This window comes from Eubalaena glacialis, chromosome 4, assembly GCF_028564815.1.
Source record: "Eubalaena glacialis isolate mEubGla1 chromosome 4, mEubGla1.1.hap2.+ XY, whole genome shotgun sequence".
In the NCBI taxonomy this organism is placed as follows: Eukaryota; Metazoa; Chordata; class Mammalia; order Artiodactyla; family Balaenidae; genus Eubalaena; species Eubalaena glacialis.
This window is the reverse complement of record NC_083719.1, coordinates 10,668,157-10,740,245: the sequence shown is the minus strand read 5'-3', so window position 1 is coordinate 10,740,245 and position 72,089 is coordinate 10,668,157.

Sequence of the window (72,089 nt, the reverse complement as noted above, 5' to 3'; positions counted from 1 at the left end):
ACATGATTTTTACCTCCCAAACAATTTTCATTCTAATGGATGATACAGAGAATTTCAATTCAATTTAATAAATCTTAGTATGGTAGAATGTACATGGTCTTCAATTAGCATATTAAAGACAAATTAGTTAAGCTTGGTGACGTGACAGTTCATCAGTGACACCTAAACTGTGACAATTGAGCTTAAATGGGAAGACAAATTTTAAAAAATAGATTTTAATGCTCAAAATCATTCTACATTATTGTGGGAGGTATACATGACAGAAATTGAGTTATTTAATTAACATGAAAGTTTAGGAATAAGAATGCCATTTAAAGTACTTTTTCTACCAGGTTGAGCATTCAACATTAAAATTAAAATTGCATTTGGGAAGGTGAGAATAAAATGGGTACAGAAGAAAGGGAAAGAAAAAAGATTATTGCTATGAGGAATACATCATTTCTCATGAGGAAATGTGCCTTTCACACAAGTAATCTAGTTGCCACACTGCAATGATTCACCTGACAATAGTGAATCATTATCTTTTATTTTTCCTCTATCTCCAGAGATTATGCACATTATTGAGACTAGCATTGTATATACTCAAATGGAAACAAAAATCTAATTAGAATAATCCAATGCATAGACTGTGCTTTAATGAGAAATACAATATTTATTCAGACTTCATGTCCTCCTTCAAATATTTCAGATAAAATTTCTAAGACTTTAACCTCCCCTTATGATTCTCTTTGACTCTGTAGAAAGTGACAGTGTAAAAAAGTTCTCAAACAGCAAAACTGAATCTGTCTTATGTGTTTGATTTTTTTCACAAGTGCGCCATACTTTTTTTAAAACTGATCCCCAAATTCATTTTGATGAAACCACTCATATGTAAAGTTTTGTAAGTGATAAAACACTCATAAAATTTTGAAAGAATGAAATATTGGTCATAAATAAAATGGAAATCATTGCTCTGCTTGGTACATAATTCATTTTATTGTGGAACAAAATATGTGCAAATCAAATTATGCTAACATAATGTAAAAATGCAGAGTTCAGGATGATCTGGCTTTTTTGATGAATGCAGATGAAATCTGAAGCACATTCAATCAAATCCTATAGCTTCCTAAACACAAAAAGAATTTTAAATATTTACTGTTTGGTGGTTGTTAATAACTTTTTAAATTTTTTGTTCTTATTTGTTTGTTCATTTTTTGTTGCTATTATTATAAATCGTACTATTCCTCTTTCTCCACCTGAGGCTCTTGACTAAAAGAAACAATGCCCAAAAGAAACAGTATTCAGAGAGACCTTCAAGACGGCAGAGGAGTAAGATGTGGAGATCACCTTCCTCCCCACAAATACATCAAAAATACATCTACATGTGGAACAACTCCTACAGAACACCTACTGACCACTGGCAGAAGACCTCAGACTTCCCAAAAGGCAAGAAAATCTCCATGTACCTGGGTAGGGCAAAAGAAAAATGAAAAAACAGAGACAAAAGAATAGGGATGGGACCAGCACCTCTGGGAGGGATCTGTGAAGGAGGAAAAGTTTCCACACACTAGGAAGCCCCTTCACTGCTGGGGCCAGGGGTTGGGCAGGGGGGAAGCTTCAGAACCATGGAGGAGAGGGCAGCAAGAGGGGTGCAGAGGGCAAAGCAGAGAGATTCCTGCACAGAGGATTGGTAGCGACCAGCACTCACCAGCCCAAGAGGATTATCTGCTCACCCGCCAGGATGGGTGGGGCTTGGGAGCTGAGGCTTGGGCTTCGGAGGTCAGATCCCACGGAGAGGACTGGGGTTGGCTGCATGAACACAGCCTGAAGGGGGCTAGTGCGCCACAGCTAGCTGGGAGAGAGTCCAGAGAGGCAAGAGATCATTGTTTTGGGGTGCACAAGGAGAGGGGAATTCTTCCTCCATGTGCCCACAGAAGGCAGAGCACTGCCTAAGTGAGTTCCAGAGACATGTGCGAGCCACGGCTATCAGCTCAGACCACAGAGATGGGCATGAACCACTAACGCTGCCACTGCTGCCACCAAGAATCCTGTGTGCAAGCACAGGTCACTATCCACACCTCCCTTTCCGGGAGGCTGTGCAGCCTACCACTGCCAGGGTCCTATGATCCAGGGACAACTTCCCCGGGAGAACACATGACATGCCTCAGGCTGTTGCAATGTCACACTGGCCACTGCCACCACAGGTTCATGACGCATTCCAATTATGACTACCATACAATTCCCTCTCCCTGGCCTAAGTGAGCAAGAGGGCCGTAATCAGCAGCTGCTTTAACCCCCTCTTGTCTGGGTGAGAACAGACGCCTGAAGGCAGCCTACACACAGAGGAGGGGCCAAAACCATAGCTGAACCCCAGGAGCTGTGCGAACAAAGAAGAGAAAGGGAAATTTCTCCCAGCAGCCTCAGGAGCAGTGGATTAAATCTCCACAATCAACTTGATGTACCCTGCATCTGTGGAATACCTGAATAGACAATGAATCATCCCAAAAGGAAGGCGGTGGACTTTGGGAGCAACTGTAGACATGGGGTTTGCTTTATGCATCTGATTTTTTTTGTTTCATGTTTATCTTAGTTTACTTTTTAGTGTTTGTTATCATTGGTGGATTTGTTTATGGGCTTGGTTGCTTTCTTCCTTTTTATTTATTTGTTTTTAATTATTTAATTTTTTTCTAAATTTTTAAGTATTTTCAATATTTTTTACTTTAAAAATTTTTTACATTTCTTTTTCCTTTTTTCTCTTTTTGTGAGTATGTATGTGTATGTTTCTTTGTATGATTTTATCTGTTTAGGTTTACTTATACCATTTGTCCTAGGGTTCTGTCTGTTCGTTTGGTTGTTGTTGTTTGTTTGTTTTCTTTTTATGAGTGAGTGTGTGAAAGTTTCTTTTTGTTATATGGTGTGTTTAGTTTTGCTTTTACCATTTGGTTTGGGGTTCTATCTGTCCTTTTTTTTCTTCTTCTTCTTTTAAATCTGAGCCATGTGGCTGGCAGGGTCTTGGTGCTCTGGCCGCGTGTCAGGCCTGAGCCTCCAAGATGGGAGATCCAAATCCAGGACATTGGACCACCAGAGGCTTCCCAGCCCCACGTAATATAAATTGGTGAGAGGTCTCCCAGAGATCTCTGTCTCAAAGCTAAGACCCAGGTCCACCCAGCGACCAGCAAGCTCTAGTGCTGGATGCCCCATGTCAAACAACTAGCAAGACAGGAACACAACCTCACCCATTAGCAGAGAGGCTGCCTAAAATAATAATAAGTTCACAGACACCCCAAAACACACCAACAGACAAGGCCCTGCCCACCAGAAGGACAAGATCCAGCCACACCCACCAGAACACAGGCACAAGTCCTCTCCATCAGGAAGCCTACACAAGTCACTGAACCAACCTCACTCATGGGGGCAGACACCAAAAATAATGGGAATTACGAACGTGCAGTCTGCAAAAAAGGAGACCCCAAACACAGTAAATTAAACAAATGAGAAGACAGAGAAATATGCAGCAGATGAAGGAGCAAGGTAAAAACCCACCAGACCAAACAAATGAAGAGGAACTAGGCAGTCTACCTGAAAAAGAATTCAGAGTAATGATAGTAAAGATGATCCAAAATCTCGGAAATAGAATGGAGAAAATACAAGAAACGTTTAACAAGGACCTAGAAGAAATAAAGAGCAAACAAACAATGATGAAAAACACAATAAATGAAATTAAAAATACTCTACATGGAATTAATAGCAGAGTAACTGAGGCAGAAGAATGGATAAGTGACCTGGAAGATAAAATAGTGGAAATAACTGCCATAGAGCAGAATAAAGAAAAAAGAATGATAAGAATTGAGGACAATCTCAGAGGCTTCTGGGACAACATTAAATGCACCAACATTTGAATTATAGGGGTCACAGAAGAAGAAGAGAAAAAGAAAGGGTCTGAGAAAATATTTGAAGAGATTATAGTTGAAAACTTCCTTAATATGGGAAAGGAAAGAGTCAATCAAGTCCAGGAAGCACAGAGAGTCCCATTTAGGATAAATCCAAGGAGAAACATGCCAAGACACTTATTAATCAAACTATCAAAAATTAAATATAAAGAAAAAATGTTACAAGCAGCAAGGGAAAAGCAACAAATAACATACAAGGGAATCCCATAAGGTTAAGAGCTGATCTTTCAGCAGAAACACTGCAAGCCAGAAGGGAGTGGCAGGACATATTTGAAGTGATGAAAAGGAAAAACCTACAACCAAGGTTACTCTACCCAGCAAGGATCTCATTCAGATTTGACGGAGAAATTAAAACCTTAACAGTCAAGCAAAAACTAACAGAATTCAACACCACCAAACCAGCTCTACAACAATTGCTGAAGGAACTTCTCTAGGCAGGAAACACAAGAGAAGGAAAAGACCTACAATAACAAATCCAAAACAATTAAGAAAATGGTAATGGAAATATACATATCGATAATAACCCTGAATGTAAATGGATTAAATATCCCAACCAAAAGACACAGACTGGCTGAATGGATACAAAAACAAGACCCGTATATATGCTGTCTACAGGAGACCCACGTCAGACCTAGGGACACATACAGACTGAAAGTGAGGGGATGGAAAAAGCCTATCCATGCAAGTGGAAATCAAAAGAAAGTTGGAGTAGCAACACTCATATCAGACCAAATAGACTTTAAAATAAAGACTATTACAAGAGACAAAGAAGGACACTACATGATGATCAAGGGATCAATCCAAGAAAAAGATATAACAATTGTAAATAGTTATGCACCCAACATAGGACCACCTCAATACATAAGTCAAATGCTAACAGCCATAAAAGGGGAGGGTGGGGCTTCCCTGGTGGCGCAGTGGTTGAGAGTCTGCCTGCCAATGCAGGGGACACGGGTTCGAGCCCTGGTCTGGGAAGATCCCACGTGCCACGGAGCAACTAAGCCCGTGAGCCACAATTGCTGAGCCTGTGCGTCTGGAGCTTGTGTTCCGCAACAAGAGAGGCCGCGATAGTGAGAGGCCCACGCACCACGATGAAGAGTGGCCCCCACTTGCCGTAACTAGAGAAAGCCCTCACACAGAAACGAAGACACAACACAGCCATAAATAAATTAATTAATTAATTAATTTTTTTTAAAAAAGGGGGGAGGGCGACAGTAACACAGTAATAGTAGGGGACTTTAACACCCCACTGTCACCAATGGACAGATCATCCAAAGTGAAAATAAACGAGGAAACACAAGCTGTAAATGACACATTAGATCGGATGGACTTAATTGATATTTATAGAACATTCCATCCAAAACAACAGAATACACATTCTTCTCAGTACTCATGGAACATTCCCCAGGATAGATCATATCTCGGGTCACAAATCAAGCCTCAGTAAATTTAAGAAAATGGAAATCATGTCAACTATCTTTTCTGCCCACAATGCTATGAGATTAGATATCAATCACAGAAAAAAAAACTGTAAAAAATACAAACACATGGAGGCTAAAAAATATGGTATGAAATAACCAAGAGATCACTGAAGAAATCAAAAATAACCTAGAAACAAATGACAATGAAAACATAACGACCCAAAACCTATGGGATGCAGCCAAAGCAGTTCTAAGAGGGAAGTTTATAGCAATATAATCCCACTTCAAGAAACAAGAAAAATCTCAAATAAACAACCTAACCTTAAATCTAAAGCAATTAGAGAAAGAAGAATTAGAAAATAAAAAATAAAAACCCAAAGTTAGCAAAAGGAAAGAAATCATAAAGATCAGATCAGAAATAAATGAAAAAGAAATGAAGGTAAAGATAACAAAGATCAATAAAACTAAAAGCTGGTTCCTTGAGAAGATGATAGCAAAGATCTATAAAACTAAAAGCTGGTTCCTTGAGAAGATAAACAAAATTGATAAACCATTAGCCAGACTCATTTAAAAAAAAGAATAAACAAGAAGACTTAGAACAACAGAATTAGAAAGGGAAAAGGAGAAGTAGCAACTGACAGTAGAGAAATAAAAAGGATCATGAGAGACTACTACAAGCAACTATAAGCCAAAAAAAAATGGACAACCTGGAAGAAATGGAAAAATTCTTAGAAAAGTACAACCTTCCAAGAGTGAATGAGGAAGAAAAGAAAATATGCACAGACCAATCACAAGCACTGAAATTGAAACTGTGATTTAAAATCTTCCAACAGGAAGGGAGGGAGATGCAAGAGGGAAGAGATATGGGAATATATGTATAACTGATTCACTTTGTTATAAAGCAGAAACTAACACACCATTGTAAAGCAATTATACTCCAATAAAGATGTTAAAAAAAAAAAAACTATGAATCCTGCCACAAGTGGAAAAATAAATAAATAAATAAATAAAATATCATCTTTCAACATTAAAACAAACAAACAAACAAAAATCTTCCAACAAACAAAAGCCCAGGACCAGATGGCTTCACAGGCGAATTCTATCAAACATTTAGAGAAGAGTAAACACCTATCATTTTCAAACTCTTCCAAAATATAGCAGAGGGAGGAACACTCCCAAACTCATTCTACTAGGCCATCATCACCCTGACACCAAAATCAGACAAAGATGTCACAAAAAAAGAAAACTACAGGCCAATATCACTGATGAACATAGATGCAAAAATCCTCAACAAAATACTAGCAAACAGAATCCAACAACACATTAATAGGATCATACACCATGATCAAGTGGGGTTTATTCCAGGAATGATAGGATTCTTCAATATATGCAAACCAATCAATGTGATACACCATATTACCAAACTGAAGGATAAAAACCATATGATAATCTCAGTAGATGAAGAAAAATTTTGACAAAAATCAACACCAATTTATGGTTAAAAACTCTCCAGAAAGTGGGCATAGAGGGAACCAACCTCAACAAAATAAAGGCCATATGTGACAAACCCACAGTCAACATCGTTCTCAATGGTGAAAAACTGAAACCATTTCCTCTAATATCAGGAACAAGACAAGATTGCCCACTCTCACCACTATCATTCAACATAGTTATGGAAGTTTTAGCCACGGTAATCAGAGAAGAAAAAGAAATAAAAGGAATCCAAATTGGAAAAGAAGAAGTAAAACTGTCACTGTTTGCAGATGACACGATACTATACATAGAGAATCCTAAACATGCTACCAGAAAACTACTAGAGTTAATCAATGAATTTGGTAAAGTAGCAGGCTACAAAATTAATGCACAGAAATCACTTGCATTCCTATACACTAATGACGAAAAATCTGGAAGAGAAATTAAGGAAACACTCCCATTTCCCACTACAACAGAAAGAGAAAAATACCTAGGAATAAACCTACCTAAAGGGACAAAAGACCTGTATGTAGAAAACTATAAGATACTGATGAAAGAAATCAAAGACGATACAAACAGATGGAGAGACATACCATGTTCTTGGATTGGAAAAATCAACATTGTGGGGGCTTCCCTGGTGGCACAGTGTTTGAGAATCTGCCTGCCAATGCAGGGGACACGGGTTCGAGCCCTGATCTGGGAGGATCCCACGTGCCGCGGAGCGACTGGGCCCGTGAGCCACAATTGCTGAGCCTGCGCATCGGGAGCCTGTGCTCCGCGACAAGAGAGGCCGCGATGGTGAGAGGCCTGCGCACCGTGATGAAGAGTGGCCCCCACTTGCCACAACTAGAGAAAGCCCTCGCACAGAAATGGAGACCCAACACAGCCATAAATAAATAAATAAATAAAAGAGTAACTGTAGTGCCATGTACACACACACAAAAAAGCTTATTAAAAAAAAAAGTCAATGCCTAAGTTTAAAAAAAAAAAAAAAAACATTGTGAAAATGACTATACTACCCAAAGAAATCTACACATTCACTGCAATCCCTATCAAACTACTAAAGGCATTTTTCACAGCACTAGAACAAAAAATTTCACAATTTGTATGGAAACACAATAGACCCCGAATAGCTAAAGCAATATTGAGAAGGAAAAACGGAGCCGGACGAATCAGGTTCCCTGACTTCAGACTATACTACAAAGCTACAGTAATCAAGACAGTATGGTGTTGGCACAAAAACAGAAATATAGCTCAATGGAACAGGATAGAAAGCCCAGAGATAAACCCACGCACATATGGTCACCTTATCTTTGATCAAGGAGGAAAGAATATACAGTGGAGAAAAGACAGCCTCTTCAATAAGTGGTGCTGGGAAAACTGGACAACTACATGTAAAAGAATGAAATTAGAACACTTCCCAACACCATACACAAAAATAAACTCAAAGTGGATTAAAGACCTAAATATAAGGCCAGACATTATAAAACTCTTATAGGAAAATATAGGTAGAACACTCTATGACATAAACGACAGCAAGATCCTTTTTTGACCCACCTCCTAGAGAAATGGAAATAAAAACAAAAATATACAAATGGGACCTAATGAAACTTAAAAGCTTTTGCACAGCAAAGGAAACCATAAACAAGACCAAAAGACAACCCTCAGGATGGGAGAAAATATTTGCTAATGAAACAACAAAGGATTAATCTCCAAATTTTACAAGCAGCTCATGCAGCTCAATATCAAAAAAACAAACAACCCAATCCAAAAATGGGCAGAAGACCTAAATAGACATTTCTCCAAAGAAGATATACAGATTGCCAACAAACACATGAAAGGATGCTCAACATCACTAACCACTAGAGAAATGCAAATGAAAACTACAGTGAGGTATCACCTCACACCAGTCAGAATGGCCATCATCAAAAGATCTACAAACAATAAATACTGGAGAGGGTGTGGAGAAAAGGGAACCCTCTTGCACTGTTGGTGGGAATGTAAATTAATACAGCCACTATGGAGAACAGTATGGAGGTTCCTCAAGAAACTAAAAATAGAACTACCATATGACCCAGAAATCCCACTACTGGGCGTATACCCTGAGAAAACCATAATTCGAAAAGAGTCATGTACCACAATGTTCATTGCAGCACTATTTACAATAGCCAGGACATAGAAGCAACCTAAGCGTCCATCGACAGACGAGTGGATAAAGAAGATGTAGCACATATACACAATGGAATATTACTAAGCCATAAAAAGAAACGAAAGTGAGTTATTTGTCGTGAGATGGATGGGCCTAGAGTCTGTCATACAGAGTGAAGTAAGTCAGACAGAGAAAAACAAATACCATATGCTAACACATATATATGGAATGTAAAAAAAATTGTTTTGATGAACCTAGGTGCAGGACAGGAATAAAGATGCAGATGTAGAGAATGGACTTGAGGACATGGGGAGGGGGAAGGGTAAACTGGGATGAAGTGAGAGAGTAGTATTGACATATATGCACTACAAATGTAAAATAGATAGCTAGTGGGAAGCAGCTGCACTGCACTGGGAGATCAGTTTGGTGCTTTGTGACCACCTAGAGGTGTGGGATAGGGATGGTGGGAGGGAGGCACAAGAGGGAGGGGATATGGGGATATGGTACACATATAGCTGATCCACTTTGTTATACAGCACAGACTAACACAACATTGTAAAGGAATTATACTCCAATAAAGATGTTAAAAAAAGAAAAGAAAGAAACAGTATTCAAACGGAAATACTGACTTCATGTCTGGAAAATATATGAATCCCTCTCTTCCCCTCCCATGCACAGTTCTGATAAGTGCTGTAGTGGAAAAAGCCATGTAGGTCTGAGTGCATTTGGTATACTTTTTGACCTTTCTCTCCCCCCAGACAAAATGACCACTTTTGCTCTACAAATCTTTTTTTTTTTAATTTATTTATTTATTTATTTATTTTTGGCTGCATTGGGTCTTCATTGCTGCGCATGGGCTTTCCCTAGTTGTGGCAAGTGGAGGCTACTCTTCGTTGCAGTGCACAGGCTTTTCATTGGGGTGGCTTCTCTTATTGTGGCGCATGGGGCCTAGGTGTGTGAGCTTCAGTAGTTGCAGCATGCAGGTTCAGTAGTTGCAACACACGGGTCCTAGGGTCCGTGGGCTTCAGTAGTTGTGGCACGTGGGCTCAGTAATTGTGGCTCGAGGGCTCTAGAGTGAAGGCTCAGTAGTAGTGAAACAGGAGGGAAGGAGTCAGGACACAACCTTTGAAAGAATGACATAGCTTGAGGACATAATATCAACTGATTAGAACCAAATGGGTCCAAGATGGCAGGCAAGTTGACTTCCACTAGACCTTGAGCCTCAGTATACACTCACATCAGCAAGCTAAATGACAAACCCACAGCCGCCATGACAGTTCCAAGACAGACCATAAGGATCAAAAAATGGGCGGTGGCCCAATTCCTGGAAATCCCCGCCTCTTCCTAAAATAGTTGAAATACTCCTCCCTCTCAGCCTATGAAATTGACCACTCCTATAAAAACTGACAACCCCATACCCTGGTGCCTTTCTCACCTTCTGAGATGGTCCACACTCTGTCTGTGGAGTGTGTTTTTTCTAAATAAATCCACTTCTTACCTATCACTTTGTCTCACTGAATTCTTTCTGCGATGGGACATCAAGACCCTGAGCTTCATTAAGTCCTGAAACCAGGTATGTGATCTCAGTTGAAAGACTGTGGGTATTGGCTGGGTTCGAGTCCCAGCCATGTGGGTTCAAGTGCCAATCTGTGTTTTGGCCGGGTTCAAGTCCTGGCACATGGGTTCAAGTCCCAATCTGAGGTGCACGGTTTCAGCTGTGGTGTACAGGCTTAGTTGCTCCATGGCATGTGGGATCTTCCCGGACCAGGGATCATGTCCCCTGCATTGGTAGGTGGATTCTTAACCACTGCGCCACCAGGAAAGTCTGCTATGCAAATCTTGATCTGACTTACTTACCCAATAGCAGGCTCAGAGAAGACTGACCCAAAAAAAAAACACAAACCAAAAATACTGACCTTTGAAACTGGGCAATTTCATGCCCCTAATGTTATCATATAGTATTATAGAAGAACGCTTTGCTAAAGAAGTCATCATCATAAAAGGCATCTTTGAAAAACCCACACCATACTTAGTGGTGAAAGACTAGATGCTTTCCCTCTAAGATCTTCAAGAAAACAAGGATATTCATTCTTGCCACTTCTACTCAACACTGTATTAGAAGTTCGATCTAGAGTAATTAGGCAGAAAACAAATAAAAGACATGCATATGGGAAAGGAAGTAGTAAAACTATATCTATTCACAGATGACATGATCTTGACCATTAAAAACGCCTATAAGAACTCACTAAAAAACTATTAGCACTGATAAACAATTTCAGCAAGATTGCAAGATACAATATGATTATAAAATAATCCATTGTACGATTATCACTTGCAATGATCAATATAAGAATGAAATTACAATTTCATGTAAAATGTTAAGAGAATAAAACGTTTATGAAAAAATTAACAAAAGAAGTGTGAAACTTACAGTCTGAAAACTATAAAACATTGTTGAAAGAAAATCTAAAGAAACAGAAAAAAATCTCACACTCATGAATCAGAAGACTATATAGTGTTAAAATGGTACAATACCCCCCAAATTAATCTACAGATTCAACACAATCCCTAACAGAGTCTCAACTAGTTTCCTGTAGAAACGCAGCCAGTCCTAAAGTTTACATGGAACTATATAGGACACTATCAAGAAAATGAAAAGACAACCCACAGAACGGAAGAAAATATTTGCAAATCACAATCGTATAAGTATTTGTACCTAGAATATGTAAAGAATCCTTATAACTCAGTAATAAAAAATGTAAATAAATCAATTTTTAAAATGAGCAAAGGGTGTGATTAGATATATTGTACAATGGCAAAATGTTCCACATCATTCATTACTTATCAGAGTAATACAAATCAAAGGTACAATAAAATACCACTTTGCACCCACTTTGTGTGTATAGGATGGTTTTTCTATGGTAGCTATAATTATAAAATTATATCATTGTAATTATAAAAAAATGAGATAAATATTGGTTGTCTAGGTTGTGGAAAGTTTGGAACTCTCATACACTGCTGGTGGGAACGTAATATAGTACAGCCACCTTAGAAAGCAATCTGGCAGTTCTTAAGGTGGTTAAACATAGATTTACTATATGATATAGTAATTTCACTCCTAGATATATTTTTAAGGAAAATGAAAACTAAATCCTTGCAAAACATTGTAGAGTATTTACATGTTTTTCTGGCGTTTACATGCCAGAATTATTCTCAATAGTCAAAATGTGAAAACAACCCAATGTCTGTCAATTGATGAATGGATAAACAAAATGTGACATACACATATAACACTATCATTTGGCCATAAAAAGGAAAGGATTACTGATGTATGCTACAGCATAGATGAACTTTGAAAACCTTATGGTGCATGAAAGTAGCTAGTCACAAAAGACCACATAGTACATGCTCCATTTTTTTTATGAAAAGTCCAGAATAGGAAAATCCATGGCAATAGAATGTAAATTCATGGTTTCATAGGGCTGAGGGCATGGGGATCTCAGAAGGTGATAGCTAAAGGGTTTACAGTTTCTTTATGAGATGATAAAAATGTTCTAATATCTACTGCAGTGATGGTTGGACATACTTGTGAATATACTAAAAAACATTGAGTTATACACTTCAAACGGGTGAATTGTATGGTATGTGAGCAATATCTCAATAAAGCTGATTTTTAAAAAAGGGGTCATTATCAAGGTTTGACTGTACATAAGCTTAAAGCATCGTATTTAATAGCTCCATGATTCAGTGAGATACATTATTGAACAGAATTCCAATTAAAAAATACCCCACTACCAGGAACATACAATTTTACCCTCCATTACTGTTAATAGAAGAAAAACAACATCTATTTTTAAAGTCCTGCAAGTATACATATTCCTCTAAACATTATTTGCAAAAGCCACCAGTATTTTTTGATATCTTTCAAAAGGAAACCCACAGCTTTAAATATAATATGCCATTTCTTCATTCTTGCTCCAAGAACCAAAATAAAAAGAAGAATCACAAGAATAGGTCATGGCATAAAACAATAATATCCTCAAACAAGATAATTCAAGAGTGCTAATACAGCAACCTATTTGAAGAGGAGTAATCCCAGTAAAGACAAAGGCAAAGGCTGGTGAAGCACCCAGAGTCTAACAAGAGTGAGAGAAGCCTCCAACATCTTAGACTTCTAGTGGTGGGTGTAGAAAGTAAGGCTCTGTAATACTTTGCAATGAAAAAAAAAAAAGAAAAGAAAACGTTTTGAATCTGACTTGGAGGGAGTGGCTAAGATAAAATGGAAAAAATGTTCATGAGCAGAGGGTCAAAAAAACAAAATTCCACATATTGAATGACTTCAATATGTGGTCTCATGAAAACTCTGATGAGAAAATCCAGCTGCATTTTGGGTCCGACCCCATGATAAGAATTTGTGACAGATCAAGGACTGAAGTTTGCCAGAATAAAAATTTTCATTAGACCAGCTACAATAATGAGGACATGTGAAGTCCTGTGGTTTGTAAACACAAATCCACATGCACACACCAGTTTTGCCCAAGTCTCCGAGTGTACCAATAAATGCGATTAACCTAGGCCCTTGGATGGTAAATTTTTTAAAAACTATGAATTCACAAAATTAATTATCTAATGTCCATATGAAGTAGCATTTAACTTTCCATTTACTTTGCCCAATATCATTCAGTCCCCTATCTTCTTCTCAGAAGAGTATTAGCAAGAACTATTTCTGCTATGCAAAGTAATAGTAGAACACAATAACAACATTTGGATAACTTACAGTCAAGCAGGAGAAACATCTCTATAATTTAGATGTTTTAACTTAATATGCAACATTTGAGACCACTAAAAATTATTATAATGTTTTTCATCAAAGTATCCAATATTTGGAAACCAAAAGACATTGAATTTTTTAGATAATTCCTAATTGTCACAAGCACACACACACACAACATTCTTATAAGATTAGAACACTGTAAGTGTATAGAGATTTGTTGCTGGTGGTGTGGGATTTCTTTAAGAACTAATAATTACAGGGCTAGCCATAAAATTGTTTGAGAGATCCTTTCTGATGGTTAGACTTTATCAACTCAATATTACTCCTTGTTAAAAGTACGTTTATATGACTCATGAATGTTGATTTGTAGTAATTTAAGTAGGAAATTTATATTTATGATTCTAGCTTCAAAAGCAGCATTAGGAAATTTTAATATTCTACAGATAATTATTAAACCCTGGTCTGTAAGGAATACTTGTTTGAATTTAATAGACTGGATTGAAGTATAAATATGTAAGCAATAATAACTTCACTATTAAATAAAATAAAAATGAAGCAGATTAATTTATATTTATAATTTCAAATAATAAGAAAGAATGGTTTTCTCTTGCATGCAAACTACACCCCCAATAATCATCATCACCATCGCATCTGAGTTAACAGATTCATAAAGGTATGGATTTCAGAACTTGAGGATATGAAGTAATTATCCTTTATATAAGTGTAGTTTAAGTTACTGGACAATCAGGCATGGCATATGTGGCAATTTCTTAATAAGAGTAAAATTGAAAAATTTATGGTGTCCTATGTATGTCCTGATCTACTCACACACGCTGTACTTTAAAATAACAAGAGAAATTCAGAGGCAGGAGTTGCTATCTTTGACAAAATGTCAGATGAATCAAGAGAAGCTAAATAGAGAAGAAATAATATCAATAAAATCAAATTGAAAGAGAAAATACACATCTCTGACTATGAAACTAGAGGAAACATCATATTATACATTTTATGCAATGAAAATATTACTGTTACCAATACATATTAGCTCATATATTAATATAAAATACTGTAATAGATACTGGTCACCATTCAGAGAAGGGAAAATGCTTGAAGTAACTTACCCATATCCTGGTAGCTCAGTGACAGAGCCAGGAATTGAAATCAGAGAGAAGAACAACAGCAATAATAAAGCAATCTGGATATGGTCACCAGTAGGTACCAAGCTGTCCCCAAAGAAAGAACCGTCATCAATGCCCTTATGTAATGATAAACTATAACTTGTTAAATGAAAACATGCATAGTTTACTTAATCTTTCAAATTAGAAGGTTCTCTTTAAATCAGGGAAGACATAACTGCCCTCCTTAAATTTCTCATATGATCCAACAATCCACATCTTAATGGCTGAAATGTGTTGAAAGTCTTAGCAGTATTGAGAACCAGGACCCTTGATTGAGATAATTATCTATTGCGTTATCTAATACAGCATTGAAATATCCTATGGCCTTTGAGATTTTCAAATAACATCTTAATAATAAATATTCAATTGAAATAAAACTATTTCATATTGAAGTTTTACTTTATATGTTGACTAAGACACAGGTGTTCGTTGGACTTCTAAGAAATTTCAACAATCTACTTTGAATTCATAATTAAACTGACATTCAAATATAGACTAGAGCGCAGAAGTTTAAACAGAAATTGTGTACTTAAATATCATAAAAGTATCAGCTACCTGTTAAATATTTTTATATAAATCTTCAATTACAAGAAACATACTTCTAGCTGGCATTATTAAAAGTGTTAGTGTGCCCTTCACATTCATCTGGATATAATAGGTATATGAATAATTGAAATATTATCTACTACCTAAATGAATGTTAAAGTATTATGGTCTCTCAAGATCATATCAAAATAGTTCTGAGGAGAAACTATCATTAATATTTAAGTGATTTCTCTTCTATATTATGACAAAACAAAACCAAAGAAATGAAATTAGCATCTATGTGTATTTTTCATTTCCAATCTAAAAGGTGACACTGTAGATTTACTGATGTATGCTATTACATATTAACTTCTTACTCAATAATTTCTTAATACTAATAGCTGGAATGACTTGACAAAACTTACGGTTTATATGACCTTCAGTTTTAAATAATTTAACACTCATCTGGAAATGTCTTTGCTGGATATCCCTTTGCCATATATATGTTTACTCCACATACTGAATTTATTATGAGAGTGGAATTTGGTAGTCATTGAATCAGTAAAAGGACTAATTGGGTTTTCTCTAAAAGAATTTACAGGGGGAGGGGCAAGATGGCGGAAGAGTAAGACGCGGAGATCACCTTCCTTCCCACAGATACAGTAGAAATACATCTACACGTGGAACTGCTCCTACAGAACACCCACTGAACGTTGGCAGAAGACGTCAGACCTCCCAAAAGGCAAGAAAATCCCCACGTACTTGGGTAGGGCAAAAGAAAAAAGAAATAACAGAGACAAAAGAATAGGGATGGGACCTGCACCAGTGGGAGGGAGCTGTGAAGGAGGAAAGGTTTCCACACACTAGGAAGCCCCTTCGCGGGCAGAGACTGCGGGTGGCGGAGGGGGGAAGCTTCGGAGCCACGGAGGAGAGCGCAGCCACAGGGGTGCGGAGGGCAAAGCAGAGAGATTCCCGCACGGAGGATCGGCGCTGACCAGCACTCACCAGCGCGAGAGGCTTGTCTGCTCACCCGCCGGGGCGGGCGGGGCTGGGAGCTGAGGCTCGGGCTTTGGTTGGATCGCAGGGAGAGGACTGGGGTTGGCGGCGTGAACACAGCCTGAAGGGGTTAGCGCACCACAGCTAGCTGGGAGGGAGCCCGAGAAAAAGTCTGCAGCTGCCTAAGAGGCAAGAGACTTTTTCTTGCCTCTTTGTTTCGCGGCGTGCAGGGAGAGGGGATTCAGAGCGCCGCCTAAACGAACTCCAGAGACGGGCGCGAGCCGCAGCTATCAGCGCGGACCCCAGAGACGGGCATGAGACGCTAAGGCTGCTGCTGCCGCCACCAAGAAGCCTGTGTGCGAGCACAGGCCACTGTCCACACCGCCCCTCCCGGGAGCCTGTGCAGCCCGCCACGGCCAGGCTCCCGTAATCCGGGGACAACTTCCCCAGGAGAGCGCACGGCGCGCCTCAGGCTGCTGCAACGTCACGCCGGCTTCTGCTGCCGCAGGCTCGCCCCGCCTCCTCCGTACCGCTCCCTCCCCGCGGCCTGACTGAGCCAGAGCCCCTGAAGCAGCTGCTCCTTTAACCCCGTTCTGTCTGGGTGGGGAACAGACGCCCTCAGGCGACCTACATGCAGAGGCGGGTCCAAATCCAAAGCTGAACCCCGGGAGCTGTACGAACAAAGAACAGAAAGGGAAATCTCTCCCAGCAGCCTCAGAAGCAGCGGATTAAACCTCCACAAACAACTTGATGTGCCTGCATCTGTTGAATACCTGAATAGACAACGAATCATCCCAAATTTAGGAGGTGGACTTTGGGAGCAGGATATATTAATTTTTCCCCTTTTCCTTTTTTTGTGAGTGTATATGTGTATGCTTCTGGGTGAGATTTTGTCTGTATAGCTTTGCGCTCACCGTTAGTCCTAGGGTTAGGTCCGTCCGGTTTTTTTTTCTTTGTTTTGTTTTGTTTTTTTAACTTAAAAAAAATTTTTTCCCTAATAAATGTTTTCTTAATAATTTTTTCCTTATTTTCTATTTTTAAAAAATTAAAAAAAATTTTTAATAGGTTTTTTCACATTTTTTATTTTAAAAAATTAAAATTTTTTCTTAATAAATTTATTCTTAATAATTTTTTTCTTATTTTTTATTATAATAGCTTTATTTTATTTTATTTTATCCTCTTTCTTTCTTTCTATTTTTTCTCCCTTTTATTCTGAGCCGTGTGGATGAAAGGCTCTTGGTGCTCCAGCCAGGCATCAGGGCTGTGCCTCTGAGGTGGGAGAGCCAACTTCAGGACACTGGTCCACAAGAGACCTCCCAGCTCCACGTAATACCAAATGGCGAAAATCTCTCAGAGATCTCCATCTCAACATCAAGACCCAGCTTCACTCAACGACCAGCAAGCTACAGTGCTGGACACCCTATGCCAAACAACTAGCAAGACAGGAACACAGACCCATCCATTAGCAGAGAGGCTGCCTAAAATCATAATAAGGCCACAGACACCCCCAAACACACCACCAGACGTGGACCTGCCCACCAGAAAGACAAGATCCAACCTCATCCACCAGAACACAGGCACTAGTCCCCTCCATCAGGAAGCCTACACAACCCACTGAACCAACCTTAGCCACTGGGGACAGATACCAAAAACAACGGGAACTACGAACCTGCAGCCTGCAAAAAGGAGACCCCAAACACAGTAAGATAAGCAAAATGAGAAGACAAAAAAACGCACAGCAGGTGAAGGAGCAGGGTCAAAACACACCAGACCTAACAAATGAAGAGGAAATAGGCAGTCTACCTGAAAAAGAATTCAGAATAATGATAGTAAAGATGATCCAAAATCTTGGAAATAGAATAGACAAAATGAAAGAAACATTTAACAAGGACGTGGAAGAACTAAAGAGGAACCAAGCAACGATGAAAAACACAATAAATGAAATTAAAAATACTCTAGACGGGATCAATAGCAGAATAACTGAGGCAGAAGAACGGATAAGTGACCTGGAAGATAAAATAGTGGAAATAACTACTGCAGAGCAGAATAAAGAAAAAAGAATAAAAAGAACTGAGGACAGTCTCAGAGACCTCTGGGACAACATTAAACGCACCAACATTCGAATCATAGGGGTCCCAGAAGAAGAAGAGAAAAAGAAAGGGACTGAGAAAATATTTGAAGAGATTATAGTTGAAAACTTCCCTAATATGGGAAAGGAAATAGTTAATCAAGTCCTGGAAGCACAGAGAGTCCCATACAGGATAAATCCAAGGAGAAACACACCAAGACACATATTAATCAAACTATCAAAAATTAAATATAAAGAAAACATATTAAAAGCAGCAAGGGAAAAACAACAAATAACACACAAGGGAATCCCCATAAGGTTAACAGCTGATCTTTCAGCAGAAACTCTGCAAGCCAGAAGGGAGTGGCAGGATATACTTAAAGTGATGAAGGAGAAAAACCTACAACCAAGATTACTCTACCCAGCAAGGATCTCATTCAGAGTTGACGGAGAAATTAAAACCTTTACAGACAAGCAAAAGCTAAGAGAATTCAGCACCACCAAACCAGCTTTACAACAAATTCTAAAGGAACTTCTCTAGGCAGGAAACACAAGAGAAGGAAAAGACCTACAATAATAAACCCAAAACAATTAAGAAAATGGTAATAGAAACATACATATCGATAATTACCTTAAATGTAAATGGATTAAATGCTCCAACCAAAAGACATAGATTGGCTGAATGGATATAAAAACAAGACCCATATATATGCTGTCTACAAGAGACCCACTTCAGACCTAGAGACACATACAGACTGAAAGTGAGGGGATGGAAAAAGATATTCCATGCAAATGGAAATCAAAAGAAAGCTGGAGTAGCAATTCTCATATCAGACAAAATAGACTTTAAAATAAAGACTATTACAAGAGACAAAGAAGGACACTATATAATGATCAAGGGATCGATCCAAGAGGAAGGTATAACAATTGTAAATATTTATGCACCCAACATAGGAGCACCTCAATACATAAGGCAAATACTAACAGCCATAAAAGGGGAAATCAACAGCAACACAATCATAGTAGGGGACTTTAACACCCCACTTTCACCAATGGACAGATCATCCAAAATGAAAATAAATAAGGAAACACAAGCTTTAAATGATACATTAAACAAGATGGACTTAATTGATATTTATAGGACATTCCACCCAAAAACAACAGAATACACATTTTTCTCAAGTGCTCATGGAACATTCTGCAGGATAGATCATAACTTGGGTCACAAATCAAGCCTTGGTAAATTTAAAAAAATTGAAATCGTATCAAGTATCTTTTCCGACCACAACGCTATGAGACTAGATATCAATTACAGGAAAAGATCTGTAAAAAATACAAACACATGGAGGCTACACAATACACTACTTAATAACGAAGTGATCACTGAAGAAATCAAAGGGGAAATCAAAAAATACCTAGAAACAAATGACAATGGAGACACGACGACCCAAAACCTATGGGATGCAGCAAAAGCAGTTCTAAGAGGGAAGTTTATAGCAATACAAGCCTACATCAAGAAACAGGAAACATCTCGAATAAACAGCCTAACCTTGCACCTAAAGCAATTAGAGAAAGAAGAACAAAAAAACCCCAAAGCTAGCAGAAGGAAAGAAATCATAAAGATGAGATCAGAAATAAATGAAAAAGAAATGAGGGAAACAATAGCAAAAATCAATGAAACTAAAAGCTGGTTCTTTGAGAAGATAAACAAAATTGATAAACCATTAGCCAGACTCATCAAGAGAAAAAGGGAGAAGACTCAAATCAATAGAATTAGAAATGAAAAAGGAGAAGTAACCACTGACACTGCAGAAATACAAAGGATCATGAGAGATTACCACAAGCAACTCTATGCCAATAAAATGGACAACCTGGAAGAAATGGACAGATTCTTAGAAATGCACAACCTGCCGAGACTGAACCAGGAAGAAATAGAAAATATGAACAGACCAATCACAAGCACTGAAATTGAAACTGTGATTAAAAATCTTCCAACACACAAAAGCCCAGGACCAGATGGCTTCACAGGCGAATTCTATCAAACATTTAGAGAAGAGCTAACACCTATCCTTCTCAAACTCTTCCAAAATATTGCAGAGGGAGGAACACTCCCCAACTCATTCTACGAGGCCACCATCACCCTGATACCAAAACCAGGCAAAGATGTCACAAAGAAAGAAAACTACAGGCCAATATCACTGATGAACATAGATGCAAAAATCCTCAACATAATACTAGCAAACAGAATCCAACAGCACATTAAAAGGATTATACACCATGATCAAGTGGGGTTTATTCCAGGAATGCAAGGATTCTTCAATATACGCAAATCAATCAACGTGATACATCATATTAACAAATTGAAGGAGAAAAACCATATGATCATCTCAATAGATGCAGAGAAAGCTTTCGACAAAATTCAACACCCATTTATGATAAAAGCCCTGCAGAAAGTAGGCATAGAGGGAACTTTCCTCAACATAATAAAGGCCATATATGACAAACCCACAGCCAACATTGTCCTCAATGATGAAAAACTGAAACCATTTCCACTAAGATGAGGAACAAGACAAGGTTGCCCACTCTCACCACTATTATTCAACATAGTTTTGGAAGTGTTAGCCACAGCAATCAGAGAAGAAAAAGAAATAAAAGGAATCCAAATCGGATAAGAAGAAGTAAAGCTGTCACTGTTTGCAGATGACATGATACTATACATAGAGAATCCTAAAGATGCTACCAGAAAACTACAAGAGCTAATCAATGAATTTGGTAAAGTAGCAGGATACATAATTAATGCACAGAAATCTCTTGCATTCCTATATACTAATGATGAAAAATCTGAAAGTGAAATTAAGAAAACACTCCCGTTTACCACTGCAAGAAAAAGAATAAAATATCTAGGAATAAACCTACCTAAGGAGACAAAAGCAGAAAATTATAGGACACTGATGAAAGAAATTAAAGATGATACAAATAGATGGAGAGATATACCATGTTCTTGGATTGGAAGAATCAACATTGTGAAAATGACTCTGCCACCCAAAGCAATCTACAGATTCAATGCAATCCCTATCAAACTACCACTGGCATTTTTCACAGAACTAGAACAAAAAATTTCACAATTTGTATGGAAACACAAAAGACCCCGAATAGCCAAAGCAATCTTGAGAACGAAAAATGGAGCTGGAGGAATCAGGCTCCCTGACTTCAGACTATATTACAAAGCTACAGTAATCAAGACAGTTTGGTACTGGCACAAAAACAGAAATATAGATCAATGGAACAGGATAGAAAGCCCAGAGATAAGCCCACGCACATATGGTCACCATATCTTTGATAAAGGAGGCAAGCATATACAGTGGAGAAAAGACAGCCTCTTCAATAAGTGGTGCTGGGAAAATTGGACAGGTACATGTAAAAGTATGAAATTAGAACACTTCCTGACACCATACACAAAAATAAACTCAAAATGGATTAAAGACCTAAGTGTAAGGCCAGACACTATCAAACTCTTAGAGGAAAACATAGGCAGAACACTCTATGACATAAATCACAGCAAGATCCTTTTTGACCCAGGTCCTAGAGAAATGGAAATAAAAACACAAATAAACAAATGGGACCTAATGAAACTTAAAAGCTTTTGCACAGCAAAGGAAACCATAAACAAGACCAAAAGACAACCCTCAGAATGGGAGAAAATATTTGCAAATGAAGCAACTGACAAAGGATTAATCTCCAAGATTTACAAGCAGCTCATGCAGCTCAATAACAAAAAACAAACAACCCAATCCAAAAATGGGCAGAAGACCTAAATAGACATTTCTCCAAAGAAGATATACAGATTGCCAACAGACACATGAAAGAATGCTCAACATCATTAATCATTAGAGAAATGCAAATCAAAACTACAATGAGGTATCATCTCACACCAGTCAGAATGGCCATCATCAAAAAATCTAGAAACAATAAATGCTGGAGAGGGTGTGGAGAAAAGGGAACACTCTTGCACTGTTGGTGGGAATGTAAATTGATACAGCCACTATGGAGAACAGTATGGAGGTTCCTTAAAAAACTACAAATAGAACTACCATATGACCCAGCAATCCCACTACTGGGCATATACCCTGAGAAAACCATAATTCAGAAAGAGTCATGTACCAAAATATTCATTGCAGCTCTGTTTACAATAGCCAGGACATGGAAGCAACCTAGGTGTCCATCATCGGATGAATGGATAAAGAAGATGTGGCACATATATACAATGGAATATTACTCAGCCATAAAAAGAAATGAAATGGAGGTATTTGTAATGAGGTGGATGGAGTTAGAGTCTGTCATACAGAGTGAAGTAAGTCAGAAAGAGAAAAAGAAATACAGTATGCTAACACATATATATGGAATCTAAGGAAAAAAAAAAAAAAAAAGGTCATGAAGAACCTAGTGGCAAGACGGGAATAAAGACACAGACCTACTAGAGAATGGAGTTGAGGATATGGGGAGGGGGAGGGGTGAGATGTGACAGGGTGAGAGAGTGTCATGGACATATATACACTACCAAATGTAAAATAGATAGCTAGTGGGAAGCAGCCGCATAGCACAGGGAGATCAGCTCGGTGCTTTGTGACCACCTAGAGGGGTGGGATAGGGAGGGTGGGAGGGAGGGAGATGCAAGAGGGAAGAGATATGGGAACATATGTATATGTATAACTGATTCACTTTGTTATAAAGCAGAAACTAACACACCATTGTAAAGCAATTATACTTCAATAAAGATGTTTAAAAAAAAAAAAAGAATTTACATTATTAAAGTTCAATATTTGACACCAAATATTGGTTTGTTTAAACTAATTTTAATAATAGTATAGTCATATATTGCAAAATCTTAATTTCACTATTTGTCAAGTAAGCAAGCTAGATTATATTAACAGGTAGAGCCCTAAAACAGTATTATTTCAAAATTTTGTCTCATGTTCCGAGATCACAATCTACTTTTATAATACAGGGTCTAAAAACCTTAGTCTTTTCCCCTTGGTCTATGTTTCAACTTGAATCATCACAGATTGTCATTAGCTTATATCATAAGTACCTTCAGAGATATTATATTATCCAGTTTTTCTGATATGATGAAATTAAAAATACATTTCACACATCCTGTTTTATTGTTTTACTTTATAGTCACAATTTTCCTAATTGCTGCTTTTATCAGTTTCTTTATAAGGCCACTCATTTATATGTAATTCATTGATATGAACTTTTAAAAAATACCCTGGTGTAGTGTAAGCCCTGATAGTTGGTTTTCCTTTTTTGTAATGCAAATGGCCGATTTAAGCTTTGATTGTGGAGGCATCCACTTCAAGGAGGCAAGATGGCTATTTAGAATAAATACATTTGCAGCCAATAGAATAGATAAAAAAACCAGGCCACCTCAGCCACCAGAACCCCTGCCCCACACTACCCACATAACCACCCTGCCGGCTTCCTTTGTTGTAGAGATTTTGGCTGATTTGGGTAACTGACAATTTGGGCCTCTTGGTTTTTTGTACTTCTGTTTTTGTTTTTGTTTTTGTTTTTCTCTTCCCACACTTTAAATTCCCATACATTTTTTTGTTTTTAATTTTTTAATTTTATTTCATTTTTTTTTATACAGCAGGTTCTTATTAGTCATCAATTTTATACACATCAGTGTATACATGGCCATACTTATGTTTTAAATTCACTAACAAAGAGTGGGTTGTGAAACCCTAGGGCCCTACCCTCAACCCCAATAAAAGCAGAAGGGAACCTCAAGCCCATTCTCTAAATCTCCCTTAAACACTTGTAAAGCAAAAAATGTTGCCCACTGGTCCAGTTCTACAAGGAGCAAGCCATTAGCCACTGCCCTCATCCAGGAACAGGGTGCCTGAAGGGAATTCAGGATGGAGAAAAACAGCAAGTTTTCTATGCTTTGGATATACTGGCCCCTAGATAGTTAAGATGCTCATATAAGGACAAATTTCAATGAACCCAGATTCTTTCATCTTCCTATTCAACGAAAAGCACTAACATCATTAACTTGAAATGCCTTTTCTTTGTGATGAGCAGTAATCTTTTTATGCTAGCTACATGTTTTTCCCAGCAAAAACAAAAACAAAAGTTCATGTATATCCTGCTCCTCTTCAACCCTTAGAAGCAGTTTCTCACAGCAATCTGAGAGGCTGGCTCCTGGGCTATAGTATTCAGTAAGGTCCCGGAATAAAATTAACTCACGACTTTTACGATGTATGTTTTTCTTTCAGTTGACCCTCTCTGCCCGTGACTTCACATTATGGCCCCAGGTGTGCCACGTCATTTTCAGGACCTGTAAGTAACAAGCTTTGTCTCTTTCAAAGTTTCCTAGTGGTTATTTCTGAGGGCATCCTGCAATCGTAACAAGAACTACAAGAGCCGATCCAGTCACAACGTTGATTATCGATAGCCTAAGGCAGGCAAAAAGACCCAGTAAAGTATTTATCAACTATTTGAATTTGTTAGGGGTCATTTGATTGCCAAGAACAGAAATTCAACATTAACTCAGTAAAAAGGAAATTTTTACAAGTAGTAATAAGTTAGTTTAAAGAATGAAAGAAGATTCATCTAGAAATTTTGAGAAGGCATATCATAGACACCTAAGTGCTGGATTGAGATGCTGGAGCACCTTTGGGAATCTTTCTTTAGTTTGTGCTCTTTTTTATATATTAGCTGCCCAGTGTATACATTTCTCTCCCTGTGTACACAATGCAGGAAAAAACTGCTGAGCATGATGCAAACGTCCTACACGACTTTTGTGTGTTGTTGTTTTTGTTTACATGCTACAGATAACCCAACTAAACTAAATCATAGACAAATAACAACAACAAAACAATGACTTATGTATAATATCCATGGTAAAGACCAGAAACAGAGGCTCAAATCATGATGATGATATCAGTACTATATTGTCTGTTTAGTACTGAAAACAATTGTGTTTCATTTTGTTCAAATTTGACTTAATATCTTTGAAATGAGCATAGAATATATTCAAAACAAAAGTTCATAATAAATAATTATTACCTTTTCTGGTGGATTGCAGTGTTAGCATTGCATTGGAGGTCAAGCCTTTAATTCTCAGAATTAACAGTTTTCCATGTGGATCAAGCTTCATGACTATATGGTGAGTTTAGTTCCAAATAAGCACTGTCATTAACTCAGGACAAATCTCTATTAAAAGAAAGTTTCATATCACTTTTTTTCTGTCAATATTGGAAGTGTTTAATATGAAAATTTAAATTTAAATGGCTCATTAAATAATCTGGAAATTCAATGCTAGTCTCTAAGGAATACATAAAATCTAACATTATACCTCTGAGTCACATAATGAAATTTTATAGCCAAAATAGTAAAGCAGTAAAAGAAAATATATTTTCTTGAAAAAAACAGATAGTTAAATAATTCCTTAGTTCACTTCCTCAATGGTCATAATATCACCTAATTACACTCACATATTTAAACAAAATTGTTTCATTTTCCTAAGTCAACATACAATGTAATACAAGCATAAAATTATAAGGTAGTAGCTTTTATATTTCTCTCTATTGTTACCTTTATATATTTACAATAGCTTTTCTTTTTCTTATACAAAATAAATACAGTTGTAGACCATAAAGAATATCTATGAATATACAATTTGTATGGTGAGAGCTTTGCTTGCCCCTAACAAATTGCTTATGAAATTGTCTTTATAGAGACTTGAACTTCCAAAAGCTGTAATGAAGGATGAAATTGTGAAAAAAAAAAAAAAGGAACAAAGCACACCATCCCTGAAACTGAGTCCCCCTAGAAGGAATTTTCCTTACCGAGTTTATGAGTTTATGATTAATCTCTCTATCCAAAACTTTATTCCCTTTTTTGTCCCCTCTGCCCTCAATCCTGTGCTAACTGAACACTACTCAATCAGACGACTAAAATTGCTGTTGTTGATAACATCGGTAATGTACTAAAATTGTTATTATAGATATCATTGCTAACATATAAACTCAGGTTGTCCCTCCAAGGTAACATGAGCTAGTAGATTCCTAAGCTATGGACCACCTGGCCAGAGAATCATAAACCAGAGACATCCTGACTCCCAAAACTATGATTAACAAATGTCACATGACAACTAATCCTAGCTTCTTTGTTCTTCCCCTAAAAAAAAAAAAAAAAAAAAGCTTGACTCAAAGACCAAGTTGGAGTGGATTGGAGGCTTATCTCCCACTCCCTCGCTTGATTTCCTGTACTTTCCTTCACTACAACCCAATTATGGTAGATTGGCTTTGCTGTGCATCAGGCAAGCAGATCCACCTTTGCTTCGGTAACATCCTCTTATAAAGGGTTAAATCGCAACCCACTGCAGTCACCCACTGACAGTGCACCCTGAGGGGAATTCAGGATGGAGAAAAACAAAATGAGGCGTTCTGTGCTTTGGATAAATGGGCCCCTAGGTAGTCAAGTTGTGCACCTCAGGAAGAACTTCAATGACCCCAGATTCTTGCATCTTCCCATATATAGAAAAGCATTAAAAGTATTAACTTGAAATATCTGGTCTTTGAGATAAACAGTAATCTTTTACCAAGACGTATGCTTGACTATGTGTTTTCCCTAGCCAAAAAAATTCATGCATATACTGGCTCCTCCCACACCTCTTTAGAGTAGTCTATCAGAGCTACCTGAGAGGTTGTTTTCCAGGGTATAGTCCTCAGCAAGACCCTGAATAAAACTCAACTCACAGCTCTTACATTGTGTGATTTTCGTATAGTCCGCAAAATCATATTTAAAATATGATCAGGATTATTTTGAGAGGTTACATACAAATAAGATAAAATATGAAATGCAATACAGGAAAGAGTGAAAATGGTGGATAAAAATGAGAAGCATTTATGTGTTTCTCTAATGCCATCACCTACAGCGTCCCCTTCCCTAATGCATTGGAGTTGCAAATGGTCTATGTGTGGGAATCCAAATATTCACATGTCAAATTTGAAAGAGTTAGAATAATCCATTATTAACTTTTGCAGCATCCACTCCCCTAAATATTAAATACCTACGGGTAGAGAGGAAGGACTAAAGAAAAGGGCAGACTGAGTATTAGGGACCTTTCCCTTAGTTGTCCTCTTCTACTAACTAGTATTCTAGGCAAATAACATCTGAACTTATTGTCTAAGGTCAAATTAGAATTTAGGCAATAATAATCTCATGGAATTTATTGTCTAGAATTAGGAACAAGGGAAAAACTACAAAATTGTGACATAGACTACAAAGGAAAAAAATAGGATGTTAACCTAGAAATTAGTGAAGGACAGATGGTTTACAAAGCACTTTTAAGTTAAGGTCAAATAATAAGTTTCACTACAAGAGAAAAAAAGGCCCTGAATTATAAGGACTTAACCATGTTAAGAGAACATAAAGGAGGCTACTGTACCTAAAACATGTAGCATGAGTTAAGTGGATAAAGAGGAGTGAGTTCAAATTCTGATTAGTATTAGTTTGTATAATTGAGTAAGGAAATAGAGAATTGGACAAATTTGAGGTTTATCTGGAGGTAATTATGAAACTGTAGAAAGAAAAGAGAATTAGCATAAGACCAAGTCCAAAAAATATCTATTTATAATTAGAGGTCAAACACAGAAGCACAGGTGATTAAAGAAGAGTGCCTTGTGAGACAGAAGGAAGTTTCTTGTGTGGTCTTTAGAAAGCCAAGAAGTACATGGGTTAAGAAGAGCACACGGTCACCCCTGGAAAATACTACTAATGAGGGACTAAGAAAAATGAGGAGGGAAACATGTACATCAGAAACCTTGATAGAGGCAATTTTAATTGACTGATAAGAACATAAGGTCAATTAGAATGAGATGAACAGAGAAAAGGGATGTGAGGAAATGCAGAGAAAATTATGCAATTATTTTTGAAGTTAGTCTGTGAAAGGGAATGGAATAATGGGTCATAGAAATAACTTTGAAAGCTGAGTGGAGTACAGATTGCTACTTCTATGTTTGTTGGTTTGTTTCATTTGTTTACTATCCTATGTGGTATTTACTATAGACCAGGTACTGTTCTAAGAGCTATAAAAATTTTATGCATTGAATCTTCATAACAACTCCAAAAGAGAGGTTAGTGTTCTGGATCCAATCTTTACCCTTCTTCATGCCTTAGAGTATATAAAAATGATTTCTGAACTGTGTGATGTATCTTGTGATCGCAGAGATACAAGAATTAAGGAATGCCCAAAAGAATTTCAGAAACAACGTTCCAGGCATTGTGTAACCACAGAACCATGGCAGCAACAGTTGATCTTCAGAACTCTTGGTTTGTAAGAAAAACACACCATTATTTAAACTACTCTAAGTCTAGACATTTTTGTGGGACCTAAAAAATTGTAACTATTAAGATAGGTTATATGATGGCATTTAAAAGGAAAAAAATGTGATGGGATATATATCCAACCAGCAGAAAGAGAGAGAATGATGATCTAGGACAGAAAGGGTTACAAGAGGATCAAATACCTGAACAATATGGGGTTGATAAACTTAAAGGGTGAAGTAGATGATCATTGGTTCCTTCATTGCAAAAGGAGGCAGGAAAGAGAAAAAGGCACAAATACAGAGTGATGTGCAGATTTGTTGATGAGAGGAATAGATATATATATGTTTCCTTGATTTTCTTTGTGAAATGCGACACAGCAAAGGCATTAATGGGTGATGCATATAGATAGATGATGGGCATTTTGAAAGAAGTCATTCATTCTGTAGTCTCAAGAGTCTTCTTGTGGAATGAGAAAGTCTGTTAGTGCAACAGGGTTGGTAGCGATATTGAGTGTTCCTCTCTCTGTTTCTACCAAATCATTTAACTTATGGTAGGTATTTCCCCCTCCCCTGTCTATGCTCTTGTTTAGTTTCTTTAAAGTGCTCTTTTTATCCCCTCCCCTTAAATATTTGTCTTCAATTTTCTGTATTCTCTTAACAATCTATGCACTATTTCTGGAATTTGCAACTTTATCCATAGCTTGTGATTACTAAATTATCCTCTTTTGTTGAGAACTTGTTTCTGAGCTCCAAAGACACATAGTTTACAGGTTCTTCAATAGCGCCTCCCGGGTAGGTTACAGAATGTCCAATTCAATCTATCTAGAGCTTGGCTCTCTTTCCTTCCTTTTCTCCCTTCCTTCCTTCCTTCTGTCCTTCCTTCCTTCCTTCTGTCCTTCCTTCCTTCCTTCCTTTCATCTCTCCTAATTCCTGTCTCTAGACACTTCAGAGAGCTGGAAATTGTCACAAAAAACACAAAATTAAGATGAGTCTTTGACAACATCCTCATCAAATCAAGCCAAAACACCCACAGTTTTATTATACAAACACCCATCTTCCACCCTTTCTATTAAATCAACATTTCCCAACAATTCTGTCTCCTAAACCTCTACCAAGTCTGTCCCATTCTTCCAAACACGTTTAAGTGAATTATTCATGCCTACTTCTCTGCAGGAGCCTCCTAAGGAATCTCCCTGCTTCCAGGGCCATCATACCTTCCATTCGCCTCTATATAGTTTCAGTGATTTTTTTTTCGGATATGCAACTATGGGATATGCAAGTATGATCATATAATTCACTTGCTTCAACTCTTCAGAGATTCTGCACAAGACACAATAGGTTGAGGTATATAAAGTGGCATGGCTTTTTAAATTTCTTTTTGACCATTATAATACTGCTATTCTTTTCCTTCTGAAGGCTACATAAGAATGGAAATTATTACTCTAATTTTGATTACAGAGCATAGATATATCATGTCTAAAATGATTGAGAACAGCTTAGTACAGCATTACTGAACCCAGAGGGAGAATCTGATTTTCTAATTCTATTTCTATTTTCTACTTCATTTGCCTGACATCCAAATCATTAAAAGATTGTCAGATAAAGTTGTTAGAGGTATTTAGAATTCAAGAGAAGGCCATTAAAATATTTTTAAATATTGAAAAATATATTAAGCTTTAATGTAATGTAGAATTCAAATAAGTTATAGAATTAGTTACCTGCAAGAGTGTGTGTGGATTTAAATCTAATCAGATGAACACATTATATATGGAAGTAATTAGAATGGGAAAATGAATGTTTGAAATCAATCTCGATGTACTGGTGGAAGCTTTAGCAATGGAGACGCCTTGTATCATGAAAATGACAAAAATCTCTCAGAGTGTTCATGTGTAGCAGGAAATGAGTCACCTGAAGAAATGCAGCCTCCAGGACCTCATTGAAAGTTTCATCCACTTGAGATCTTAACCATCACATGGTCCTAAATATTTGAACTGGTAATTCCAACTACTTGATATGGAAAAGCTGCTTTCCTAGGGGATACATGATTTTCTAGGTTTGTTTTAAAAGGGAGGTAAATATAAAGGTGAATAAGTAGATCAAATATATCACACTAACCACTTTTAAAGTTAGCAATAATCTGTCATTTGAAGGATTTGTTATGCTTGAAAGATTTTGACTTATTAGAGAACCCGGTAGATCAGACCTATGATCTCAATCTAAAAATATAAAATTGATTTCAGGTTTATGATTTTAGTTTGAAAGATATAAAATATTTTTAGTTAATGTACAGAGTGTTTGAATATTTTAGCAAACTACTTTTTACTATATTTATAGCTTTACTTTACTAGGTTTACATACGTTGTTTAAATAACTTTGTTCAACTTTGTTCAATCAGACAGCAATTGTTTAAAATAAAATCAAGCTTAATAAATTAATAAATGCAGTATAAAATACTTAAAGGAAATTAATGAATTAATTTTAATTGTGGAACTAATTTATTTATAAGACATGTACACATGTAAACATTAATCAAAGCCCCCATAAATTGATTGGCTTTATATGAAACTTACTTGTCTTTTAACTAGAAATTAAAAGTAAAGGGAAAAAAAACAAAAAATAAAAACAAAAACAAAAACAAACAAACAAAAAAAAGTAAAGGAAAACCAGGTTCTTAAATCTGTAATCTTCAGAAACTATGATTCTCTTAAACCCAAGAAATTCTTTTAGCCTACAATTGTTGCTCTTTGATATTAAATATCTCACATTGGTATCTAAATGGATAAAAAATTCTAAGTTGTTTCAGATCAGAGTAAATGAAACTGTCACCTATGTCTGACAAATTTATATTGTTGATTTTATGGATATTTAAAAATTTCATCATATTTCAGTATAGTAACCCAATATTTTTTGTCTGCTAATTCATGAGGACAATCTATTCTTTTTTCAATTCTCTCTCACACTTAAATCCCAAAGCTCTATCTATGTTTCGAGCATGGAGTAAAAATAAAAAGAGTTAGAAAATAATCTAATGTGTGCATTCCCACAATGTGATTAAAACAATAATTGAGACTTGGTTTTCTTTCCCCTGCGATTCTTTCTCTCTGTCTCCTTACTGCACAAACTCTAATGAATTGCTTGTCTTTGTGTGCAATGCCTTCAATCTGGTGATATTAAAATCTTGCTCCTCTGGATGTCATTAGATCTTAAAATAATTTTGAAAAAACATTTGTATTACCTCTAATTCCCAACATTCGGAGGCACTTTTTATTAAACTTTTATTTTTTTTTATTTCCAGTCTTTGGTGGTTGGGGGTTGGTCTCTTAAATTGCCTGCTTATGTCATATTATCTAAAAATTGTACAAAAATTTACCCCCAAAGAGCAGCTTTTATTTAGCATATAGAAAGTTTGATCATCTATGTCATGAAAACTATAGTTTAATTAGAAAAACAATTTGAAATATCTATGAAAATCCTTGATCCTATGAGTAAGATTGTCCTTACATAAAACTATATAAACACACAGGTCTGTCTTAGTGGTTTACTCAGTATACCCTACCCTTGTAAAACATTTTGTTCTCTTATAGTTGCTTCTTACTTTCCACCAGACCTTCCCTTTTCCTGCACCATAAATGTAATTCTTGCAAAAGTGGGTCTTTTCCTATGCAATAAAATCTCTTATATCCTTAGAACTTCCCTCCCCAGAGCAGAGCTTGAAGCCATGACATAGGTGGAGGTATGGGGAAATAACTGCAGGAAGGAGGAGGGAGATTGCAAGGAGACAGTCACACAGAGGATGGAGAAGCCATTGAGGGGAGTGCTTTGTCCAGACCACAGTTGTAGAAAATGGGATTGATTCTGTTGATACCTCCCAAGCAACGTACAAAAAATTTTCTTGAGAATTTTCCTCCTGAAATACAGGGAAGCTAGGGAATATATCCATATGCCTAAAGGATGATCCTGGGTATCTCAGCTCTCCTACATTCCTTGTATGTATTGGAAAAGACCTTAGAAAGGCTTTGGAGTAGAAGGTTGTATGACTTATAGTCTAGGCATTAGATGGGATGCCATCAGCACAAGCTGATCTTGCATGAAATTGCCCATTACAGCAGCGGCTGAAATCAGAGGTGTTCTCAGAAGATGGGACATATAGCATTGGTCTCATCTGTGTCATCACTCCCTTACCAAAGAACAATTATATTATTATGCATTCATTTGTAACAAAAATTTACCTTAATCCTTGAGAGGGAGAATAAAGAGCTTTCCATGAAATGTGTAAGGAATGTGCAAAGAGGGACAGCCTGTCACTCATAAAACATCTGGTTTTGTGAAATGCTGACTACTGTCCTACAAGTTCTGCCAAGATCCTAACACCCTTATCTCCAGGACATTTCTTTATGGGGTAACCCATTTTTCAATAGACCTGTATACACTTAGTCTCCCAGAAAAAAATGGGGCAATTTTGACCCACTAGAGATTTACAATGCCATTATGAGAGAGTTATGTTCAATAAACATAAGGACTGAAAGGTGACAGTTAGTGACCCATGAATTTATATTTGTTATAATTTGTAAAGTTATCAAGAGTACTTTACCCTGGGCAAAGCAGATCCTGTGGCATATATTTATCTTCTACTGTATTTTAGGGAGTACAACCTCAGACAAAAAAAGACAAGGAAAAGTAGAGTGAGACAAGGAAGGATAGAAAGCCATGCAAGTAGCCATCACTTGGTATCAAGCACTACTGACTGCTCAGTCTTGCAAGATCCTCTCCTAAGAAGCCATGCAAATGATTGTCAGTTTGGCCTATTGGGAGGTGGAAGGAAGAAAAATGTATTCACCAGTTTTATCTCATATTGATTTAGATTTTGCCTTATAGGGCACTAATTCACCCAAAAGTCAACATTGTGCATGGAAATCTGTCAGTCCTGTGGCTTCTTCTGCCTCAGGGTCAACAACAATGCCCCAGGGTGAGAGGTAAAGTGTGTGTGGTATGAGGATGAGGTGGATACTCTTTGCATTATGATACTTGAATTTGTCCAGAATCGACAAAATTTTGTCCCAGTATGCAGCCATTCCAAACTGAAAATAAATGCCAAGCTTTGCTACCTAGCACGGAGCTACTCTCTACCTCCACGCTCCTGATCTCTCCCCTTTCTCTCCACCCTATCTCAGCTATTTTAAGAATGATGGGATCTAGGTGTCCAGGACACAGGTTCTGAAGTTCATACAGCTATCTGCTCAAATAATACCTTATTTAGGTCTCCATTGACTGCCCCATTTAAAATTGTAACCTCAATTTTAGTCATCAATTCTTATGCCCCTTCTTTCCTTTTTTCTATAAAGCATTGATTATCTTTTAGCATCCTATGTATCTACCTAATCATTTTTGAATTTATGTCTATCTCTCTGGAATGTAAGCTCTGTAAGGAGGGATTCTTGTTTTTCTTCTCTGAAGTAGCCTCAGTATCCAGAAAGTTTCCTGACACATTGTAATCATTCAATGAATACATTTTAAAAATACTAGGAATGTTTGAATGAATATATCTTCATAACTATTTAGTCATTTTCTGGTCTAAATAGACTGGGTAAAATACCTAGACACATTTCGAATGAGTGTATTAGAGTCAAATTATTATTCGTATTAAACATCTTTATTTTTAAAAATATAGTTTTTGCATTCCATCTTATATTTATCTTTTCCATGGTTTTTTACCTGCAATTCTACTGAAATGGACATTTTTCACAGGTATATTTTTTAACTTTGAGTAGGTGAATGTTTTACTCCCTGAAGCCTTGGGTTTGTCAAACTCATCTTCATTTTGTGTTGTACAGCAGATGCCATGCCAACTGGTCATAGAATTTTGGGGGTTATATTCATTTCCTTTTCATACATCATAGATATTTCTCTGCTGTTATCTGTCATCTAAAATTGCTGAGAAATTGAAAATCATCTGATTTTCCTTTTTAAGTGACTTCCTTTTCTTTTCTCTGGATGCTTGCAGGTTTTCTTCTTTAAACTTGAAGATCAATGACTTTTCCAAAAAATGTCTCAGTCTTTTTTATCTTTGTTAATGTTTTTTTGAGTCACTGACATACAGTGAGTGTTTTGAACTGCCTATTCAGTTTTTCTTTTATTATAGGAAATGTTCTTATATTTATTCTGGATATTTTCTGTATCATTTTCTTGGTCTATATATATATTTTCAAATACATCAATTATGTGCACTTTATACCTGCAGTGCCTCTATCCAGAAAAATAATCTTCTTGAAACTCATTTTTACCTGTTTGCTTTCTCTCCCTCCTCTGTGATATTCTAACCTATGTCCCCATTGTTGTTCCTATGGCTGTTGTATCTAAAGAATCCATTTTTCAGGATTTCATTTTCCCCTATAAAGAATATTAAATATCTCAATTTTATTGTCACCTCCTTGCTTTCTTTTCTTTATTCTAACAAGTATGCCTTCAACGTATTCTAAATATCATTTTAGTTCATGTTGCTCATGTTTTGTTGAGTATCTGTAATGCCTCAAAACTTTGTACCATAAAGTGTACTCTCTTATAGAGTGAATTTTTGAAACATCTTATCAGTAACTTTTTCCATGATAATAAAGTATTTTTTTCAGCTGTTTTTTTCCCATAATTAGTATTATATGATTATTTATATTTGAGTCAGCTACTTCTATCTGTACCCCCCACTTCCTTCTCCCAATCATTACCAGATAATTATTGGCTAAATTTTTAAAATAATGTTATTTTCAGATTTTCAGTTGACTGATAATGATGAAGAGGATGCTGAAGTTGTTTGGGGAAATTCTAAGGAACTCAATAAATAACACCCCTCTTCCCTACCCATGTTCTAAAGAAATTATAAAATAGTATAAAGAATGGTAGAAGGATAACCTTTATTCTTAATAGGAGTTGATTGGAAGCACATAACTTAGTGTGGAAAACAAATGCACATGCTATCTAAATGGGAAAATTAGGCAGAATCCCATGCACATTCTTAGAAATGCCAGATTTCTCCTTGTCATGAGGCTGCCTGTTGACATAATAGAGTCGCTTGCTCCCGCCAAGTGTGGTGTTTTCTCCTAAGAGGAAGAAGGGCAAAACAACTATGCCTGTCTAGTTTTTCTTTCCTTTTTAGTTTTCCAATCAGATAAAAAAATTTAGACTTAAACTTAGATAGAGTGAATAAAACATCCAGAAGGGAGATCCATATTTAGATCAATTTTCTCTACATGGAAAGAACCATATGGATTCGGGGATGCTTCCCCGCCACCACTCCACCCCCCGCCCCCCATAGTAGTGGACAGGTGAAGTCTAGGAACTTTTTTCACACAATTCCCCTCTCAGTTCATTGACGTGTATGTTCCATAAACTAGTAGCCAGTGTTATTGTTTGAAGTTTTATTATGATGTGTGTCGAGTATTTCTCATACTTCATTTTATCTGACTGAGCAGGTGGGTACTTACACAGTTGATACAGCTAACATAGTTATTGGTATATATAAAAACCTTAAAAGAATTGGAGAGAGAGAGAGAGAGAGGAAAAGAAAGGAAGGAAGGGAAGGAAGGAAAATGCTCAACATTACTAATCAACAGGGAAACATGAATCATAACTACAATGAGATATCACTTCACACCTATCTATTATCAAAAACACAAAAGAAAACAAATGCTGGCTGGGATGTAGAGAAAAGGGAACCCTTGTACACTGTTGATGGGAATGTAAACTTGTACTACCACTCTGGTAAACAGTATGAAGCTTCCTCAAGAAATTACAAATAGAACTATATGATCTTGGAATCCCACTTCTGGGTATTTTTCCAAAGGAAATAAAATCACTATCTCAAAAAGAAAGCGGTACCTCTATGTTCACAGAAGCATTATTCACAGTAGCCAAGGTATGGAAACAACCTAAGTTTCTGTCAATGGATGAATGAATAAAGAAAAAGTGGCTTATATATACAATAAGTATTATTTGGCCTGAAGAAAAGAAGAAATCCTGTCATTTGTGACAATGTAGATGAAGCTGGAGGGCACTAAGCTAAGTGAAATAAGCTAGACAGAGAAACACAATTACTGCATGTTATCGCGTATATGTGAAACTTTAAACAAAAGTTTAACTCATAGAAACAAAGACTAGAATGCTGGTTGGCATGGGCTATGGGGGAGGAGAGCAATGGGGAGTACAATAAAGTAATAGAGTACAAAGTTTCAGTTATAATAAGGTCTGTGGATCTAATATATAACATAGTGACTATAGCTGATAATAATGTGTTACATAATTGAAATGTGCTAGAAAGTAGAACTTAAATATTCTCATCTCCCACCCCCCAAAAAAAAGGTAAATATGTGAGGTGATAGATGTTTAAATTACTCAGTGGGGAAATCCACACTGTACACTACAACTATCTCACAATTTTATTTGTCAGTTACACCTCAATAAAGCTGAAGAAAATCCAAATAATTTACGTAAATACTCCCCTTTCAAGATGGTAGAGCATAACACCTTATTCCTTAAAGTCACATAGTGACTTTCTTCTAAAGAATACAGCAAGGAGAGAGGGAAAATAATAACTTCACAATGGAAAAACCTGGCAAACACTTCTTCAGCCAGATGATCAAGGTCAACATCAACAGTCATAAACCATGTTGATAATATGTACCCTTGATATGGTTTGATGACAATGACCCTTTACCTCTTTGCTATTCCTCCCCCAGAACACATAAACCTAATATAATTATGAGAAAATTATCAGACGTATCTCAGTTGAGGGACATTCTACAAAATTTCTAACCCATACCCATCAAAACAAGAAAAGTTTGAGAAATTGTCAGAACCAAGAGGAGCATCAAGAAACATGATGACTCAATTGTGATGTGGTATTCTAATGGGTGCCTGGAAACAGAAAATAGACATTAAAGAGCAACTGAGGAAATCTGAATAAAATGTGAAGTTTCATTAATAATAATGTACCAGTAGTGGCATATTAATTGTAATAAATGTACTATACATACAGAAGACTATATTATTCGATGTGAAGTATGTCAAACTCTCTGCATTATCTTTGCAATTCTTTTGTAAACCTAAAACTCCCATTAAATAAAGCTTATTTTTTGAAAAATAGTAGAGGAATATCTTCAAATTTCTAAAATAAGATAATTTTGAACTTACCATTTAATTTGAAGTCAAATTAATATTTACATAGGAGGGCATATTATGACCGAGAGTGTTTCCCATGCAAGACACTTTTTGAAAGTATGATTCTAAAAAATAATATTGCAACAAAACCAAGATGAATCCTCAGAATATGATAAAATGAGAACAACTGTTTCTGGTAAAATACACAATTTTATAGAAGTAATTATTTTAAAAGTTAATAAAAAGATTTGTTCACAACATAACATAGAAAGAGTAAGAGAGGGACATAAAATAGTAAAGCTTAACACTCTACCCAGTCCACTCAAATTAATCTTGAGAACAATTTTTCTAACTATTTCCTGTGATGCACTTTATATTCACAAATGAGACTCACCTCCTCAAGTATAATCAATGATTCTTACTGCTGTTTTGTTTTGTTTTTCTTTTGGCTCTAATTTTCTTTATATCTTAGAAATATTTTGGAACTCAACTGTACGTACATTTCCTTTCCTGATTTACATCAGGTATGTAATCTACCTCCTTAGATAACCTTTAATTTCAAAAAGATTGTTATTGTTGTTTCCCTTGTGTTATTTATATTTAATCTTATTATAGTGGTATAAGTATCAGTTTTAGCTGCTCCACATCTACCAGAATTAGCTTCTTGACGGGTGTTTTCATTTTCTCCTTAGCTTGGTATTTCTCGAAACGTTTACTCCAGAGGTCTGCATACAGGCTTCATAAATGAGGGTTAATTAACTGATTAAAAGGATAAATAGACATGGTATATTTCATGAATGAAGAAAAGTATTTAAAGTTGACAACTTACTTCTAACTAACGATCACCTTGAAGTGTGGTCTATTATCATAAAGGTGATTCAGAATTATCTAATGATAAAAATATCTCACCATATTCAATACATACAGCAGAGTAAAACTATATCATATTTGGAAAACCCAAGACAGACTCAAAATCACATCCATGTTATTATATCAAGAAGGTACACTTTATGCATTGTTTCCACTTTCTCCCCTCTCATTATCCCATCTGTACACATTAGTTATGTTTCTGTCCCCCGTAATCCATTGAATATGCTCTTTCAAGGTAGACAGTGACCTCTCTTGCCAAATCCAGTGGCCACATCTTTCTGTTACCTGAATACTCAAAAGCTAATTTGATCCATTAATCTAATTCTCCTTCTTGAAACTCCTTTTTCCTTCAGCTTCTAAGGAAACATATAGGTCTGGATTACTTCTTCCTTCATTAGACATCCTTTTTCAGTCTTCTGGTGGACTCTTCTATTTTTTTCACAGTTCTAAATGTGAGGAGTTCCCAGGGCTTGAGCCTGGTCTTCTTTCTCTGTATCCATGTGTTAGCTCTGTGCCTTCATCTAGTGCCAGGACTTTGATATATGTACTCTTTAAAGACCTCGGTTCTCAATCTCCAGCTCTGATCTCTCTTCTGAAGTCCAATCACATGTGTCAGCATCCCTATTTGACATCTCCACCTCCGTATCCAGTTGGCATCTCAACCTGAACACCTCAAGATAAAACAACTGGCTGACCTTCCTTAACCCCACAGAAAACAGTTTCTCTCTCAGTGGTACAGAAAGAGGTGGATGGAATTAAATATGTTTTGGAAGTTGAGCTGACTGGACGTCCTGGTGGAGGTCATATTACCAGGGTGCCATATTTGTTATCATGTTAGTTCCCAAAATTATTCCTCTTCCCCTAAGTGCATTTCTATAAGGGTTGAACTATAATATAGATGATGGAATTGCCTTGTTCAAGAACAGATCTCATTGGATTATTTCTTTTTTTGCTACTGTATGTAGGAATTTGGTCTTTCTTTTGTTTTAATTGAAAAACAAAAACTAGGGGACACACACACACTATCAGATTTGATATTATTTATCAGGAATTAAAAGTGATGACCAATAATTAATCCCCCATCAAACATTCCCTCCCATCTTAGTCTAATTTAAACATAGTTTGCTAAGAGCAAAGTTTACTAAACTGAACGATCAGTATATTTTGTTTCAGTATCCTCCCTGAAAATTGAAAAATCTAGAAATCTCACATCAAAAATTTCTCTTCATGCTGAAGCTTATCATTTTCAGTCATAGATTTATTCATTGCTTACTATGATTTTTAGACCATTTGGAAAAGCTCATGCAAGTATGCGAAGGAAGAAATAAAGGGAAATCATCATTAATTCCATATGATTTATACAGCAATTACTGAGTACCTGCTGCATGTTTAGTATCAAACTGAGCTACATATCAAGAAGAATTAATAATATTATTTAAAAAAACTTTTGGAGATGTTTCCCCCAAGAAAATTTCCTTTATTCATTTTGTTGCATTTTGGAGGCTGCGTAAGCCTCCTTAAACATGAAGTAGAAACACTTTCGTCCAGATCTGAAAAGCCAGTTTGCACCAAATACAGCCCATTTATCAAATGTGCCTGATGATATTATGAGGCTTGTTCTCAGATAAAGGTATCTTCTTTTCATTTGATAGTCATAATACTATTAAACCTGGGATTTCAAGGTCACCATCAAACCAAGATATTAATGATTCTGTTGTATCCTAGGACATATTATCTAAAATAATTTCTTTTCCACTGATGTATAAAGAAAAAAATAGAATGTTTGCTTCAGTAAAAATGTTATAAAACAACTAATGCTTACTACCTTATGAATATTTCCATGGTAATTTTTGAGTAGTCTTTTAGTGGCTAATATTACCTACGCTGTAATAAAGGATTATACAGGTATATCAAATACGCATAATAAATATAACACATTGTATCTTGAATCAAGTTGTTGAACTAAATATCTAAAAACTTATGTCAGTAACATGTCTTTGAATTTCACTGGAATTAGCATAAGGAGGAGTGTATGAAAGAAAATATAAATCTATCTAGGAAAAATGTTAAATGAGAATCAAATAACATGAAATTAAACATATATCTTTTAAACTATTTTTAGCATATCTTAACAAATAATTAAAGTTGATTTAATGTATTCATTCAACATTTTCTTGTTTTACAAGGTTATAGGAAAGCGAAGCACCTAATAACTGTGGGTTGACCCATATATGTGGCAGGGCCAGTTACTATGGTCAGTATAAGCTTTTAAAAGATACCAAAGGAACTACTACAACAATTAAATTAATCAACTAACCCATGTAGCTCTTTGTAATAAAATGCTTTCAAGATTAATTATATAAATATATGTTTTAGTAACCCATTATAAACTCTAATGTTAACTACCCTTGAAAATGTAAGACTTGTCCAGCACTAGAATCATACTTTTAGTATAGATTTTTTATGTTCTATCTGGGGATGATAATCAAGAATAGAGACATAATCCACAAAATAGATCAATCTTTATTTTTAAAAATTAATCTCCAATATAATCATTGATTTCTACTGTATACCCTGAACATCAAATGAGATTATGCTATTTCAAGATGAAAATAACCATTTAAAGATTTAGAAACAAACATAACAAAGTGGAATGGAGGATTACTGTCTTTCCTAAAGTCATGACCAAGAGGGCCTTGATGTTCCCTTTGGCATCACTAAACTTGGACAGATTTCTTCCTGACTGTTGGCTCCTGATTTCTCTTTTTTTACACTATTTAAATTAGAAGACTTATAATTGCAAATTCTTTCTCTGCCCTTTAAGGAGACTTAAATCTCCTTAAAAACTTCTTGCCAGTTTTGTAAGCCAGTTATGTTTTTCTCAAGGACCTGGTTGCCATCTTTATGAAATGTAATCATCCAGGAAGCTAGCATTCCCATCTTCCAGTCTGTGTGAGAGGGTCACAGCTTTACTTTAATGGGCACCAGTTAACCAACACAGGTGACATAATAGCAGAGAAAAACATTTACAAACTCAGGACCAACTCAACTCCTGAACACATCCCATTCTTCATCCTTCCCTCCAAGATCCTCCAGTACGTTTCTACTAGCTTACCCCAGTGCTTAGAAACCCTTCTGCCTTTTGTTTCAGCAGAGTTGAGTTTAGTCATTCTCTCCTATTGCAATGGTCTTGAATAAAGTCTTCCTTTAACTTTATCCAGTGCAATTTTTTTCTTTTCTTACTTTGATAGTCATCAGGCATCAGAAGTCTCATTTCAAAGAAATGCAGCATTCATTTCAACAATGATATTATAATTATCTGGATGAACTTTTCCTTCAGGACCACTACATACTAACAGTACCTGTATTTGTTATTAATCTTGTTGGCTCTACAGCTCAGTATCCACACTCAGGATGTTGGTGAGCATTTCTGGCTGGCATTGGGTTGGCATGTCCAGATGCCCCCATTTCTATAAATCACATTAAATTGTCTTTTCAGTTATAGAACCAGTTAAATTTCCCTTTTTACAGTGATGATTCAGAATTAAATACCCTATTCATAAAATAAGATTATAGTGTCCTAAGTTATTTAACATATAACTGCATTGACATCTTAGAAAGGGCATTTTATGACACAATAATAGCCATTCTTATTTACCAGGAGATCGAGAAAATAAGAGTTTAATAAGAATATGAGTTTATGGCAAGGGACATCATAGTGCTTTTACCACTTAAGAAAACTTGAATATTTTTCCATTTTTTGATGTCCAGTTTAAAAACGTTGACTATGGATTTCTTGTCAGTCCAACTGGGGTTAAGTGCTAATCTTTGGAAAAGTCAACTGGACCCAGAAAGATAAAGAATTATTATTAGTTTGGGACTTCCCTGGTGGTGCAGTGGTTAAGAATCCGCCTACCAATGTAGGAGACATGGGTTCAAGCCCTGGTCCGGGAAGATCCCACATGCCGTGGAGCAATTTAGCCTGTGAGCCACAGCTACTGAGGCTGCGCTCTAGAGCCCACGAGCCACAACTACTGAGCCCACGAGCCACAACTACTGAAGCCCGCACACCTAGAGCCTATGCTCTGCAACAAGAGAAACCACCGCAATGAGAAGCCCGCGCACTGCAACAAAGAGTAGCTCCCGCTCACCACAACTAGAGAAAGCCCACGTGCAGCAACGCAGACAAAAATAAATAAATAAAATAAATAAATTTATATACAAAAATAATTATTATTAGTTAATCTTGTGTCAGGTGTTCATTCCTGGACCAATCTTATGTGAAGAAGACGTGGTACGTTAAACATTTCAAGTCAGGAATCCCCAGTTGGAGTAGGATATGGAGATTCAACAGAGAAGACAAGGAACAGTTTTCAGAAAAAAGAAAATCTACTTCTAGAACACAGGAAATCTTGGCAAGGAAAAAAAAGATATTTTTATCAAAAAGATATTAAAAATTTTGGCTATACCACTGATTCTGAAGTGGGAGCAATTTACCAAAGTCTACAGAATTTTGTTTATCACAGTTGGTAGAAGGAAGGTGTTGACAGTGACATTTAGAAGGTAGAGGGCGGGGACACTCTTGAACATCATATAGTGCACAGAACAGCCATTGCCACCTCTTCCCAAACAAGGAATTATCCAATCCAAAATGTTAATAGTGCTGAACTTGAAAAATCCTGGTCTAGACTTATATTCTCAAAGCTAATGTCCTTAGTGCCTTCAACTTTTGTTGTGACATGATTTCTCGTTCTTTTTAAAATTACTTTTAGTATATTTTATATTGTAACCTGATTTCACATTCTTAATCACACTGATTATTCACCTCCTAGTATCTTTTAATTTTTCAATGTCCTTTAAAATGTAAGTATAATCTTTTCTGACACACTGATTAGTCAGAAGCTACTAGTTGACCAAAGGTTTCTTAGAAGTAATAATAAGATGAACAAAAAAAAATACAACAAATAAACACATTTTTTCTCCTTTGCATTTCAATAAAGGTATCCTAGAAATGGCGTTATTTTTTAAACTACTTTATGTTTTACCCAGTAAAAATATTTTTTCTCTATTCATTTTTGGGGTTCCTCATTTCTAACATCTGCTACATAATTAGTGCAGTAAACTTGGTTTCAAATCTTTAAGAACTGTTTCAGTCTTGCCTCTCTCATTTTTCTGGTACCCATTCGGTTATCAAAACTACTGATTCTCCCTCAAAATACATTTTGCATTATATATAATAAGAGTGGCATTTGTTGTACTAACAGTAGAAATGGCAACCAAACTAAACACAAAATCCAGGCATCTATCATGTGTGAGAAACTGTGCTAAGTGCTTTACAAATAAAATTAATTCCGAAAAACACCCTGAACGTAGGTAATGTCATCGCCATATAGCAAATGAATAAATTGCTTACCCACAAGTTTAAATAACATGACCACACTTGACAGGATTTAAGTGGAGAGTCAGAATTTGGCATCACTTCTGTTTGCCTACAAAGATGCCCTATTTCTCTCTCACCCGTTGCCACTTCCATCCCTTTATTCTGATTCCGTTGCCAACCTTTTTACCCAAGTCTGTTAGTGGCAGTGATGGTATCACAACTCCTAGTTGCGGAGTCTGGTCTTATACCTCCCTAACCTTTTGCACGTTGTAGGTTTGCCCTAACACCCTCAAGCTCTAACTGGATCGTACATGCTGACTGGCTTCTCTTTTGATATTTAAAGCCCATCAAAACTTGACAATTGATTTGTCGGTTGGAACGACCTTGAACAAATTCAGACTTTACCCGATATAATGCAAATCAAATTGTACATGAAGTGGATATCCATCAGGGTCCAACCAGAAAATAATCCCACTTGAGGGTCATCTACAACATTGGTAATTTCTGCAGGTGATTGGTTACAAAGTTGGTAAAAGAGCTGGAATGCCAGGAGGACAATGAAGCAACCCAGACACCAGAAAACAAACAGCAGGAGAGCATCCTTTACACTTAGGCTGGAGGGATACAGGGAGGACATTAGACTGGGGCTGCAGTCACCAGGGAACGCCCGGAACTGAAGTCACAGATGTGAAAGAACTCAAAAAAGGAGAAAGAGAAATATTACATTTTTCTCAACCCCCCAGCTCCCTACCATTGCATCCCATGGTCAGAACCCTACTGGCCATGCTGAGCACACAGGGGAAGGTTGGGAGCTGGATGCAGTAGACCCAGGAACTGCACAGTCGGGCTGCAGGGTGATCTGTCAGTAAGGTCCTGCCCTGGAGCCCAGGATGCCTGATTGCAGTAAGTAGCGTTCCCTTATGTCTCCTCTCATGAACTTGCTCCCCTTGTCTGCAAAATGAAAATGATTATATTTCCTTCTAGCTTTTCACATTTCTTTACTTCTGTTTTCTTCACCTACTATTCTCTAAAACAACCCTATCATTAAATCTTAATTTAAGAAAGGTTAAAATCATTATTTTAAGCAAACACATTTGTATGTGTGATAATATATATATTATATATGATATATGAAATATATACATGATATGTAAAATCTTCGCAACTAACAGTTTTATGCGGAAAGATTTAATACCCAGGAATGGTAGAGTACCATTTCCCTTTTCGGATGTGGTAATACAAGTATTTTGAAAATCCGCTTAAGGGGTAAATAATCTGTAATAGGTAAAAGGAGAAAGCAAGATTTTGCAAAGGAAAGATATCTAGTTTTAAATACAGAAATCTGTCCCGATGATAACAAAAGCCAAAGGCAGGAACTAAAGATAACCAGTTATGGCCATGAATTAACCTCGGGCCTGAGGTAAGAGGTGATCCTGCCTGAATTCTGTATAAAGATGTTTGGAAACATTTTGCGTGAGACCACTGTTTCCATATTCCATCCACTCACAGACAAGTCAGCATGAAATTACTACAGTGGTAAACACTTCTCTTTTCAATGACCTAGGCGTTATGGTTATAGAAAAGAATGGTGGAAATTTGGTAAATCACCATGAAAAGGGACATGGGTCACTTCAAGTGATTCATTATTTCAACGGAAATTATCTCCCACCATGGTCGGACACATAATCAGCACTGGAGATGCAACGATAAACAGACCTGGGGGCTTCTCTGGTGGTCCAGTGGTTAAGACTCCTTGCTTCCACTGCAGGGGGCACAGGTTCACTTTCCCTGGGAACTAAGATCCCGCATGCCCTGCGGTGTGGTCAATAAAACAGACCTGGGCAGTCTTCTCCCTCACAGAGCAGATAGTATTAGGGAGAGAAGTAGATTCACAAAGAATAGCCAAGGATATTCAAAAACTTAAATGAAGGCTGTGATTTCAGATGTCCAGAAATTCTATGAGACCTAGCCCAATCTTGGGGTTTAAGGAAGGCTCACTAGAGGCAAAGTAATCAGCAACACATAGGACATAGGAGTTCATCATGGACAGTACCATAAATAAGGGCCTCCAAATATTACCAGGCAATTTGTTTTTTATATAAATTTATTTATTTATTTATTTATTTCTGGCTGCATTGGGTCTTCATTGCTGCGCGTGGGCTTTCTCTAGTTGTGGTGAGCAGGGGATACTCTTCATTGCAGTGCGCGGGCTTCTCTTGTTGTGGAGCACAGGCTCTAGGCGCATGGGCTTCAGTAGTTGTGGCACGTGGGCTCAATAGTTGTGTCTCGCAGGCTCTAGAGCACAGGCTCAGTAGTTGTGGCCCACGGGCTTAGTTGCTCCGCAACATGTGGGATATTCCCGGACCAAGGCTTGAACCCGTGTCCTCTGCATTGGCGGGTGGATTCTTAACCACTGCGCTACCAGGGAAGCTCCTACCAGGCAATTTGATTTCACCTATCACTTTCTAACTATATAACCTAGGACTATGATTTAAACTTCCCATTTCTCAGTTTCCTCAATTATAAATTGATATAACAATAAGGTCTTTCTTCTAAGACATTTTTGGTGTGCTATTTTTCTTGTCTTATCAAGGTACAATTGGCATGTAATTTATGTTGGTTTCAGGTGGAAAACACAATGATATGATATTTGTATACATTGCAAAATGATCACCACAGTAAGTCTGTTAACATCTGTCACCATACATAGTTATAAAACTTTTTTTCTTAGGATGAGAATCTTTAAGGTCTACTCTCTTAACAGCTTTCAAACATGCCATCCAGTAATTTTAACTATAGTCAACATGCTGTACTTTAGAGCCCCATGACTTATTTATTTTATAACTGGAAGCTTGTCAAAAGACTTCTTTTCCCCTGATAATTAATGCGATGTTTAAAGTAATATAACTGGTGCACAGCACATCCATAAATGTTCCTGTGTGAATGTCGTTATTATACTGAAGAAAACAAAGATCTTTGAATGGTTTTTAAGCTGGGTGCCCGCTAATAATTGGCACTTGCCACCTGCCTCTACGAGGATTAAATCACAAGCTGCTGAAGTCGCTGACTTTCAATGTGCCCTGAAAGGAGTTCAGGGTGGAGATCAGGAATGAGGCACTTTGTGCCCTTGGAAAAACTGGCAGAACAGGCCTTTAGATAGTTAGATATTTTCAGGAGAAGATTTTATGAGCCCAGTTCTTGCATCTCCTCACATCCAGAAAACCACAAAAATCATTAACGACTGCTCCTCATGACTAGCAGTAACCTTCACGTGACTAGCAGAAAACTTCTGGAAAAATGTGTGTTTGATTGCATGTACTCCTCCTTCACCAAAATCACATCTATACTGACCTTCCCCCCCTACCTCTTTGGAGCAGTTTCTCAGAGCTATCTGAAATGCTGTCTCCTGGGCTATAGTCCTCATTTTGCCCCAAATAAAACTTAACTCACAACTCTCACATTGTGTATTTTTTTTTCAGTTGACATGGGATATGTAAGGAGAATAGTCGAAAAGTCTTTTTAGCAGACCATCTGAGGGACAATCATCCCTTAAGTCATGGAAATATCAGTGGAGATGAAGAGGGAAAGGGGAGAACTGAAAATTCTTTAAGAGGTGGAATCAGGAGGACCTAATAAGGGACTTGGACCGAGAGAGAAAGGAGGGGAAAAAAATATTGGCTGAGATCCAGGTCGGGGCAAAATGTGGTGCCATTAACCCATGAGTAGAAACTGGAGGAGCACATAGTGGGTGGAAAATGAGGAGAAAATTGAATTTTCAACATGTTGTCTTTAAAGTGCTTCCAAATCACCTATTCATCCATCATTCTCTCTCTCTCTCTCTCTCTCTCTCTCTCTCTCTCTCTCTCTCATCTCTATCTCTATCTCTAATTCAGTCACATTTTTTGTTGGATTTGTAGATCTGGAAATGATCAGAATAGAGACGGTAATTAGGGCCAGAGTGGTAGATAATCTTTTTCAAGCAGAAAGCCCAACAAAAAGGAACCAGATAACTAAATGTTGCATGTACACTACAGAGTTTGGTGACTTGGACATAATTTCATGATAAAACTTTTAGTGAGAAAAGCAAATGGCAAATGAGTATATGAATTAATATGGCATTTTGGTAAAGAAATCTATTTCCTCATGCAATTCAATATGTATTTAGTATTAGAAAACTTTCAACAACGCTAGTTCTTCCACATTGATCATATATATTTAATATGACTAAAAATCAATCAGTGGAACTCTTGAAATCAATAATAATGATAATAATCTCTAAAACCAATACAATATTATATGAATAATTATTATTATTAGTGTGGTCATTGTTACAGGTAGCAGAACCAATCTTCTAAGCAGTTTTCATTATCGACTCATTTAATTCTCCGAACAACCCAATGAAATAGACACTGTTATTAACCCCATTTTGCAGATGAGAAAACTGTGGCACATAGAGATCTGATAATTCTCCCCACATTGTTAGTATGTGGCAAAGCTCATATTTCAACTCAGTTGTCTGGCTGCATAACCCATGCTCTTTATCCTAACATTAGTATGACATTGGTGAGTGCATATACATGGAAATAAGTGGTGAATAAGCCTGGTCTGATACACCTTCAATTTTCTCATGTTCAGTATTATCTTATTTACATGCATATAACATATGTGCAAATAATAAAGATAGATAAGATTTATGGAAGCAATTCACTGATTAAAGAAATTGTTATTTTAAAAATATTACTGTAAGTAGTATCAAATACTTCTTTAGTGATTTACTAGTCTGTTACAATTCCCTGAATATAACATATTATGCTCTAAACCATTAATACATGGAGATATTAGTACACATCTCTCTCTCTTTCACAAACACACACACACACATGCATGTACATAGCAAACATTATGAAGATGTGCAAAATCGCATTTTGCCAGTATATGCTATTAGCATATTCTTTAACAATATATTCAAAATTATATTTTATTAAAGTAGGTTAAAATGCTCAGATCAACCTACTGTAAATGGTCTTTGCCATTTTAATAAGTTACTTACAAAGGTTCCATTTCAATTGTCATTCTCTGGTGATATAATATTTAAGATGTTTGAGGGAAAATACCCAAAGCGACAGAGAAGTCAAGAATCAGTTGCTTAGGCAAATATAGAAAAGCATGGTCGATGCATTGTACTTATACAAATTTCCCTGCATATACAGAAATACACTTTTGTTAATAGATCATTTTTCTCTCTTTGAATTTCCTAAATCACAGTGTACTGGCTGACAGACCACAAGCTACATTGTGTGTGTTATTCTAACAGTAGTGACAAGCACAAAGTTTATAAGTAAACTGGCTTCAGGTCTAATGATTTGAAATTGACAATGCCAGTCACCTAAATATCTGTCTTCCATCAGGTTTTAAGCACCTTATGTTCTCTTTGTTTGGAGCTGAAAAAAATGAGATCTCTTCCTTTGTACCAATACAGTACATTTTTACAGCTTCTGATTTACCTCTTTGTATTCTTAACTATGGGCAGTACAGGAGCTCCTGAGAAAGATACACTGTATTGTACCAGAGTAAGCCTGAGGATAAGCCTAATAAAGAACAAAATTGAAGTCTGTGGAATGGATTTCTCTCTCTATTTTATATTTGTTGGATACACTTCTATTATGGGTCTTTATTTTAGTACTCCGTCAATTTTCTAAAAATATTTGTGTTTCTGACATATCAGATATTTTTTCTTGACTTTATCTGTTAAATGTGTATTTTCTTCTTTTTGTTGAGCTTGAAAAAATAATCTGTTGTTATAGGTACCTACTCTGAATCATAAAAATAATGAGCGTATTTAAAATAACAATGGAATATGTTTCCCATCAATGTCCTTCAGTCTAATACCCCAGAGAGGCTAGAACAGGCTTTTTGACATTGTATTCTCTTTCTGAACTGCATTTTTCAATTTCCCAGTGACCTAAAGTATCACTATGGACTTTAGTCACACCAAAAAGGATGGTTTGCTTTTTTTTCAAAGTGATATGATCAATTTAAAAACTTTGAACAACTACAGCGGCAGGAAATGAAAGTGATTGTTGAAGCAGAGAATTCTCAAGAACCTAAAAAGTTCAGGCAATTTGAGGTCATAAATTACCCCATTCTCCTAAAGAAACACGTTATAAAACAATCTTTGATAGGAAAACAAGAGAAAACTCTTTTTATCACTTATTTTTTGGCAGAGAATTTTAAATCTGTAGGCGTAAGTGATATTTACTTGTTCTTTGAACTTAGAGGAAATTTCTGAAATGGTACACATGACTTGCCAAGCTACAACTGTTTTCCTTTTCCTTCAAAGGTTATTCATAATTGCCAAGCATGAAGAAATAAATCTCATCACAAACAGAACTGGTATGTCAGTGTCATTTGCAATGGCAACTGTTTTGCAAAAGGTAAAGCCCACAGAAATGGGCTTACAGTGCTTGATATTTTATGTTCCTGGGACTAAACCTCTGGAGGCTATTCTAAAAGCAGAAAGGACGTGTTGACATGCTTATTTCCTGATAAGCACCAGGATATTATTGATCCCAAATTTTTACTCTGTGTTCACACATAAACTTCAAACAGCATCATGATCTCCAAAGTTGTATTTATTTTTTTAACACAGTGCCAATTCCTCTGAAAGTATTAACAAAATTCATTCATCCAAAAATTATTTGGTGGGGGAAGAGGGTTCTCACTAAATTCAAGAATAGGCATTAGCTTCCATCAATTCACTGAACAAACATTCGTTTACAATTTTTAGAGTATATGGAAGGTGTCATTGACTATGCAACCAACTATAAATACCTGTCCTAAGGTGAGAACTCCTTCTGTCAAGGACATCACCACCTAATGAGAGGAGTACTTTAATATGGGGCAATACATATGAACTTTGCTAGTTCTCCAGAATCTTAAGGACATCTTTATCTTGTAGGGGTGGACAGGGGAATTTTCATTGAGAACAGGAAACATTTGATTGGAACATTGATAACTGACATTTAAATTGACATTCTACTGGCTATAGCCCAATTTACATATGACTTTTTAAATCAATTTTTCCATCACTTAAAGGGATTAACTGGGGAACAGCTCACAAAGACATAGTTCTGAGGATTTTGCTTAACGTGTGTGGAAAGTGTTGATACATATCAGATTTCGCCTGGTAGGATAAAGGAGGAGAGAGGAGTGAATGTCCATGTGATACGAATGTGTGTATAACAGACATGCTATGCCTATGGTACATTCTTATGTATACATTTTATTAGTGTGACAGCTTCTGTCTCCTCACACCCTCTCAGATATACATCATTAAACTCTTGAGAAAAGTCAAGGGACCACAGAGTGGAAGGTAAGGGAAAAACCTTTCCTCTGCACCAGTATGTTATGGGGAAGCTCAGGAAGGCTGGTGGAGGCACCTGCCTGCTCCAGGAAGTAGAATGGGAGCATGGAGCTGATGCCTTGTGAGGAGGAAAGGAATAGCAAATCCAAAATAACTTTTATTCCCCTCCCGTATTGGAGTGTAAATGATGTCTTCGTCTGTTCATGCTACTATAACAAACTACCATAGACTGGGCAGCCTAAACAACAAATTTCTTACATTTCTGGTGGCTGGGAAGTCCAAGATCAAGGCTCATGTAGTTTCAGTGTCTGGTGAGGACCCTCCTCCTGGTTCATAAATGACCATCTTCTCACTGTGTCCTCACGTGACTGAAAGGGTGAGGGATCTCTCTGGGGTCTCTTTTAGGGCACTAATCCCATTCATGAGGGCTCCACCCTCATGACTTAATCACCTCCCAAGTGTCCTACCTCTTAATATCATCACATTGAGGGTTAGGATTTTAACATATGAACTTGTGTGGGGGAGATGCACAAACATTCAGTCCATAACAGATAATGAGAATTGGGTGGTGACAAAGGTGACTGCAAGGAGGCCAGCCTAGGCTAGTGTCACACAGAGGATATGGCTTAGCGAAACTACCATGTCAGCAGGCCACTGATTGCAGAAATCAGCCCAATATGGGAGTAGAATGCCTAGGCAGGCAACAGGCTGATCATAATTTAGAGAACAGGAGGCAGTGAACATCCAAGGACCACCATGGTCACTGGATGCCCCCACCCCCGACCCCAATAACAGATAAGTAACATCATCTTTTGTCTATTAACCGTCTTGAAAAGAAGCTATAGTAGAAGAGGAAAATCTGAAAGACTGCATAATTAGACAAAAAGATTGAGTTAAACATGAATGATAAGTAGCATTTGAACAACAGGCATAAATTTAAATATGGTTCAATGATGAAATAAATTTGAGAAATGATATTTTAAACAAGGTGAAATTGATTTCTTAACTTCAGATATGCAGAGAATTATCACAATGCAATTTAATTGTGACTGTGAACAGCATTTAGTACATAATGTTTCAGATGTATTAAGAGTAAAACATCTTGGGAATTAGATTTCTACTGAAAACACATGGAGACCTAAACCTAAGATCTTTATTTAATTCCTATAACAAATTTTGACATAACTGGGGTGATGCGATTACACTTATGAACCATCTATGGTTCATAATTTAATTTCTCTCATAACTAAAAGAACAATTGTGTGAGGTGTATAATTAAGCATAAAAACATAGTCCATGGTCATAAAGTAATTCCAAAAGGGCATAAAAAATAGAAGCTTGAGAGGATTAGATCTGTGACTTTATCACTTTGACTTTCTAAAAAACAATACAAAACAAAACCTAATTTATTTATCCTCAGATGATTTTAATTAATGGTGTTTTCTTCCTTAGTAATTATTTCAAAAATATGATATGTTTATATTAGAAAAGTTTAAAGGGATAAAGTATCACCTATTTCTCCATAACCCTGGTGATATTCTTGATGTATTTCAACCCCATGTAGTTTCCAATATACTTTTGCAGTTTCAATCATATCTTGGGTACAACATAGATAACATTATATACATGTTTCATAATATCATTAAAACACTTCACCATGTATAATATGTGTCTCTGCTAAAAATTTACTAAAAAAATTTCATGTTCCAGGACATTAGGTCAGATTAATAATTTGCTATGGCCAATAATATTTCAATGAATATTGTTTTTCAATAAATATTTGGCTACATTTCAAATCACTTCTTTAGGATAGATTGCCAAATGGGGAGATTAATTGTCCATTGATCTATTCAATGTACATTTATTAAAAAATTAGCAGGTGCCAGGGATTGATCTAGGTTCATGCGGTGATGAAAACATCACGCGCGCGCACACACACACACACACACCTCTGTTCTCATGAATTTTACATTTTTTTTTAAATGTTTTATTTATTTATTTATTTATGGCTGTGTTGGGTCTTCGTTTCTGTGCGAGGGTTTTCTCTAGTTGCGGCAAGTGGGGGCCACTCTTCATAGCGGTGCATGGGCCTCTCATTATCGTGGCCTCTCTTGTTGCGGAGCACAGGCTCCAGACGTGCAGGCTCAGTAATTGTGGCTCATGGGCCTAGTTTCTCCACGGCATGTGGGATCTTCCCAGACCAGGACTCGAACCCGTGTCCCCTGCATTGGCAGGCAGATTCTCAACCACTGCGCCACCAGGGAAGCCCCGTTCTCATGAATTTTAAAGAGGGAAGTAAGACACTTAGTAAAGTAACAAATAAATACAACTATGATATGTCAGATATGGGAAGATACACTGATATGGGTAACTCTTTTCTATTGGGGTGGTTAGGGGAGCTTTTTTTAAAATAAATTTATTTATTTATTTTTGGCTGCATTGGGTCTTCGTTGCTGTGCGTGGGCTTTCTCTAGTTGCAGCGAGCGGGGGCTACTCTTCGTTGCAGTGCACGGGCGTCTCATTGCGGTGGCTCCTCTTGTTGCGGAGCACAGGCCCTAGGCGCACGGGCTTCAGTAGTTGTGGCGCACAGGCTCAGTAGCTGTGGCACATGGGCTTAGTTGCTCTGCAGCATGTGGGATCTTCCCGGACCAGGGCTCGAACCCATGTCCCCTTCATTGGCAGGTGGATTCTTAACCACTGTGCCACCAGGGAAGTCCCTAAGGGAGCTATTTTTAACTAGAGTTTTATGAGTGATCTGTATGACTTAAGTGAACAATCCACAGGTAAAGGAAATCTAGTAAACTGACTCATTAAAAAATGAAAAAAGAACATATCTAACTCCTCTATGAGACCTCAATTACCCTGATACCAAAATAAGACAAATATAATTTAAAAAATAAAGCTACAGACCAGTACTTGTCATGAACATCAATGGGAAAAATCTTTAACAAAATATTAGCCAATAATCCAGAAACATATGTGAAATAAACCATCATGACCAATTAGAGATTATGCCAAGAGTACAAAGTCATATGACAAGGAAATAAAATAAAATCACACAGTTTGAAGAGAAAAATGTAGACTCTCTTTTTCCAAAGAGACATGAATATGTGCCCACAAAATCTTAGGAGATTTACCAAAAAAACCTGTTAGAATAAATGAAGACTTTAAAAAGGCTGTAGAATGCAAGATCAATAAACAACAAGCAAAAAAATGTATTTCTTTTAAACTAAAAGACAACAGGAAAATGGAAAAATATTATTTCCAATAGCATACAAATATAAATACTTTGAGCAAGCCTTGAACATTGAAGTTTTTAAAACTTGGTTTTTAACATAAAATTCTGTTTCTTTTCCATATGTACAGCAATTCTGATCTTCTATTTCCCTTGTGTCAGTTTTTGGAATTCATCAGTTTCCTAAGTTGTTGCATATATTGGTGTACATTTATTAATGATGTCTCCTTATTTTCCTTCCAATATATTTAACCTCTGCTGTGATATCTACATTTTTTCCAATTAATAATTTGTATTTTCTATCATTCTACTGATCAATCCGACTAGAAAATTTTTTCAATATTGTTACTTTATTTTTCAAAAACTAATTATGATTTAGTTGATTTAGGCAGGGGACTATCTCTATAGCATCCTCCTGTCTGTTTATATTGATTGAACACATAGCAAGACTATATTTCCCAACTGCCCTTGATACTAATTTTGTGTTCACTTAATCGAATCATAAATAAAATATAAGCATAAAGATGTGCACCACTTATGGGCCTAGACATACCTCACACTCATTTACAATCTCTCTTCTCTTTGTGCAGATATGCTGGGAGCCACATTGGTATTGAATTTGTCATTGCCTAATATGATAGGAAACTGGATTACTGATATATTTCCTCAAAGGGGGCTTCTGGAGAACCAATCAGTGTCAATCAGACACTGACTTAATGAAAACTAAAACTTTACTATCTCAAGTTCCCGATAGTTTGGGTTTGCTTGTTCTAGAATTAATATTCATTTACCATGATCAACAGAGTACCAATACAAGTGAAAACACAATTATCTGACAACCCATACAACAGAAGACAATAACAGTTTTCAAGCTGGAAGCAGAGTGTGATTTGGTGGGAAGGGTGAGCTAAATCGTTGTCATCAATACTTTTTTTTAATCCCTGAATGTTTTTAATTGACAGAATTTTAGTGAATTTTTCTCATCTTAAAATTAAATTCAGGATAACTGTGAGGTAGAAACTTTGCATCTAGAAAAACTAAAGGTAATAAGACATAAAATTATGAGAAGATGTTGGAAAGGGAAAGTAGGGAAACAATGAGCTAAGGTTTTCAAAGCTCATATGATAGATGAAAAAATATTTTCTAAATTTGTTAAATCAAGGAATACAGGTTTTATTCATTCAACCAATACTTTATGACCAATGACTTTGTACATTTTACTATTCTAAGAATGAATATAGCAGGGAACAAAGTAAGCAATACCCATGATGACATTAAAGTCTAGAGATGAACATTAAACAAAAAATGAACAGTTGAAGCGGGAGAATGATAATCTCTAAGAAGGTGAGCTGAGTAGACTGATTCAGATTGGCTGGTTTGTGTAGGCTGATCAGGGAAAATTTTACTGAAGAAGTAACATTTGGGTAGGGATCAGAGCAGAGAGTGCAAAACAGCCATGGACATATTTTTGTAAGAAATGTTTCATAAGAAAAAAACAGAAAATGGAAAGGCCTGAGATGAGGGAGGCCATCGCACCTCAAGCAAGGTGAATAAGGAAGACACTGGTAGGGTGAATCTCTAGGAAACATCAAGCACTAGAGAATAGAGGACCTGGATTTGGAAACATAACATGAGAGTTGAGAGACAGAGTATACAAATGGACATCAGCCAGACCATATAGAAAGGTGGAACCTTGACCCACACCTGTAGCAATGTGCCCAGGAAACCAACCCCTTATTCAATAAACTACACAGGAAGCTAGCCTGCTCTAAGTCAGACTTGTAAGAAGCTGGATTGCTATCTCCCGTGATGATCCAGGAAGCTAAACAATAACTTCTATAACAATCAACCAAAAATAGTCAGGATGTGCTTAATAACTGCCAGCTTCCATAAGTTTTGTCCCCAAGAAGAGAAGGCTAGATGTGCACCCCTAACCAATCACATAGGATGCTCCTATTCTAGTGAGCCAGCCTCCAGATTCCCCCCACAGCAAGAGCCTCCAATCAGGACACACGTGAAACCATTTTCCCTGTTTCCCACTATAAAGCCTTCCAACTCGTCAGCCTGCCTTTGAGTCTTTGCCAAAAAACGCATGGCAATGGCTCACTCCCTTGTTGTAGTGAGTTCAGAATACATAGCCTTTGCTTTTCTCATTTGTTTAACCTTTGTTCATTTCCACAAGGCATACAGGTAAGCTGTATAATAACTAACAACAGACACTATGGCTTTTTTTGTTTTAACATCTTTATTGGAGTATAATTGCTTTACAATGGTGTGTTAGTTTCTGCTGTATAACAAAGTGAATCAGCTATACATTTACATATATCCCCATATCTCCTCCCTCTTCCGTCTCCCTCCCACCCTCCCTATCCCACCCCTCTAGGTGGTCAGAGAGCACCGAGCTGATCTCCCTGTGCTATGCAACTGCTTCCCACTAGCTATCTAGTTTACATTTGGTAGTGGATATATGTCCATGCCACTCTCTCACTTCGTCCCAGCTTCCCCCGCCATACCACCTTGACCGCACCAGATCTCGTCTGATCTCAGAAGCTGAGCAGGGTCGGGCCTGGTTAGTACTTGGATGGGAGATACTACGGCTTTTTAACCAGAAGTAAAGCATGCACACACAGGTAAGCAAAGGAAACAGTTCATATAAACAAATGGCTGAATAAAAGGAAGGCTTAAAAACTTAAAACATAACATTAAACATAAAATGGCCTTCAGAATGCATCCTGCGGTAATTTCCAATATCTGAAATCTCCCGCCTGCCTAGGAACTTACAGGGATTTATCACTGTTGACTCCAGCCTGCCGCAGCTCATCCCCAACTATTAGAAGCTTCACATCATTTTCTGACTTTAACCTTCTCAACAGTGTCAGTTGGACCAAACTACCATTTAGGGCTTTTTTTTTTTTTTTTTTTTGGTTTGGTTAGTTGTCCCCCCCCTTCCCAGTAAAATACCTAATGGTGCCTGTTGAAACTTGAAATATTTTCCTTATTTGTATAGCTAAGAATATCCAACAAGGAAGGAAAGCCATGGATAAACTCCTTCTTGTCAAATTGTTCTGATAGTAGTAGCTTCTCTTTTTCCTCCATCTCTCTCTTAAAAACAAAACAAGAAATATTTAAACACAAAGTATCATTTAAAGTTTTGTCAAGTGCTTAAAGTAGTTGGCTCCCCTTCTCTGCCCCAAATCTTGAGAAGTTAGCAGCATGATGAATTTTAAATGAATTACATTTTCCTCTCTTTGAGGTCAGATGTCTTAGAAAACATACCTGAGGCCAATTCATGCTGATGTAAAAAGTCATGTCTTGTTTCTTTCTTATCAACAAAGCAAGCCAAACAAATATGCACGACTCAGAAGTATTTCAACCCTTACACAGTAAAACTTTTGCTCCACTATAATCAAACTTTTGCTTGGCAATGAAATTCTACTGACATCTGACATTTCCATAAGCTACCAAATCTTTCATGACAGGCAAAACTGTTACTGATAAGTAGTAGATAACATGATTTGACACAAACAATGCTTCAAGGTTCCACTGATACTTCAATTTTTTTTAAAAAAACTATCATCTCTAATGTTTGATTTTACCAATGTTACCAATTCTACCAATTTATAAACCTGTGTGCATGTAAGGGAAATAAAACACACATAACAACAGCAACAACAACAAAAAAACATGCAATATACTTGAAGAAAGAACTTTATATTGACATAAAATCGGGGATTTTCTAATCAACCTTTCTGATGAAAATAATTTATTCTCCCCACTATATTTTTCACATGGAAAGAGAGAAGGAACATATTCACTGTTTTGTGCCTCTTACATTCATCAACAACAAAAAATTTCCACATTTTGACATTTTTTTGGTCCCATCATGTTTGGTGTTAAAAGATAAAGTATATATATAATTTTTTTCTTGTTTTACAGCTTAGGCCAGTCCTTGTGAAAAACAGGTAGATGTTCCTAATCATAACCATAGCATAAGCTTTCTTTTTTCCTAGTTAATAGAATCCATTCTAGTGATAATATGGGCATATATTGAGGTAACTCATTTAGTTCCTTCCTCCAACATTTGCTTCTTATCTGATTGAAAAGTTGGGGAGAACCTACACTCCTGGGCCACCTTAATCAGGGGCTGGAACTACCACATGGAAAAGACATTTCTGACTTGGCCCTTACTTATTTCTTGATTTCACATATACTCAAACATAAATCACACGCACACGTACACATGCATGCATGCACACACACACACTTATCACCCCTGTGCTCCATAAGTATCGAGAAGGCCAAAAAACAAAAAGAAGAAGAAGAAGTGAGAGGTTACAAATATATGTGCCACAAACTACAAGAATGTTATGGTTTCTTGTCAAGAGGCTCTAAGATCTAGACAGGACAGGGAGGTGGGAAAAGATGGTCTGTTTGGGAGCTTCAGTTTGTCTTGAGGACTAAGAAGCATCCTCTAATAACATTCAACCAGGAATCTGTGAGAAAATGGAGCAATTACCCTATCTCATTACTAAATCTGACCACGGCCTGTGTTCTTTTTCTAAGTGGCTCAAATTCATTAGGGAAAAAGGTGGAGAGCTTTGACTGCCATTACTTGCACCATTTTTAATGTAAAATTAGTAATCATGTATTTTTGAAAGTTTTATTTGGCATTCACTGTTTAATTTTTACAATACCAAACATAGCCATCATGTTAATATTTGAGAAATGATCAATTGATATTATGAAATGAGGGGAAAGTACTGCACAAAGGTTTCTATGAAAAATCCTTGTAGAAAGTCCCAGTATAATAAGGATTTAAGTGGACAAGCCCTGACATGGGACAAGGTATTTGATCCCTATTGAAATTATTTCCTATTGGTTTCCTGGATTTTTATCATCAAAGCACATTATATTTGGCTTGGATTTTTGTAATTTTACAGGGACTAAGTTCTACAAAATTAAATTGTGCATAGCCTATCACTAAATAAAGGCACAAAAATGAATAAAAACATGAGGAATGTATGAACTTTTCTGTTACAACATACATGTTAAAATCAAATGATGTTGAAGATTAAAAAATGTACCTAATTATTTTACTGTGCTTCATACAGTGCCAAAAATCTTTTTAATTTAATTAGTTATATTTTATAGATTAAATAATAAGAATCTTGATAATAAGTCCACGGGCAGATTCATAAGAGCAAGGAGAGCTAGATGCACCATAGTTTGACAGTAGTTCAATGTCCTGCTTCTCACAGAGGTTTTAAACGCCACGATGGCAGGAGGAATGTTAGGCTTTTTTATCTCTGTATCCTGATCACCTGCATAGTACTTTGCTTTTGTGGACTGAAATTGAACCTTCCAGGTTTATAAAGTTGTATTGTTTAATACTACCAACTAATATTTATATTTTAAAACAATAGACAGCATACCTCCCTTTCTTCAGATTCTGGAGTCAAAAGATGGATATTAATAAAGGTGGGGTGAGATTACCTTAGTTAACGAATATTAACTGTGCACGTACTGTGATCCAGGATCAAAGGACTAACTTTTAGAAATACAGCCCTGAAACAGGCAGACAACAGACTAACCGTCCCCAAATTTATCTTCCCATGGACAAAGGTATATAAGAAACCAACACCAATCAGAGAAAACTATCTCGTGGTTGGTGTTCTTCTAGAGGAGAGAGTACTTGCGAACCTAGGGTTTAGGAGAGGCCTCTCTTAGAAGACAGCTTTCAGGCTGAGACAAATAAAGGGAAGCATCAAGTCATGTGAAGATGTGAAGAAAAAACCCAACAGGAAGAGGAAACTGTCAGCACCTGGGGCCCAAGGTGACAAGACGCTGGGTTAGATATCAAGAGAATGAGAAGGCTAAGAGGCCTAATTGTAGAAATGGAGTCAACTCTGCACCATGGGGTCTTTTAGGCTACAGTCATGAGTTTTGATTTTTCTTCTGCACTTGACATACAAGTTATTTTATTCTATTTATAACTTTAGGACATTTCCTAGGAAAACCTAAATAATGTTCTATGAACTCTGATTGAACAGACTGAATTCTCAGTCACATTTAAGACTTAGTTAATATAATTTTAGTAATCATTTAAAAAGCAGTTTTAAACATAATCTATTCCATAGTCATTTAAAACTCTTCAAACTGTAACTGGGCAAGTCTTAGTTTATCAGCAAAATAGTCCAAAGTATTTAAATAGAACTTGTGAATTTAGTAAATTAAAATTATTCATATAAGCCCAATTCACTTGAACAATTTTTAATTTTTATAAACAGGGCACATTTTTCTCATGTAGGTCAGTGTAAAATCACGAAAGTAAAATAAATTGCCCAATTTTAGTTTAAATTACTCTCAAAGCTTGACTATGTCACTAACATTTTAAGTACTAAAGATACACAAATCCTTCCAGCCATGACAAAGCATGCTCTAGCCCTCTGACATATGGTATTTGGAAAGAAGAGGATGGTATACAAACAATTAACATAGAGTAGCTGCCACAGTCCTTCCATATGCAGATGTTAAGAAGGCCAAAATGGATAACATATATTCCATTTTCCTTTGAACATTTTCTAATAACTCAGATATTTTATTTTCTTACCTTTACTTTTTTTAACCTGTTGTGATGAATCAAACCAAACAATCTAAGCTATTTACAGTCCTGCATGTATACAATTTCCCCTTGGGTATTATTATTATTGAATATGAGGAATCTAAGAGACACTCCAATAAGACTCCTGAATTCATCCACTTAGCAGCAACAATCCAAATTATTCTTGGTACCATGACTAATATTGTGATACCCTTCTTTATTAGTTCGTGGATAAAATGAACAAAAAAGATAGACGGAAGTGACTTACAATGACAGTGTCCATACATCTCTTGGACTTTGGAACTCATAAACTTTACATATGTTAACACAGACCTTTGCTTTCGGAATCTTGGTCACTCATCAAAACCAGTAGCAAATTAGTCTTGATGATATATGGCCACAATGAAATGACCATTTACATGCAGCCACACAAGTGACATCAAGTGAAGAATCATAAAAGAAGAATCACCAGAAAATGTACAGAATCATGAAAATATTAATTTACTTTTATTTAAGCTTATAAATTTGTGGGTGGTTTGTAATGCAGCAATATATCAACTAAACAACAACCCCTTCCAGGGCGAACCTAAATCCAGTGGCTGGTTGATATGAGTGTAAAAAACCTGCCTCCTTTTTCCCAGTTCAGGACCTCTCTGAAGGATCATCCTCGCTTCAGAAACCCCATGAGTTCAGCTAAAATCTCTAAGCAATGCATTCAATTTCTCCCTATGCCTATCCTGCTTCCTCAACCCCTAGTATGTATTGCTCTTGGGAGATCCTCCATTTCTTCTCAGACAGTGCCTTACTGAGTATTTATTTGTCTTGCAACCTTGCAACACTTACAATTGTTCTTGTCATCAGTCTTCAGCCATATATGCTCCATGGCCATATCTGCCATAAAAATAGCCTGATAGAGGTCTACCTGTGTCTTGAGATAAAAATTAAGAGCTTTCTTTTATAATCATTTTTTAGTATACCCTCTAGTGCAATCAACAACTGTCAGCTTACAACACAGTAATCAACATTGTTACCATAGCAACTGAGCATCAGTGGTACTTGTCTCCCAATGCCTTGCCCTTCACTTGCACTCCACCCCTGACACCATCAGTCATAATGATGTAATTTTGACACAGCACATTACACCACATTTTATTAATTCCCAGTGTCCTTCAGTGTGGCATTTCTGAGGACTCACTAAATGAACATCCTTATCCCATAATCTAATTTTGTGAGTTTTCTCCTTAGGGCCACTCTAGTATCAATTGCCATATTAATTTTGGTATATATATATATAAATCTCCAATCAGATGGCACATCGAAAAAGACAATTCAAAAAATTAATAAAGGGGTTGTTTACAAAGCATAGGCAAGACTGAGGAAATTAGGAGGGAATGGAACAGCTTTCAGAATGTAGCAGAATAGGGAGTCATTAACAGCCCTAGGTCTGCAGGTGATTACAGAGAGATGTGTTTTAATAGAAACCACTTATTCTTTTCATTCTGTAGCCTAGCAGAAGCTAAGGCCATAAGTGAGAAACACAGGAATTTCCAAACCATAGACAAGCAAGGGGAAGGTAAGGAGCATGTTTCCCAATGATTTTCTCTTCCTGCCTTTCTATTTCATGTTAGTGCCCCTTTGGGACAGACTCCACAGGACAGTCTCCCAGGACAGACAGGAGGGCAGAGAAGGACATATAAGGTAGAGAGGGATATGGAAAGACAGAAGATATCCAAATCACATGCCCTGCCACGTTCCCATCTTAACACTTCTATCAATCATCTTTTCCCTCAATCACAGTCATCTTTGTTTTAATTTCCTCACTGATACAGACTTCAATTTGATTGCTTTCTTCTCGTCCTATGCCCATGCTTCCATCCTTCCTTTCCCGTTTCTGCCCACTTCCCTTCTTACCTCCCTTATTTCTCTCCTCTTTCAGAACTTACCCAATGTCTCAATTTGGTTGTAACACAATCAAAGCACAGTTCTATATACAAAGTTAGTTGATCAACTGTGTAAATACATCTAATTTTTTAAAAATGTAGCAACACAAGTTAAAAATGCACATGTGAAATGTGCGGATGTAATACATGAATTTGAAAGAAATAGTATTTTAATAATGCAAAAAATAACTAGAAAGTATTCCATTTCTACAGTAATCAGTGTAGAGTACTATTTAAACCTCTGACCAAGGTACTATGAACGATAGCTAAAATTATTTAAATGATTTTTATAAGAAAATACTTCTTCATATGTACTAAAGCTGCTACCATAATTATCATTATTATTATACAAAACAAGCTTGCTATAATTTTCCTGAACTTCTCTTTTTTTCTTTCTTTAATCTTTTTTAATCTTCAGAAACTCTCTGAAAATTTTCATTATTAAAAAAAATGCTTACAGCACACTCATAGACAGCAGCTAGAATATGAGGTTGGTGGTAACATGGCTAGGATAAGCTTGAGGACCACAGAGACATGAGAAATCCATATATACATTAGAAAAGGACATATAAAAGTGTGTGAAAAAGGGAAGAGGCAGAAAACCTATTAAGCTACTTTAGGCTGAAAATGGAATATTAAATGTAATGCAGTTGAATAACAAGCCTCTATGCCGTAAAAGCAACTTAAGAAATTCTCTTAGGGTAGAAATCTTCTCTTCTTAAATGAAAAACTTGATAAGGCAAAGAGGTGAGATGTTGATAGCCTATTTTTTAAAAGTCAAGACAGCCAAGAAAGAGCTATAAGAACCAGAAAATCATGAAGGCAAGAAGTTGAGGTCACCAAGGCAATGAAAATATAAACCTCAAGGAAACTGTCAAAATTTGATGGTATTGTACATTCTAGAACACAAAAGTGCCAAAAGTAGCTATATATTAAGGAACAGACATGTCCCAACTGACATCTGATTCACATTGATAAGTGCAACTAACAAAATATATTGCCATCACCGGCTGCTTCTCTGATGTTTGCTTTCAAATTTTAGACACTGCACTTTTCATATTAATGCTAAATTTAGCTAAAAGGAAAATGATAAGGACTTAGTATGAAAGAATGAAACAATATTTGGAATACTAATGAAGAAATATTATTCACTTTGATTTATGGTTAAAAGAAAGTTATTTTGAATGCATGATATAAGTGATATTAATAAACTTTAGCTGAAACTTAAGAATTGAAGAATTAGAATTTTATTTCTGCATCATTGTTACAATCAGTAAGTAATTTTTATAGGGAAAAATTTTAATAAATTACTTTTATATGTAAAATGAAATTAGACAAAATATTTTCTATTATTCTTTCTCTTTTTTATGTACACTGAATAAACAACATAGACAAGAATTATACATGTAAACTGTACAAAATCAGTTCAGAGTTTTTTTGGACATGAACATTTTATTGTATAGTGTATTATATAAATATATATATAAACTTTTTAATATTATTTTCAAAGAGAATAATAAATTTGCTTTTAAATAATTTCAAGATATTGAACATTAGGAAAGTTTATAACTAAAACTGTAATAACCAGCCTTAACTAGTCTCACTTTCTGGCAAGGAGATATTTTGGATCCTACAAATATAAACATTTAAAAAAATCAGTTCTCTCTATTAATGCCTTGTAACTGTGCCATCTTTCTCTATATTCTCTTCAGGAAAGGATGCAATGTATAAATTACTTCTACATGCAAGTGTCTTCATCACAATTCTCCTCCTTGTAATGATGATGACAAGGAGATCTAACATTAACACATTCTACAAGATATTTATTAAAAATTACACTCATGTTCACAAAAAAATAAATAAATGCCAGTATTTCTGTCAAAGCCACTATTCTATCTAATTGAAATCTATAAAGCGCAACAGAGAAAAGAATTGTCCTCCCCTTCATTAAGAAACCTGAAGGTAACCTTGGAGAAGGGCAATGACAAAGTATTTTTCATACATAAAAATATGACCTGCTGTATATAACCAGCTTTGGAGAGTGGAAACTGCATTTGATATAATAAAAAATCATTGCCTCACTTAGTAAAGAAAAATATACTATAATTTAAAGAGTCACATATTTCATGGAAAGAATTAAAAGTTCATAGAAACCTTGACATCCTAAAAACATATCCATATACAAATGAAATTTTAAATAAAGCCAAATGTTAGAAGTTTTAGGGAAACATAGGGACCCTTGTATTAGTTTTCTAGGGCTGTCGTAAAGAAATACCACAGACTGGGTGGCTTAGAGAACAGAAATTTAGTTTTTACAGTTCTGGAGGCTGGAAGTCCAAGATCTAGATGCCAGTAGGATTGGTTTCTCCTGAGGCTTCTTCTGGTTTGTAGATGGCTCCCTCCTTGCTATGTTCTCTCAAGGCTTCTCTTCCACCCTGGAATCTCTTTCTCTTCTTACAAGGACACCAGTAATATTGTATTAGGACCCTACCCTATAACCTCTCTTAACCCTCAATACCTCTTTAAAGACCCTATTTCCAAACACAGACACATTCTAAGGTTCTGGGATTTAGGGCTTCAACATATGAATGTTGATAGGGACATAAATCAGCCTATAACATCTGTGAAGTTTCTAATTAATTAGAGAAGTTATTAAATTATGGACAGAATTTTAAAATGTCTCTCTTTCTGCAGTTATTAACAAGAAAGCTAAACTCCACCATATTATATTCCCTGACCTATACAATTCTCTCTCCCAGAAGCATCTCAATTCTTTTTATTCTGAAATATTTTTAAATGTGTAGGGAAAAATATTACAGTCATGTTGCCACAAGTTCACATTTCAGTATTGCTCCAATTTTGCTCAATTTTGTCATCTGGTCCCTGTCAATCTGCTTTGATGCAACACAGTCTCTGCCAAGGGAGATTTGTATACATGTTAGGAAATCAGTCACTAATACTTTAAACACAGGTAATTAAACTCTATTGACCAAAATCACATGCAGAGGTCTGCTGCTACAGAACTAATATTTGCCACATGCAGTTTACTGAATCTTTACCCAGCTTGTTCACAGAGAGGTCACTATGTAGGACATGGTGGATTGAATGAAGTTCTAGGATGTCTTCCTTCAAGAGGGCATGAGTGTGTGCTCTGGCTGTGTGTAGTTGGGGGAAAGTGAGTCAAATAGTTGATGTTGATTTTGTTATTGCCTTTACTGTATGCACCTATGATCTCTCCATCATACGTGCATACGAAAACCACATTTCTAAGGACTTTTGAATTTAGAAAAGGCCACATGACTAACTGTGACCTATGCTATTGACAGTAGTGCCACATGAAACTTCCAAGCTGAAGAACTTAAAGTCCCGTGCACACCCTTCCAATTCTCTCTGAACCTGAAGGTCAAATCTTTGAAGGGTGGAGCCAAGACAGGATCAGCCTGATTCATCATTTGGAAGGGAACTCTGTACCCAGTGGGGAATTTGTCCATGTGGTAATGAACTTGTAGATGTTAAGCAAGTAAGTGTCTGGGTTTGTTTGTTATGACAGCATATCAAACACAGACCTGTCTGATGCAATGTTATTTCTAAAATATATTTTAACAAGGCATGGCTACTAAATCCTCATAGATATTCTATGAAAACTAGTTTGGGAACTTTAATTTTACTTATAGAAAAGAGTTTATTAGATGAGGAAAAGGTTGATTTTTCAGGTGCTACATGAAGGAAGATATGAATATTTGGTTAAGTTTGTTTTGTTTTGTATCATTTTGTTCCCAGACCTTCAAACACCTGAGGATACTACTAAACAGGAATTCGACGTTGAAAAACTGGTAGCTGATGGTTTCCCGGACTGAGAGAAAGAATTCTGGCTAAATTTAATTTGAACATCTAAAACTGGATTTGAGTTTTCATTGATGTACAATCTCACAACCTTAATATCCAATGAAAAGTTTGATATCCCAGGGATAAATACATACTTTCCCTTGAGAAAGCAAGTATCCATTTAACAAAAGACAACAGAATACTAGTACTGATCCACTTCCTCTGAAGCTGGCATCAGGTTTTTCACAACAATGGGAATCTCTATTCCTTGCTTTTAAATTAGCTTTCCTACCAGGGTGAAATGAAAGTGACAGGAACAGAGATTCCCCCTCCTGTACATTAGACATGAATATTAAGGGCTACTATTAAATGGCATTAACTTAACTTAACCTCAGCTTACCTAATAAATACCAGAGAATGTAGTCAAGTTTGTGACTTCTTCAGTCTTCTTCCCAATTTCAGGATAGTTTAAAGCCAGCGCTGTATTTGATGTGATACACACTTTCATAAGACTCATTCTCTAGGTGCTGTACCTCAATAGCTATCTCTTCCCTTGAGCGAGTGGATATTTCTTGCATGCTGGTCTCTTGAGAAAGACTGAGCTCACCAGAAATGATTAAATTTCCTCTCCTGTAACAGGGGCTTCAACAACGGCAATATTAAATTCTGGAAATTTAGCAGTCCTGGTTCTACCCTGACTGACCCTGATATCAAAGTATCATACTTTTATGCTTTTAAATGAAATTCCATTTTAGATGTTGACACACAGGAGCCAGTCTGTACTTTTCTGCTGAATAAGTTTATAAGATGTAAGTGTGCTACAGGACAGTAGATATAAAGGATGCTCAAGGATTATGATCACAGATATACGATTTATAACGAATATTCTGGGGCTAAAATAGTCATGGACATTATTTAAAATCAACTAAAACCCCATAAATATAATTTTTGACACTTTGGGAGGACTTTACCTCTGCATAAATAAAATCCAGATTTTTATTACATTATTTTTAATGTGGAAGAATTCAACAACAAACTAAATGAATATCTCAATTGTGTATCCATTTAATTGAATTAACCTAATTGAATATCATACAAATAAATTCATGAATGTAGCCAACATAATGCTTAGCAAAATTGAAAATGAAGTCTATGTTGCACTGTTTTTATTTACATAAAGTTGAAAAGAATATAAACCAATATTATGCATTATCATATACATTCCCACGTAGAAGTATAAATGCATGAGGATCACTCATATTACCCTTCTATGACTACTCATTCCCCCACCCCGTCCTTAACCCCTGGTGACCATGAATCTGTTATATATTTCTATAATTTTTTACATAAATGGATCCATACAGGATGTAACATTTTGGATTTGGATATTTTCCTCAGCAGAATTTCCCAGAGTTTCATCCAAATTGTTGGATTTATCCATCCTTTTTCATTCTTTGATAATACTCTACTGTTTGTACCACACTTGTTTGTTTAATCATTCATCTGTTGTGGGACATCTGGGTTCATTCAAATTTTGGGCTATTACAAGTAAAGGTGCTTTAAACATTTGTGTAAACATAAATTTCCATTTCTTTGGATCTATATCCGTGAGCAACCTATGAAGTTTCTCTGCATTTCACCTGCATTTGGGGTTCTTATCATATTTTAAAAATTGTAGTCGTTCTAATAAATGTGTAGGTGCTGTATCATTGTAGATTTACTTTCATTTCCCTAACAGCTCTGGGGTTGAACATTATGTTGCCATTTCTACATCCTCTTCAGAGAAATGTCTGTTTATGTCATTTGACATTTTCTAATTGGGTTGTTTGCTTTTTATTCTTAAGTTTAGAAAGTTCTTTATAGACACTAGATATTAGTCTTCTGCCACATAAGCATTTTAAAATATTTTCTCCAAGTCTATAGTTTATATTTTTATCCTCTTCACAAAGCACAGGTGTTCAATTTTGATGAAATCCAATATGTCAAATTTTCTTTCATGGAATAAGTTTTTGTTGTCAAGTTTAAGGAAAGTTTGCCTAGACCTAGATTCTGCAGACTTTTCCTATATTTTTTAATCTGAAAGTTTTAGAATGTTATATTTTATTTTTACATCTGTAATGTATTTTGAATTCTTTTTTGTGTAAGTTATAAGGCTTGTTTCAAGTTTCACTTTTTTTTTTCCTATAAATGTTCAATTGCTCCAGCACTATCTTTCCTCCATTGAATTGCTTTTTCACCTTTGTCAAAAATCAGGTTGGCATATTTTTGAGAGTCTATTTGTAAGATTTCTATTTTTTCATTGATCTATAGGTCTAAACCTTTGTCAATACTACACTGTCTTGATTACTGTAACATACATTACTATAACATACCCCTTAATGTGGGGTAGACCAATTCCTGACACTTTATTATTATTTTCAAGATTGTTCTAGCCATTTTAGGGCTTGTGCCTTTTCACATAAATTTTAGAATAAGCATGACTAGACCTACAAAACCCTTGCTGGAATTTTTATAAGAATTGCCTTAAACCTATGGATCAATTTGGGGAGTATTGACATCCTTCTTATGATGAGTCTTCCAATTCATAAACATGGTTTAGCATTCCATTTATACATCTTCTTTGATTTATTACATAAGTATATTACAGCATAAATTATTAAATGTATTTATACCTACATGGTTCATTTTTTGGAAACAAATAGAAGTGGTATTAGGTATCTTTAAGTTTCACTTCTACAGTGTTAATGTTAGCATATAGAATGTGATTAATTTTTGTCTGGTGATCTTGTATTGTGTGGCCATACTGAACTTAATTATAAGTTCAAGAGGTAGAAACCTTGGATTTCCCATGTAGACAGTTGTGTCATTAGTAAATGGGCACATATTCTTTCATTATTTCCAATCTGTACTTAAATTTTTTTTCATTTGACAAGTTAGGATTTCCAGCACAATATTAAAAAGAAATGTTGAGAGAGAACATTCTTGCCTTGTTTCTGACTATATGGGGGAAAGTATTGCATCTTTTCCCATTAAGTATGATGTTAGCTATAGGGTTTTTCTGGGTTTGCTTGTTTGTTTTTTCTTGTTTTTTATGACCCAGAGTATGGTCTATCATGGTAAATGGGCCATGTGTACATGAACAGTACATATATTCTGTACTGCTGCTTTGAAATTTTTGCCAAATATTTCCAGTATCTATTTCATCTCAGTACTGAATAAGTTGTCTTTTTCTCCTTACAGTTGAGATTTTCCTGGTTCTCGGTATGAGTGATAGTTGAATATATCCTGGACATATTGAATATCATGATAGGGCATTCTTGATCACATTTAAATCTTCTGTTTAACAGTCTGTCAACCTATTTAGACTTAGAATGTAGATTCTGGCAGTCTTCACTGTCTGCATCGACATCACCATTGGAGGGAGAAGGACATTCCCATTACCACTGGGTGTGATTCAAAGGATAAGTGGTTCTGCCCATGCTCTCCTGGCAAAGATGCAATAGGCAGACTGGGCCACCACTGCCACTGGGTGTGGATAACCCCACTAAATCTTACCGGGCTCCTCCTTTAACAGTCCTTTGGCCAAAGAGAGGAATTTTCTTTATTTTTCTTTATTTAATTTAAAGAATTATTTAAAGAAATTATAGGTTATTCATACAATGGAACACTTATAAAGCCCTTTAAAAGTTGAAGTAGATTATGTATTGTTAGATGAACATTGTATGGCTTTACTTATGCAAAGTAAGTACATATATGTCATCTTCATGCATATATAAATGCACCTGCATAGAATAGCTCTAAAAATGTATTACATAATTGTGATGGTATTTAACTCATTGGATTGAAATTAGAGTATAATTTAGGAGAGAACTATCATTTGTTATATGACTCCTGGAATTCTCACCAACTCTTAGCCGATTTGCAAATTAATTAACATATACATAGATTCAGAAAATATTTATAGAATGACTTCTTCATAGCTGGCATGGGAGACAAAATGATGAATACAATTGACATAACTATTGTTTTTATGAAACTAAGACATTTTGGGGAAAGAGAGCTGAACTCAGAAATAGGAAATGAAAGGATACAGCAGAAGAAAGTAGTGATTTCAGAACTCGTATTGGTTTTGAAGAAATCTTGCAGTTAGGATAGCAGAATTTAGAATTTAAGAAGAATCTAGACTAATAGAGACCTAAACCCAGTTACATTTTGTTATGTTTTGTAGATATACACAAAACATCTGAGAGGAGATTTCAGACTGTAAGTCCATATGGAAATTGGATTAGATCCCAGAATAAGAGTGTAAGAATTTAATGAAGGAAATTCATATGGATTTGTACTATTAATAAAACAAAAGTATATGGAAGGCACTATTGTTCATAGAAAGACATTACACATTATTGAATATTTGGCACTATCAGTGTTTTCTATCCTAATATGGAAAAGGGCTGATGCACATATTTGTGAATTGTTTATTTTTATTTCAGCTCATCTGCCTTTTCCCTCAGTTACATGTCTTCACATTTTCTAGGTGAGTGCTATCAGTGTCTTATGATAGCTAGAATTTAGGACAAGAAATTATTTCTAATGGAGTACATTTCAATAGCAGCAAGAGCAGCAAATTTTCCCTTCTTTTAAATTTGAAAATGTTGGGTCTCATTACATTTGTACATTGTTGGAGTCAAGGATTTATTCTGCTTACATATGTTGATGGGCCAAGGTAAGAGAGGATTTTCCTTCCATAAGAAGAGAAATATGATTTTGAAAATTGTTTACAGGAGTAAAGGTCATCGTGTGATATGAAATGGGAAAACTAAACTTGATGCTATTTTTCAAAAACATTTTCAGAATCACTGTAAACATGGTCCTTTAATTTCA